Source organism: Bidens hawaiensis, unplaced genomic scaffold (assembly GCF_021521415.1).
Source record: "Bidens hawaiensis isolate Kalapana, Puna unplaced genomic scaffold, B.hawaiensis_p1.1 tig00013528_1, whole genome shotgun sequence".
Lineage (NCBI taxonomy): Eukaryota > Viridiplantae > Streptophyta > Magnoliopsida > Asterales > Asteraceae > Bidens > Bidens hawaiensis.
In genome coordinates, this window is record NW_027492148.1 from 573716 (window position 1) to 645804 (window position 72089).

Sequence of the window (72089 nt, forward strand, 5' to 3'; positions counted from 1 at the left end):
ATCTCTAATATATTAAACTACTTTCCAGCCAAGATCATTATGCAATTTGATTTTTTATTATCAATATATCATATGCTGTAGATACTTATCTTCATGGATATAAAGATTATTAATATAGATTAATAAATAAAACCAATATTTTAAGATTTATACATACTGTTGGGCTCAATGAGAACTACTAAATATTTAAGAACCACTAAAAATTATTTTATTCATCTTTAATATGTATTAAAAAATGAATACATTATTAGTATCTTACTAATGGAAAATAAAATACGTCACTATATCAAATGGTTGCCACATCCGGACTGTTATTAATAGCCATATGGATATGTAGTTAGGCATGTCAAATTGTGCAGGTTCGTGTCATGATTTAGAACATGTTTGAGCTAATATGGGTTATTAACATCTTGACTTCAAGTCACAACAAGTTCAAGTCAATATTAGAGTGTATACAATTTATGGCTCTATGAATCACTAACAAGTTATATAAGCCAATTGATATTTGTAACTGTTTAGTTATTAGCTATTAAAAAACCAATTTGTTCCTTTTTATATTTATCAACAGCGAAATGCTACAAATTAAAGTATAAACCTTATATACAAGGAAGTATTTAAAGAGTTTTAGATACTAAATTTATGATACTTTTGTTAAATAAATTGTTAAATTGTTTAGAATTTTCTTCATGTTTATTTTAAATTACACTTCAAGTAGTTCTTCTTACACCTTGTAAAAGTACAAGGTACTTAAAATAAAATAAAAAAAAACACGAGGCTCATAGTTAGATGTCAATCCTTACATGTTGAAGAGATAAAATAATTTGCAAATTGACTATTGGATATATGTGAAGGGAATGTTGGGGGGGGGGGTTTAAATGACGACAGATGAATGTACAAATTCCGATGATCTTCTAATTAACAATTTATTATATCCAATATCTTATTTAATAGACTTTGTCTATCCTTCGAATTTAGACAAGTTCTATTAACTTACTTTCGAGGACGGGAAATATTGTCGTTTGAAATTATATGTGTTTGTTAGACGATTTCTATATTTCCACCCGTGACGTCCACGGGACAATAACCTAGTAAAACTATAAATTGACGGAATATGAAAAAATAAAAAAGGTTTAAAAAATTGTATACTTATATTTTATGTGAGTTGTCTATATATTTATATATTTGTTAATATATAATTATATATAAAATAAATTAAAAAAATTTGAGTCAAGCCGAACCGAGCATACCTTTACTCGTTGCTTGGCTCGTTTGCAAACCGAACCGAGTAGAGCGACTCGATTACAATCAAGCAAAAAACGAGCAAGCATTTTCTGAGTAGTTTTCAAGAAAGCGGAGAGCAAGTTCGAGCGACAAGCGGTTTGGACGGCCCTACATACCTATTCAAAAAATTAAATACTTCTGAAAAGTTTAGCACCTATAGTCGGCTAGTCCACCCCTACTTAAGGCTTAAGAGTCAAGCCTCAGCCCACCTCACATCCAATTTATTTCCGATATTTTTTCCGAATATGGACCTGGGCCTAGGCCATGTTGGCTGACCCACGACATGCTCTCTTTAGTCTTGACTCGTATAAGCCCAAACCTAAATTTCAAATTCTTTTATGGCATTAACCTTACAGTATTTTATACGTTCCAGAAAATCATATATATTTTTCAGTTTTACGTTCCTTTGAAATTAGATTATTAAAATATTATATAAATTGCGAGAATAACTTTTCTTGTTACCAAGTTTTGTAAATTGTAAATGTTAAATGCATAACTTCCAGTCTTCTACAAAGAGTTAAATAGTTGATCAAACAACTGAAATTTAGCATCTTGTTGAAAGATTTTAAAACCTGTTATCAACTTAATATACAAAAATATGCGGATTGTGAAAATAAACAAATAATTAGATTTCTTATAATGCTGCCAACAACTTGTTTGCGGATGCTTCATAACGTTGTTTTTGGATTTTTCTTTCCAGACGAGGAAATTGTATGATCTATAGCCTCAAACCTTGGCTTATAGCCGCATACGACGGGTGTCTTTAAACCAATCTTCAAGTTTTAATAATGTTGATTTAAATTCAATTCTCACATGTATTATAGATGCGCAACACAAAATTCAACTATCCGAGTTCAGTTTTAGTCTAAAACGGGAAAATGTCAAACAGTCAAAAGCTGTTTAAAAGTTTATTTATAATGCATAACCTATTAAATCTTTGTATCTATCTAAGTTACTATTGTAATAGTATTTTTAAATGTATTTAATAATTAACAAATTAGTTATTTCCAAATTTTGTTCATGAAAAGCCAAAAGTGTATACGCAGGTTACCAGCTACCCTATATCAACCCAACCCATTTTGACCCAATTCTGTTTGGACCCACTACCCAACCCACATGACAATATGACATGTCCTTCTTTCTACCTATAACTCTATCTAATGATTAAAGTTTTAGAAATTTGGTTTCATATGAATTTGGCCATTAATTTTTCAAATAGAAGCTAAGCATCAGAAACTTTATTTTTTACATTATGATGCAAATATTTTTACAAATTTGACCATTAATATTTTTTTAAACAAGAGATCTCTTAATCAGGTATTTGTAAGTTCAATTTAATGTTGATTAATCTGTAGCTGCAAATGCGATACCATAACAATCCACCTTATTTTTTTCTTTTAACAAAACTAGTTACGAACCAAACACCATATAAATTTTCAAATACATCCTTTCAATTTCGATTCCAATTCGGACCAAACGTCCCCTCAGTTTTTTGATGTGTAACATCCCCATTATAGCCAACAAAACTGAGAGCAACAAATGCAACTTTAGTTTACTAAATTTATGGTCACCTTTTTTCCAGTTTTGTTACCTTTTGGTCTCATTTATGAATAAAGGAAGGACAATAATCTTTTTTTTTTTTTTATTTTATTCCCATACCCATGTCTAGGGTTAATATTTGTAGTAGTGGATCTTTGAATCTGTCTATCCACAATGCACATGGCCAACTATAAATGTACATGTAATCACATGTTCAATGTTCCCTAAAAGATTCAATAACCACTACTTCTCATACCCATTTTCCTTTTTCCCTTTATTTATCACACCAAAATTTTTTCAGATTTTTATTGTTGCACTACATTATAGGTTCATATATACCGATTACACCGCAAGACATAATATCACACGTTATATCGTGTAGCACATTACGTTTTAATATACGTTTTTTCTTACCCCTCTTTTTGACCCGACCCATATTTTTTTTTATTTCTAAAATATTTTTTAATCTTTAAATTTGTAAATACAAAAATAAAATAGATGGATGGGTGTTTATTCCATATAATATTCATCTCTTCCTATTTGACAAAATCAACCTATTATCATATATAGTCATTGACCCACACCCACTTATGTTCCTCCACCTCTCCAGATTGGATCTTACACATTGTTCCCTTTTTTCAGCTTTATACTTCTAAATTATATTTATATATTTGTATATATTGTATATTCTGTTAACAACCAATCAACTCAAGTCAAATGAACCCCAAAAAACACAATGCCATAAAAAGGTTTAAACTGCTAACACAATATCCAATACTCTACAAATCTACCTACAAACACAACAAACAAAGTTCAAGATAAAAGATCCAATTTTTTTAAAAAGATTCATTACACTGCAGCCACTTCTTGGTGCTGCTGATGATCATCCTCATAATGAAGAAGCTTTGTTGATATAGACTTATACGACGAAGGTGACGATGATGGAGATGATGACGGTGATAAGTTTAGATTACGGTGTTCTAGCGGCGGTTGAATAAGCAACATTTCTCGTTGTAAATGTGAGAAATATGTGTGGAAAGTTGTGGGATTCACATTCAATTGAAACCCTAATCCAAATAAGAAATCAACTTCAAGAAAATTCATTTCAGTTGTGCTAATTCCTCCTACTTTTGCATAATATGCATTGTTATAGTACCTGAAAAAAAATTAAAAAAAAAATAAAAAAAATTCAATAAAACATTTTTTTTAAAACATGATTTCACAAATTTAGTGCATAAAAGACAAGTCACATTAAGTCATTAACATAATTATGCTGAAATTGACCTTTCACCACTAATTGTATGCTTTGCAAGTGAGTGATCAAATTAGGTTTAACTATACCAAATTTTATATCTATCATATCTCTGTCTATATTTAATCAACCACCATTATGTGATTATACCTTAACTGCCCTTCAAAACTACAAACTATGACTATAAGATATTATGATATAAAGTTACAACCTTTGAAGCATTAAGTGCAAAATGATCACTAAAATTAACATTCTTGATATGTTTAATCAACCACTAATCATCTACTCTAATTAACTTTAACGATTAGTTGACCTTTAACTCCAAGATATGAAGAAGGTACACCCATGATTTGTTATGTGGTGGGTGCAAATACTATTTTCTTGGGGCCATTCATGATGTGGTGGACAATAAGAGCAAGTTACAACTCCTAATGAACTAAGTACAACCACTTAATGCATACTAGTAGATTTTTCTTTACAATCATAATGATTGATAAGATGCTCCATGAGTCCCAAGCACAATTCAAATTACTAAAGGCATAACAATTCTCATTCAATCATAAAAAGTCAGAAATTTGAACTTATATAAATTATTTCATATAATATTATATGATTCAAAACCACAATAGAGAAAATAGAGGTTTGAAGCAAAGAATTTAGTAGTGGTGACATAAACCGAACCGTATCAAACCGAAATTAACCAACAACCGACAGAATTAAACCGAAATTAACCGAAGACCATTTAATTGAAAATTGGTGTTGTTTTTTTTTGTGTACCCTCGGTTAACCGAAATTAACCAAACCCCAACAAAACCGACCAAAATTAACCAAACCCCGACAAAATCGAATCGAAATTAACCGAAAACCAATTAACTGAAAAATCAGTTATCATTTTTTCTATACCGTCAGTTAACTGAAACTAACTGAACTGAACCGAAACATTTATAATTTCGTATATTTTTAGCTTTTATAACTCGATTTCATTTTTTAAACCTCAATTTCATGTATTTTTAAGCATAAATTTTAGCCTAAGTTTGGCTTTGGTCATCAACCGAACCAAACTGATTAACCGAAACCCGATTAATCAATAAAACAAATTAACCCTAATTGCAATTGGATTGGATTCCAATAATGTGATCCAAATTAACCCTCAATTACATTCATCATAACATAATTCGATACTTAACTACTCGAATTATAACCAGAAACAACTTACAAATCATCCATGAACTTGGCAGCAACCATGACACCGGTAATCAGCAACCGATGGACATTAAACGAGTTAATTGAAAGTGCGGGCTGCTGCTGCGTAAACCGATCAAGATAAACGTAGGCGACAACGTAACACGAGGGGCTACAATTGGCGTACTTGAAAATCCTCTCTAAGTAGGTTTGAATTGAGATAGTGGGCCTAGTGAGGCCATGGAAGGCCGAGATCTTCTGCGGGTGGAACCGAGGGTTGAGATCATTCGATTCGGCTACGCGTTGAAGCAGAGAGGATAGAAATGTGATTATGTTGGTCATCACTGTCGGACATTCGAGGTCCGCCATTGATGAGTTAATGAGTTGCAGGTGGAGGTGAAGAAGAAAGAGAAGGTGGGGTGATGATATATATATGTATATATGTATATGTATATGTATATATAACGACCAGTGGTAGGGTGGTCGTTAGCTGGTAGGTGTATGTGAAGTTACGGTTTTACCCTTTGAGATGTTTGGAGTATATTATCACCAGGCTGTTCGACCATGTGATATTTATTAAATAAAAGTATTGAATATATTTGGGCTTTTAAATTATTATTATTAATTTTTTTTATTAGATATTATGATAAAAGGTCATTTCATATGAAATTCACGTTTATGTATACGTCGGTTAGTGGAAAGGATAAAAGGCGTTATAGTCGAATGAATAGTAACCAGTACTTAGGACTTAGTAGTGTAGGACTATATCTGTAGTTTTTGAAAAATTATGATTAAAACCGTAATACGATTATACCACATTAACCATCAATGAAGTAAATTCTATAAAGTTATAGTAAATTTCATTAATTAATACGTGCTTTTGTTTAAAATGACGGATTTTGTCAGTTTTTATAGTTATTTTATGTTTACGAATTTGGTTGATATTTTCGTTGCTTGCTTACACTTAATATTTTGGTGGAAGTCGTTGAGTTTTTGAAAATGGCCACTTAATCATTTATCTAAACTCGTAATTTTAGCTCCTTTAAGTTTGAATGGATTATCTATTGCATTGAAATGATTCTTTACATTGTTTTCTTTAGTACAAACTTCAACAAATGCCTTCTCGAAGGGAAACCAGCTATAACCAAGTTTGACCTGCATCGAGCATGTATAATGAAAGGAATCTTCAAAATCGGTAATCGATCATATAAACAGTTGTATCATTTGCTTTAATTTTGATATAAGACGATTATATAACTCATCGTCCCACTATGTCACACAAAGATAATGTATCAACATTTATACTGTTCTTAGAGCTCTATACTCCAATTGTCTATGTATTGAAAAAAGAAAAACATTTTAGTTAATATAAAGTACCCATTTAATCAACAAAGGAGACAGCAATGTATTTGATGTCATGTGAAACAAAATCTAAAAGAGGGTTAGAAAAATATCAATATCATGTTGGATTTTATTTGTAAAAAGGGCAAACTTTTGCATTGAAAAATGGTTTTGAAAAGCATTTAAAAGGGTTCCAAATGCAATTTATAGTTGAAAATGAACAAACAATAATAATGATAAAGAATTAGGTACTTTTTTTTTTTGTGAAAATAGAAAAAAATAACAAATTAAAAAGGTGACGGTTGCCAAAATGTTATCATGTTACATGTGGATCAATGGTGATTATTGGTTGTGGGTCCCACTAGGGGAGGTTTTTGCATGTTATGTGATTCTTTTGTAAGTAGTCATAGAGCATCTTTTGTTAGGTCCGAACCCGATAAAACGACCCGACTGAAATTACTCTTTATGACTATTAGTTAGTTGTCACAACAAACATAATGATTTCAATGGTTTGTTTAATTGCTGGTTAAAGGTTAGATTAGGTTTATTTATAGCATACCCAAATGTCGGGTACATAACTCAAGGGCCATCAAAGAATATCTAATTTTAGTGTGGCGTAATATTTGACGTTGGTTTTATTAATGTGTTGTACATGTAGAGCGATCTCGATTCAAACATGTATTTAAAGAACGGTCTCAATAGAAGAATATCAAAGGTCCGTCGTTGGTTTTAATTTATAGTGTAATTTTGACAATTGTCGAATTCGATATCATAATTATGAAATATATCATATATTATTTGTAGTTCTTTTAATCAAACTATAACATATTAAAAAAATCTTTGCATTAAAATCAATTTGAACCTAAAATCAAAATGGGTGTAAATTAATTGGCATCGTTAACCCAAAAAATTATTGAAAACTAAAGAGATATGATATTGAACCTAGTTAGTTATACATGTTGGTTTAACCCATGGTATATGAACTCGTTGGTTTAGAAATTAGAATTGTGTCGAGTTCACCTATGATACTTCGTCTACGTGACAAGTTGTGTGAAGTGCATGTTAGATAATCACCAATAACATTTTCCGCCATCACTTGCAACGCGATTACATTCTTATGGGTCCACTACTCAGAACAACGGGTAATAGTATGTTACGGTTTATTCGAGACAACCGTCAATCTCCCAAGAACACAAGAGAAGAAGAGAAAATAAACCCAAATAATAATTATTTCTTATTCTTTTTCTTAAAAGAGATTACAATATATAGGAAGACAACATACATAAAAATAGAAAAAGATAAACAATAAAGAAACATAATTTGACTACAATGGAAACTAAATATAAGATAAACTTTAATAATAATAATAATAATGATATTATAATACGATCGTATCAATTCCCGACCCCTTGAAAACGTCCTTGTCCTCAAGGACAGAATGTCGTTGCCATGGTGGTTGCCACTCGAGTCGTACACCGACAAGTGGGGCGGTCTCAACGTATCACCACGGTGGCCGCCATTCGAGTCTTCCGGTGTTATTCGGGCCAATGTCAACGGACCACCTCAAGGGGTGCAATACAGATTACCTTGTTGCACCTTCTGTTGGAAAATTTGTTACGTGTGCATTAGTAGGTTGTTATGACACAACAAATGCACACTAATAGACATTGATGAATGAGATATCGATGTGTGATTGTGTGTATTTGAAAGAAAATACTATAGTGGTGTATCCCACATCGGTGGGATGAAAAACTTGTGCCTTGTGTTTCCTCTATAAATAGAGAGGTAAACTAAGTTGCAACACACACCAAACCTTACACACAACACAAGCATTGTTGCAAGGTTTTTCCAACTTCTTCTTCTTCTACATTTCTGGTTTCTTTTATTCGAACCTTTTTCAGGTTTACGGTTAACTCCGGCAGTACTACTGCTCCGGCTGCTGTACCCTGGGAAACAACGAGTTCTCTTGGGAGACTCGAAATATTGTTTTAAGGGCCCCTTGTTCAACACGATCCTCAGCCAAACCGTTTACATTTTTGTTTTGTATTGTATTTGGTTTATTTCTTTGATTCTGTATTGTATTTCAGATTCTTGTATTGTATTGTATGAGTAATAAAACTGTTTGCTAATTTTTTCCTGTTTATTTCCTCAATTCACGAATTCGGTTCCTACAATCTTAAAACAATATTTTTAAAACCGTTTCGTGAAAACTTTGTTTAAATTTTCAGAAACTATTCTGTTTTGATCCAAACCAGTTTTGTTTCAAAATAGTATATGTTTTAAAAACAGTTTTTTTTCTTTTCTGTTTTGGTCTCAGAATCAAGAATTGGATCTTCAAAGTTGGACTTAGACAGATTCGTTCTTGGTTTAACATTCTGAAATCAGAAAAGGTTCCTTTTTTGGGCTGTTTTTGGCTATCTAGCACGAGATAACTTATCGTGAAAACTTTGTTTAAATTTTCAGAAACTATTCTATTTTGATCCAAACCAGTTTTGTTTCAAAATAATATATGTTTTAAAAACAGGTTTTTTCTTTTCTGTTTTGATCTCAGAATCAAGAATTGGATCTTCAAAGTTGGACTTAGACAGATTCGTTCTTGGTTTAGCTTTCTGAAATCAGAAAAGGCTTCTTTTTTTTGGGCTGGTTCTGTTATCTCGCACGAGATAAAGCTATCTCGTACGGGATAAATTTATCTGGCAAATTTCAGAATTTTATGAATTTTTTTCTCTAAGTTACTAACTTGGTCTGTTTTCTGTGTTGCAAGAATGACATGACCAACCCCAAACACTTCTAATGCTACCCCTGCTGTCCATTTGACCACCCCAGCCAATGTGGGAGCGACCATAATGGCTAACCATGCTGAAAAACCAGAAAAGTTGACGGGTGTCCACTTTAAGAGGTGGCAGCAGAAAATGTTTTTCTACTTGACAACCTTGAACTTAGCACAGTTCTTGGAGAAAACAGCCCCCATACCCACTGCCCAAGATGATGCCCAAAGTGTGTGTGCTTTGGACGCTTGGAAACATTCTGAATTTCTATGTCGCAATTACGTGCTCAATGGTTTGACGGATCCATTGTATAACGTCTATTGTGGGATAAAGACTGCCAAAGAACTATGGGAGTCTTTAGACAAGAAATATAAAACCGAAGATGCGGGAACAAAGAAAGCTGTGGCCCGTTTTTTGGACTTTAAAATGGTTGACTCCAAGACTGTGATCACCCAAGTCCAAGAACTACAAGTTATACTTCATGAGATTCATGCCGAGGGTATGACACTTAGTGAAACGTTCCAAATTGCAGCCATAATTGAAAAGTTGCCTCCTAGTTGGGTTGAGTTTAAGAATTATCTTAAGCACAAACGAAAGGAGATGACTATTGATGAATTAATTGTTCGTCTTCGAATTGAGGAAGACAATAAAACGGCTCAAAAATCAGCTCGTGTGGAGCCAATGGCTAAGGCCAACATGGTTGAACTTGGACAATCTTCTAAGGGGGGGCATAAGGGTAAGGGAAAAATGAATAAGGGAAAGGGAAAGGTGAATCTTGGACCGAAGAAGGAGGTTGTGAAAAAGAAACCCCAATCTTCAAACTTCCAAGGTGTTTGTTACAATTGTAATGAGAATGGCCATCGTGCAACCAATGCAAGAATCCTAAGCGTGAGCGTGCGCATATGGTGGATGAAAATGGTGAACCGTTGGTGGAAATGATCACCGAGCTCTCGACAATGATTGAAGAAATCAATCTTGAGGGGAACAAACCGCAAGGATGGTTCATTGATACGGGTGCGACCCGTCATGTGTGTGGTGACAAGACCCTCTTTAGCACCTTTAAGGAGGCTGCTAGTGATGCTAAGTTGTTTATGGGGAATCAAGCAACGGCCGACATCAAGGGTGAAGGGAATGTGATCTTGAAGATGACTTCGGGAAAAGAGCTTACTTTGAGCAACACTTTGTATGTGCCTGAAATTCGTAAGAATTTGGTTTCGGGTTGGTTGCTTAATAAGTTTGGTTTTCGTTTAGTGTTTGAGTCGGACAAGTTTGGCTTAACTAAGCGTGGAATGTATGTTGGTAAGGGCTATGCCCTCAATGGTATGTTTAAACTTGATGTAACCGTGATTGGAAATGAAATGAATAAGGCATCTACTTCTGCTTATATTATTGAGTCTTTAAATTCAAATGTTTGGCATGGTAGATTAGGACATGTAAATTTTAATTCACTTCGTCGTTTAATTAAATTAAAAAGCATACCAACATTCCATATTGATACAAACTCGAAATGCGAATCATGTGTTGAATCCAAACTTACAAGATTATCCTTCAAATCGGTTGAAAGAATAACCGAAACACTTGATTTAATTCACACCGATGTATGCAATTTAAAAATGTGACCAACAAGAGGGGGAAACAAATATTTCATCACGTTTATTGATGATTGCTCAAAATATTGCTATGTATATTTACTTAAAAGTAAAGATGAAGCAATAGAAAATTTTATCTTGTTTAAAAATGAAGTTGAGTTACAACTTAACAAGAAAATTAAACGTGTGAGAAGCGATCGAGGAGGTGAATACGTTTCACCATTTGCGGATTTATGTGCACAAAGTGGCATAATGCATGAATTAACCCCTCCTTATTCTCCACAATCAAATGGCATGGCGGAACGAAAGAACCGTATATTGAAAGAGATGATGAATGCCATGTTGGTTAGTTCTGGGGTGAGCCGTGACATGTGGGGGGGGGGTGCCATTTTAACGGTAAATTATCTTTTAAATAAGATACATCTCAAGAATAGGGACGAGACTCCTTATAAGTTATGGAAGGGAATAGAACCTTCGTACAAATACAAGAAAGTGTGGGGGTGCCTAGCTAAAGTCACCATACCACCTCGTAAAGCTCTTAGGATTGGTCCCAAAAATGTTGACTGCATTTTCATTGGATATGCTCACAATAGTAGTGCACATCGGTTTTTGGTACATGAATCCAAAAATCCAAATGTACACGTAAACACTTTCATGGAGGCGAGCCCCAATACTGTCTCGTATTTTGAGCACGTGTTTCCTAAGTTAGGACACACACATGAGGCCTCATCATCACGAGCGAATGATGTAGGTGCAAGCTCGTCAACACAAAATGACTACTTGGTCCATGAAGGAACACATGAACGGCCCGAGACTGAGGATGGTGATTTAAGACGAAGCAAAAGACAAAAGGTCGCAAAATCCTTTGGTCCTGACTTCGTAAGCTTTATGGTTGAAGGTGAACCTAATACCTACCATGAAGCGGTGACCTCACCTTAAGGACCTCAATGGAAAGAAACAATCAATAATGAAATTGATTCGATCTTACAAAATCATACTTGGGAATTGGTAGATCTTCCAGTTGGTTGCAAACCACTTTGATATCGTTGGATATTCAAAAAGAAGATGAAAGCCGATGGAAGTATTGATAAATACAAGGCGAGGCTAGTGATCAAAGGTTTTAGACAAGAGGAAGGTCTAGACTATTTTGATACTTACTCACCTGTAATACGTATAACCTCTATAAGGTTGGTGCTTGTAATCGCGTCTTTACGAAGTTTGGAAGTGCACCAAATGGATGTAAAAACGGCTTTTCTAAATGGTGATTTGGAAGAAGAAATATACATGGAGCAACCTGAGGGTTTCTCCGCCCCTGGTCAAAAGGGCAAAGTATGCAAACTCATCAAGTCTTTGTATGGCTTGAAGCAAGCTCCAAAACAATGTCACCAAAAGTTTGACCAAGTCATGATTAGCAATGGTTTCAAAATTAATGAGTGTGATAAATGTGTTTATGTTAAAAACACAAATGGAGGTTATGTTATTTTATGCCTTTATGTGGATGACATGCTTATCATTGGGAGTAATGATAAAATGGTTCAATCTATAAAAGACATGTTAAAGGCACGATTTGACATGAAAGACATGGGTTTAGTTGATACTATTCTTGGAATAAAAATCATTAAAACCAAAGAATGTCTTACTTTGAGTCAAGCACACTATGTCGACAAGATTCTTGAAAAATTCAACAAGGAAGACAAGCGAGTGGCTAGTTCTCCGGTTGACACTACTCTACATCTATGTAAAAATAGAGCTGAGCCGGTTGCTCAATTAGAGTATTCAAGAATCATTGGAAGTCTAATGTATCTAATGACATGTACGAGACCCGATTTAGCATACGCGGTGAGTAGGCTAAGTAGATATACTAGCAATCCAAGTTTTCAACATTGGAAAGCTATTATAAGGGTGCTTAGGTACATAAGATACACAAGAGACTATGGTTTGCATTATACCAACCATCCAGCTGTGATCGAAGGGTATACTGATGCGAACTGGATTTCAGATATGAAAGATTCCAAATCAACAAGCGGGTACGTGTTCCTACTTGGTGGGGCAACAATATCTTGGAAATCATCCAAACAAACTGTAATTGCTAGATCCACAATGGAGTCTGAATTTATTGCCTTAGACAAATCTGGGGAAGAGGCAGAATGGTTACGTCAATTCGTGGAAGACATTCCACAATGGCCAAAGCCGTTGTCGGCAATTTGCATACACTGTGACAGTGAGTCTGCAATTGGTAGATCTCAACGTTCAATGTATAATGGCAAATCAAGGCATATGAGACGTAGACATAACACGATACGACAACTACTGTCAACGGCTGTTATCACGATTGACCATGTGAAGTCAGAAGATAACATTGCAGACCCGTTAACAAAAGGCTTAAGCACGGATAAATTTTATAAGTTGTCAAGAGGAATGGGACTAAAGCCCGCGATAAAGGAAGTATGAGGGAAACCTAACTTAGCAGACTGGAGATCCCAAGAGCTAAGTTCAATAGGCAAACTTAATCATATGACCAGAGGCAGTCACTGTGGGAGAGTACCCCAAAACCAAAGGGAGTCTTGAACTTCCTAGTCCTTTCTCCTAGGGGAGTACCCTAAAACCAGTGACATTTGGGAGAGGTTAAGCATATTAAGGTTAAGTGAAATAACCATGATGCTTTTAATGATTCATGGGAATCACCTATGTTAGAGAGAAGTGTGGTCGCTTCGAATGGAATTGTGGGGAAGATTAATTTCCTAGAGCTCTCGCAGAACCAGGACCGTGATCCATGACCATAACGGACACAAGAATGAGGGGTTGACCAAACCAGGGAGAGTATTGTGTGAAGGCATATTGTCGTCTACACAAATGGGGGTCTGTTCAAAGTCATCGCAACTACAAACCGCTAGGAGGCTAAGTATGCTTCACAACGGAAGGTTCAAAGGATAACACCTACCTATCCGGCAATACTCAACTGCTGAAACTTACTTCGAAGAATCGATTTCCATTCATGTGGGGGATTATTGGAAAATTTGTTACGTGTGCATTAGTAGGTTGTTATGACACAACAAATGCACACTAATAGACATTGATGAATGAGATATCGATGTGTGATTGTGTGTATTTGAAAGAAAATACTATAGTGGTGTATCCCACATCGGTGGGATGAAAAACTTGTGCCTTGTGTTTCCTCTATAAATAGAGAGGTAAACTAAGTTGCAACACACACCAAACCTTACACACAACACAAGCATTGTTGCAAGGTTTTTCCAACTTCTTCTTCTTCTTCTACATTTCTGGTTTCTTTTATTCGAACCTTTTTCAGGTTTACGGTTAACTCCGGCAGTACTACTGCTCCGGCTGCTGTACCCTGGGAAACAACGAGTTCTCTTGGGAGACTCGAAATATTGTTTTAAGGGCCCCGTGTTCAACACGATCCTCAGCCAAACCGTTTACATTTTTGTTTTGTATTGTATTTGGTTTATTTCTTTGATTCTGTATTGTATTTCAGATTCTTGTATTGTATTGTATGAGTAATTAAACTGTTTGCTAATTTTTTCCTTTTTATTTCCTCAATTCACGAATTCGGTTCCTACACCTTCTAATGGTGTCAGCACCAACAAGCTAATTGTAATGTTGTAAATAATGGGATCTTTATTAACCATCAAATTACCACTTTGTTGCTTATATTTACCAGTCGCATGCCCACCTAAGATCACATCCCCCAATCCTTGAGTAACTTCCTCATTAACAATGGTTTCATTATCAGACTTGGCCATTACATTGATGGAACTAACGTGGAATTGAGTAAGCATTGCTATAGTGAAATCATCCCAGGTGAGGAAGTCTAAATTCCGAAGCCAACCATTGAACCACCAGAATGGTTCATCATCGAATGATTCAATGACATAGGGAAACCGCTCGTCGCCATAGATCGCGTAAAAGAGAAAATATCGTTCAGCTTGAGAGATCCATAGAGCAAGATTAGATCCGGTGAAACAAGGTAATAGTGGATGCTCCCACAAAAGTTCTTCCAAAGCCATATAGGCTAAGGCTCAATGAAAGCACTAATTGTTACGGTTTATTCGAGACAACCGTCAATCTTCCAAGAACACAAGAGAAGAAAAGAAAATAAACCTAAATAATAATTCTTTCTTATTCTTTTTCTTAAAAGAGATTACAATATATAAGAAAACAAAAGACATAAAAATAGAAAAAAATACACAATAAGAAAACATAATTTAACTACAATGAAAACTAAATAAAATATAAACTTTAATAATAATAATAATAATAATGATATTATAATACGATCGTATCATAATATCTCATGTATATAATATTGTCATAAGAATTAAGAGAATTCATGTAATTTACCTTCTTATTTACATATTTGACAATTTTAATGCTCTGATAACTATTTTAACGTTGAAGGGTAGTCACAAGGAATGAGATCTCTTTACGTTGTTAGGCTAACGATTATCCAAACGTTTCAAGTCAAGTGTTCATAGAGTTGTTCTTGTATAATATATGCTCAGATCCTTTGATGACGATAATTTGCTTATTCAAAAACTAAGTCAAATATGCCCTTTAAATTACACCATTATTCAATATTAGCTAATTCAAAATATCTTCAGCTTACTTTTGAAAATCATATTTGTTTTGAACTTAAGGCGAGATAAAAAGTTCACCGTAAACCGGTAGTGTTATTGCTAGCAAACTTATTTAATTATTATTTTTAAATCTTTTGCAACGATAGTTATATTTAAATTAATAGCAAGTCATGTATACTCTAAATCTCTAATACTCAGCGTATCAACTTGTATAAAATCATCGTGTTTACATGATCTATTGTTAACATACAATGTTATATAGGAGTGATAATTTGGAATAGAGGGAAAACTAAAATATATAAAGAAAAATAACATTAGAAAATAGAATTTACAAGAAAAATGCATTTATATGGTATGGAATCACAATCACTTGATTGTTGAGAAGGAAAGAAGGACGTTACCAACATTTGGTCAACCAAAAAAATAGTCAACAGATGTGGTGTTTGGTGAGTATTGCTGGCGGTTGACAAAAAGAGAGAAAATAAAAATATGTAAACTCTCGCCGACGAAAATATTAAATGATACACATATATTAAACAAAAATATTATTGCGAGAACACGGTAATGACAGGGCGTGCGAAAGAAGCTACAATTGTGATGACAGAAATAACGATAGTGGTAACGATGTTAAAATATCTGAAAACATGAAAAGCATAATAAATAAAACTTAATCTATATATGTATAGAACGTGTCTTCGGAGTCGAGCCAACAAGAAGATGAAGAAAGAGTTTGTCTAATCAGAGCCCAGAGGATGACGGGAAGAAAAGGGCCAACGAACAATAACACTGTAACTATAAATAAACATACAATGTTACCTAAAAAGATAGTATGTGTAAATTTATACATATAAGATCAAACTAAAGAACCGTATTAAAACACTAACCAATAAATTCATAATAAAAGAAGTATAGAATTATGATAATCATGATATTATTAATTATATCATTACAAATCTATATCTGTCTATAATATATATAAACGAAAATATAAAAATCTTACGTGTCGCGATGTGGTCGCTCCCCCTTTTTTTGGAGTCACCAGATTCGCTTGATTTTTAAATGAAGGGTTCTCATGCATTTGACCCGAATTCACGGGTATGGGTCTTATCAAACCCATATATTTCTTAAACGGGTTATAACATCTCATTAAATTAAAACTAATTTTACCAAATATTTGATATAAAAATCCTATAAAATAGAGATATATTAAAAATTAATATATGATTTATTTAACAAAATATATATGATTTATAATTAATAGACCAATTTTATAGTTAAAAAAACAAACGAGTTTTGGGTCTCATCAAACTTATATAGCTTTTAAACCGGGTTATAACATCTCATTTATTTGTGAAACAATTTATCATCAAACCATAAGTATATTATTAACTTTCATAAAATAAAAAAAACAAAAATTCATAAAATAAATAAATATTAAAAACAAATAACATATAACAACCTCGTAATACGATGGATAAAACCTAGTACTTTATATATCTATATTATATAAAACATAATAGGGGTATGGTTACCACTTGCTAGTAGTTGCCACACAAATAGAAGAACCGGGAAGTAGACATCCCAAATTGTGGATCACAAATCACTTAATTATTTGAAGTAATACAATATCTTAAGCAACACATGAATAAATTAATTAATGGTTGTTACCTCTTAATAATTGACAACAGCATGTGTTAGAATCCTTATTTTTAAATATTTTATTACTTTATATATAATGAATGTAACATGACATACAAATCAAATATAAAAAATTGATATATGTGTGTTTGTTGGTAATTAGATGCCATCAATCCATCAATGAGATTTAATTAATTTATTTATTTTCTCAAATCTAACCTTTTTAAAAAGATTAGACGGGAAGAATATAAACTTAGGTAATTGAAGAAACATTAATTGACCCCGGCAGATTACGGATAATCTGGGGGTTAAGTAGATATTTCCCACGAGGGTTAGGTCCGGCAAAGATGGTTATTCCTCTGATGACCTGCAAAACAGACACCGTGAGCTCGTCACTGAGAAGGGGGGGTACCTCCTTGTGACCACCCTCCGGCGTGAGAATCAGACTAGATTGCTCTGAATATAAGTGTATATTAAGAGAAATAGCTAGAGCAGATATCAGATAATATATGAAGATATAAGATAATGATACCGTTCCAAGGTGTTGGAGTATTTATAGCCGAAGGTAGGTTTCCAAGCAGGTACAGCCAGCTGTATAATATTCCTTTTCTACCAACTGTGGGCTACGCACGTGCCATGCTGGTGGTTGGTGGGTAGGCAGCGGCTGATAGTGACATGGCCGGCTGTGTACTATTCCTTTTCCACCAACTGCAGGCTATGTACGTGCCACGACAAGGGTTGGTGAGTAGGCAGCGGCTGATGGTGACATTAAGTACTAGAGCGTGCTCCTCGTCGTACTGTTGTCAGTGAGCTGTCGTTGCTTTGGTCAGATCTTTTGTCCATACCTTGGCAGGTATAGTACAAAAGATCCTCCAGAAGCGTACGGAGTGGCTCATTTGGGCAGGAGTATTCCCGGCTTGCTATTTGGGCGGCAGTATTCCCGGCTTGTTCATTCCTTCTTCAGGTGACATTACTGAATTATTTGAGAGTTAGTGCCTTGTGCGTGTAGCCTTGCTATTAGTGCGGGTAGCCTTCCCTGATGGCTAGTATCCGCAGCTGCGGGAACAGGCGGGGTACGTCACCATTGGGAGGCTTTTCCTGCGGGAACAGCTGGCGTACTGCGCGTAAGGTCTTCATCTCTCTGAGTGTGGTGGGTCCTGCGGATCCAGTTGGTCTTTGCGCAGACGTCCCTCTTTAAGGTGAGTCTTGCTGGTCCAACTGCGCAGACGTCCCTCTTCAAGGTGAGTTTTGCGGGTCCAACTGGGCTCTGCTGGGACCTACCTCTTCAGTAATGAAACTAGTCATCCCTTAAAATGTGGTATATTTTTATAGTAACGTTAAAATCACCACTATAGTCACATATTACATGATATATTGTACTTTTATATGTGTACCACCCATTCATAATTCGTTACTGTGTTCATAAATGCATTATTAATATGATCTCTTGTTGTGTATCTATCATCTTTCAATCACGTATCATGAGAATCTTGTTTCCACTTTCCATCACACCAACTAAACACCGTTATCCAAAATTACAATTTAACTTTTTAGAAAATCAAAAGGTTAGATTCAAATATCAAATTGTTTCACCCAACCACACAAACTCTTACCAAACAATTCTCAACTCAACCACCCAATGTTTTTTTATTGTTCATTTAACAAGTCATCAAATTAAAAAGGGGTAAGATTCATACCTTTTTTTTCTTTTATCTATAAGTTTAAGCAACCAGTTATAAGTTATAACCACTATCATATCTTATATATAAACATGATCCATAAAAAAATGTATAGATAACAAAACTCGTAGGGATACGAGTATAAGCCAATAATCCCAGTAGGACCGGGAAGATCAATACTAGCCTACAAAGTTACGCATATTAATATACATAAAAACAAATTAAAATTAGAAGAGTAAAATAATAATTATGAACATTTTACCTTATATAATAGCATAAGAGAGTGAAAACCACATGTATAAAATGTGGATATTTATGAACTTAAAGACAGCAATGTCAACATCACTTATAAATGAGATCAAAATCAAGAGAGGGAGAAATGATAAGTATGAATTTCAGACCATAGTTTTATAAAATTTGAATAAACATATAATTAATAAATAACTTGTCACTATCTAAAAGAATATTATCAACAAGATATCATAATCTTATAATATATAAATATCCAAGACATTTTAGTACCATATTTATATAAACATGTAGCTATAGTATCATATGAATATTAGAAAATGTTACACACACAAAATAAAAGTATAGTTATGTGTTACAATACAATTTGTTCATTTTATAAGTGATCATCTAAGTACACTCTTATACTTGTTTTTTATTGAAAAGATGTGTCTTTTGATGAGAATATAAAACTTAGATTTTGCATAGAAAGAAAAGTATAATATAATAAATGATTTGTTATATATATAATATCAACGGATCGGATGATATGGTCATTTACATTGTCGGTAACCAATGGTGACAAATTTTTTTTAAAGTTTTGTGAAGGACATGAAAGAAAGAAATGAGGAAGACAGTGACTTTACAACAAGTTTTCAATTCCTTTTTAGCCCCTCCACAAGATCTCTCTTTCATTAAAAAGACTAGAGAAGGATTGCCCAAAATATCCTTAGGCCTTAGGATATTGTGATTTGTGAATGCATAGAAATATAGATAGAAAATGAATATATATTTCTTGTTAATGTTGAAAAATATTTTCAAAATAATATATTGATATATTATTTATAAGTATAACCATTGAATGATGAAATGTAACTAACTTGAGTCCTTTATTTATTCTAAAGTAAGCATGTTCTTGTAAATCATACTTCAACCATGTGATCAAGGATGTTCTTGAGCCTAGTGAAATTACTAAGCGAGCTTGGCTGAAAAATAGACATGCTAGCTTACCTTGTAATATCGTATTGATAGTTTTAATTTTTAGGTATAGTTAGAGTTACGCAAAATTTAAATCAATAAAGGGACCTGATAGAGCTTTCTTTTAGCTAACCAGAGTTGTTGGTAGACTAATTGTTACACAATATATAACAAATGTTGGTTTTTTTTATCATAGCTTTGTTTTGGACGTGGATGTTGAAAAGTTCTTATCACAGATAACGCTACCCCAAATATATTAAATATATGACATGTATATAAATATAGTTACGTGTATTCAAATTTAATAAAAAATCATATTTTTCCTAACGTATTCAACAACAATAACCTCGATGTTATAAAAAACAATACGGAAAAACATTGAACCTTTAATACTTTGTGAAGCTCTATTTCACACGTTGATCGTTGATGCACTTAAATGGTTCAAAGTCTCAAACGACTCTTAACACACAAAACCATTTTTACTATGGAGCTATTTTGTATAAGACTTGTAAAAGAATAGCAAGATTGTTATTTTTCTTTGAATTCGAAGTCAACGACTCTTCGTTGGTATACAGAGAAGCAAACAAACTTACACAATAGATTCCACTTACAAGTTACAACAATTATTTATAGGGTTTAAATATTTGCCTCAGGTGTGAGGCCATGGTTTTTCTTAAGAGATGAAACATAAACATTCAGGATTTGAAACTTTAACTTTTCCTGTATACTACATGACTACTTTCTCTTTTTGGAAACTGATCAATTTCAAGGTTAGATTTTTAATTTCAATTTCTTGATTTCTTTGTTTTTTAGGGTAATTTGATTTTTTACCCAATTGTTGGGCTTGTTCGTCTTTCAATCGACTGGAAGGTGCAATTAGGGTTCTTGAGTTGAGAGAATTTGGGAACTAGGGTGGTGTATAATTGAGAATTTATGTTTGTAAAATGTTTAAGTATAAAACGTTAGTTATAATACACACCCGATCCACGTAGGATGCCCATGTCATCTGATTTTGACAACTAGGACGACACATCTGCTTTTACCTAACGGAGTTAGTACTCCGTTAGTCGCAGATTTGTGGAATCAACGTATGTGAAAGTTGGGACCGTTTCCAGCCAAAATGATAGTTGGGACCAGCGCCGACAAAAATAAAATAGTTGGGACCAATAAAAACCAATTTTCCTATAAATAATCCCAATTATACCCTATTTAAATAAAAGGGAATATTGGTTTTAAATAATCCCAATTATACCCTATTGGTAAATAACAGTCTCAATTTCTGATAGGAATCGTATGCTAGTTTTTCACTTAAATAGTATTTTGCAATTGTGGGAGGGGGTATATGTAACTTTTATAGTTATAAATAAAGAGGACTAGTGGCTTAGGGAAGGGGGAAGAGATTTGGTTAGTATTAGGCTCATTGCCATGTGCATGAGAAGGGTATAGCCCGGGACCACTTGTGGTTGTTATCCTTGTAGATCTTTATGATCAAATCTTTCAATGTAATACAATTAGCATCTTTGATTTTCATCTTTGTTATACACAATTCAAACCCTATCATTGGTCCGACCTGCCTCACCACCTCTGCTCTCCTGGCCGATTTCAATTTCCGTTTTGCCTTTCAGATCTAGATCTGATTACTAATTACCTGTTCAATCTCCAAATTCCACCATCTATTTCTTCAATTTTTGATTTCATCATGGCGAGTCAAACCTCTCGATTAGATGCCACGAACAACAAATTCTTCAACTCCAATATGATGTTATCGAGATCAAGGCATCTCTCTCGGTATTGAATGCCGATCGTGCGGAATCCGCTGAATTCCGCAAAGTTGTTTTAGCATGGATGAAATCACAGGAGAAGCAACCTCTTGACGATTCTTCTGGATCCGGATCCTCAGGTATGGTATTCTCACCGTTCGGGCCCAAATCTAACCCTTCTGATCCTTCGTCTGGTTTACCCTAGGCTGTGAAGAAGGTCAAATTACCCGAGTTTTCTGGTTTCGATCCTCAAGGCTGGATCCAAAAGGCGAACCTGTTTTTCGATCTCAATCAGACTCCGGATGCTTCTCGCCTCCAGCTTTCTCGAGTGAGTATGATTGGTGTTGCTCATCACTGGTTTACGGTCCTCACTCAGGTTCAACCATCTCTTTCGTGGATTGATTTTCAATCATAACTGTTGAAAATGTTTAGTGGTCTCACGATTCAGAATCCGTATGAACAATTGGCAACTATTAAACAATTTGATTCCATTTTTGACTTTATTGATGATTTCGAGTATTTGTTGTCTTTGGTTCCTCGTTTACTCGAGCCTCAATTTATTGTTTATTTTCTTACGGGATTGAAGGATGATGTCAAACAGAGGGTTCGTTTACATCGCCCAACCTCATGTATTGATGCGATGTCATTGGCTAAGGATGTTGAGTTGATGCTTCGGCCATTAGATTCTCATACGTTGTCGTCTCGTTTTCGTTATTTTCAATAGCCGGGATTATTGGGCTACGTTTCGGACACCGTCTTGATTGTACGTCGAAGTCTAAACCTGCCGGAAACTCCCTTTTGTATTCTGCAAGTGGTCAAGCGGGTCAAAGTGATCGCGGTGTGCGTTTCTTATCTCGCACCGAGTGGGAGGAACGTCGGAAAAAGGGTCAATGCTATAAGTGTGGACAACTCTATAGTCCAACTCATAAATGTCCCGATGGTAGACTTCGTGTGATGTTGCTCGGCGATGATGAACCGGATGGATTTGAGGGGCTGCATTTTCAGTTGGAACATATGGACGATTTCCAACCGAATGGGGGGTATTTGCTCCGCGTCGGGGTCTTCTACCAAGCCTTGAGGACAAGGCTTGTGTTATGGGGGGAGTTTTGATAGTAATCGTATGTTAGTTTTTCACTTAAATAGTATTTTGCAATTGTGGGAGGGGTATATGTAACTTTTATAGTTATAAATAAAGAGGACTAGTGGCTTGGGGAAGGGGGAAGAGAATTGGTTAGTATTAGGCTCATTGCCATGTGCATGAGAATGGCATAGCTCGGGACCACTTGTGGTTGTTATATTTGTAGATCCTTGTGATCAAATCTTTCAATTTAATACAATTAGCATCTTTTGATTTTCATCTTTGTTATACATAATTCAAACCCTATCAATTTCACATTTGGCTAGCGGCGATCCCAACTAAAGGTGTATTTGTTTCGAACGGTCCGCGACTAACGGATGGCTAACTCCGTTAGTCTGATGCTTACGTGGCGCGCTTTATTGTCAAAGACTTGATTACATTGCAGCTTACGTGGCCATGTTTCTTCTTTTTTATTATTCTATTGGTAAATAATAGTCCCAATTTCACACTTGGCTGGTGGCGATCCCAACTAAAGGTGTATTTGTTTCGAACGGGCAGCGACTAACAGATGGCTAACTCCGTTAGTCTGATGCTTACGTGGCGCGCTTTGTTGTCAAAGACTTGATTATGTGGTAGCTTACGTGGCCAAGTTTCTTCCCTTTATTACTCTGTTGGTAAATAACAGTCCCAATTTCACACTTGGCTGGGACAGTCCCAACTAAAGGTGTATTTGTTTCGAATGGTCCGCGACTAATGGGCGGCTAACTCCGTTAGTCTGATGCTTACGTGTCGCACTTTGTTGTCAAATACTTAATTACGTGGCAGCTTACGTGGCCAAGTTTCTTCCGGATTCGATTTGTGTCTCCGGTAATGGTGGTGGCGAAGGTCTGAATATGTAATCCGACATTGTAAGGGTTTGATATAAATTAGGGCTTTTTGTTAAGAAATTGAATTAGGCTTTCTGATATAAATTAGGGCATTTTGATCTTATAATCGAATCTGATTAATGAGAATGTGGTTGTGGTGCTAGGGTTTGGTGGCGGCAGGTGGTAGTGGGTGGTGGTGGTGTTGTGTGAATTGCATGGGAGAGAGGGAGAGTAATAAAAGGAAGAAACTTGGCCAAGTAAGATGCCAAGTAATCAAGTATTTGACAACAAAGCACGCCACGTAAGCATCAGACTAACGGAGTTAGTCATCCGTTAGTCGCGCCCATTCGAAACAAATACATCTTTAGTTGGGACCGCCGCCAGCCAAGTGTGAAATTGGGACTGTTATTTAACAATAGGGCATAGTTGGGATTATTTAAATCCAATATTCCTTATAAAAGTGTAAAAGGCAATAGGTCGACTTGCAAACAAGACAATTTCTAAGACGTATGGTGAGTACTTGAAAATGGCTGAAAGAATTTCACGTGAAAGTTTATCACTTGTTTGTAATCATATTATTCAATTGTATGGAAAAAATATATTTGCGTAACATGACTGCCAACGACGTACAATTTGGGTACGCCTCACATGAAGCCAACATTCCTAAAATGCTAGGTTACATTGATTCTATACGATGATCATGGAGAAAGTCACCAACAACATGACAAGGTTAATACACAAGAGTTGACCACGAGTGCTTAAGGATTATGCTCAAAATGGTATCATTGCAAGATTTATAGTTTTGAAATGCATTCTTTGATGTAATTGGTTCAAACAAAGATATCAATGTACTCAATAAATAGCCATTTTTCAATTGGTTTTGTAAAGGAACAAACATTGGTATTATCTTACCTATAGGGTATAGGCTATACCCCAATTGGGCAACTATTCTGAAAACATTTATCTATCTAAATGACAATAAAGAAAAAGGGTTTAATACTTTAATGTGACACAAGAAGCAACAGTAAACAGTAAAAGATATAGAATGAGCTTTTTGTATCTAAAATATGATTATGAAAGACGAAGGTGCAACGATATGTCATATTCACGAAATTGATATTACAACCGATCAACAAGTAATCAAAATACTCTTTTGGAATTCCGTTGCCAAGAAAACCATAAATCCCGTCAATTGAATCTTGCAAAACATATGCAAACACCTAATACTCAATCTAGACAACTGGTTGTATGGTTGATGTTTTTTATTTAGTATATATTGTATATTTTTATTTAGTGAAATGTTATTTTAGTTACAAAATTTTGAATTTTATAAATTAATTTTATAGTGTTGTAATAATTTTTATATATTTTAATTATTACATTAAAAAAGCCAAATAGGAGAGATGATAAAACTTACTATATTCAAAGTTAACAATTAACTGAAAAAAAGATTAAAACTTAATCTAACGCTAAATATATAAGAACAGAAGAACATGCGTATTCCACCTTATACAACTATAGTTTTATATATTTAGTTAATTATAAAATGATGATATAATAGAAAAGAGAGGTTTTAATTGGGAAATAAGAAGCCAGGCTGGAAGCATGTTTCACTATTCTTGGAGTGAAACAAGAGGAAAGCATGTCGTGCAACAGAGTTTGAGCAGCTGTTTTGTTGTTTTAATTAATATTATTATTATAATAATAAAAATAATAAAAGGAAAAATAGAAAAACAAAAGGTACTGTTTGATGCGCGTACTCACGGCACCGAAGCCTATCTTTCACTCTCCGTACCAACCTGTCTTCCATGTGACTCTTTCCACCGGGACCATCCAATTCCATTCCATCATCCACTTTTATACACAAATAATTATTATTATTATTATTATTATTATTATTATTATTATTATTATTATTTACAAAAATACAAACAAATGTTATATGGTTGTTTTAACTAATTGTCACTACATTATAGATCATGTATAACCATGATCAACACATTAAAACTTGATCCATTAGGATAGAGGTGGGCATAAAACCCAGCTACGCCCCCGGGAACCGAACCCAGTATATATATATATATATATATATATATATATATATATATATATATATATATATATATATATATATATCTGACCCGTAGGTATGAACCATATTTCAGTTTCTTTGAAAAACTGTATCCGGAATGTATCCGGAACCGAACCGGTTCCCCCTCTACGCGGTCAAAACCCGGACCCGACTTGGACAAAATCCGATAAAAACGCAGAAAAACTGGTCAAACCCGATCATAGGTTCATACCAGACCACTTTGTTGACCAAAGCCGAAACCGGTTCCTAGTCCTACCCAACCCCTGGAAAAAAACCCGGTTTGCCCACCTATATATACATTACTTAACCTGATGCTTTATTATCTTTTTAGTAACTTTTACCCATTATTATCATTAGAGGTTATATATAATAATGATCAACTCAATGAAATTTGACACGTTATTTAACATGATTATGTTTTCTCTAATTGTTATTAGATTTTCTGTTGTTACAAATATGATCAGCCCATTAAAAAGCTTGAAACCGGCCCATTATGCTTATCATATATGTATTATATATTATTTATTTTTGCCCTGTCTGTCCATTTTTGTAAAAGACTAAAAGGGCTGCCTAGATTTTTATATAGAAAAGTTTAATAAGATTTAAAATTCAAAGCAAAGTACAAATAACCAATTATTCAATGACATGTCAAAGAAGAAAAAAGAAAGATCATGAGGTACCAAAAAACTGTAAAGAAAGTGACAAATGTGTATACAATAAATAAAATAGCACCATAGATTCATAACTACTTGTACGATATGCACAGAAAGCTGTACATCACTCAAGAGAGTCTAGTCAAACATACAAAAATATCACATGAAATGAAACTGTCATAACTACTGTCATCACCAAGCCGTAGTACATTCTAAATAATTGATTGTACAATTACTAAGGCATAAATGCCCCGTCATGGCTAATGTGGCCATCCTTTAATACAAGTTATATCTCACCGCTAGACGTGCACAAATCGGGTTCACCTTGAAAACCCAAACTGGTTCGGAACCCGTTTTTTTCACACCGGGTAGAAAATGACACCGGTTTCAGTCATAAACCGGTTCGGTTCCCGACCCGAACCGATGCCCAGAAATACAAACTTTTAGGAACCGGGTAGGGTTGGAACCGGGACCGGTTATACGTAAAAACCGGTTCCACCGGTTTTTTTTGAAATTCAAACATTATAGCCGTTAGAAACCGGTTCCAACGGCTATATAGCCGTTTTTGACCGTTGGAACCGGTTTTATTACTATATTTAGCTAATTTTCATTCTATAAATATCAATGTATGAGTGTGTACTTGTTAAAACACTTCCAAAACTATAAAACACACTCCAAAACACAATTAAGCTTAAACCGACAACAAATGGCAACTAATGACGACGTTGTTATGGTGATCGAAACAACAAGATGCCCCGATGTTTGGGTTCATTACGATTTGTGTCTAATGACCGACTCACATGAGATGGCACGTTGCGCCCTCAACATAGTTTGCTCCACTATATCGACCAAGTTCGCTAGTTGGTGTGTTTCCTCTTTGCCTCTTAGATGCCGATTCACGAATCCCATTCATCAAGTTTATAAGTGGGTCATTGCACGGCCTACTAGTTCTTGTTTTTTCACAAAAGACGATCTCGTGCTTGGACCATACATTTGAAAATAATGGTTATAAAGGTCTTGAAGGTTTTTGTTGAACTTTTCCTTCGCTTCCGTTGACAACTTCGGGTCGATCTCGTGCATACCTAAGTTGTCGAATATTTCCTCAATCGTTGTCTCAACCCCATTAACATTCCAATAGGGGTTTAATGCGGCGGCACAAGTAAAGACCGGCGGTATGTTTTCAAAATATTTTATGAACTTTTCCTTCATCACCGCAACAATATTCTTGAAGAGTTTGTTCTTTTCCGCAAAGCTTTTAAAAACACAAGACATATAGTACAATTCTTGCAAAACCCAACAACTAGTAGGGTAATAGACTCCCGATAATTTTGTTGTTGACTTTTTGAACACGTCAAGATACTCCAACAAATATGAACACGTCAAGATACTCCAACAAATAACCGACTTGGACCCAAACACTTTCCGGAAACATATCGGCATCGCGTTCTTCAACAAGATTGTTATGAAAAGCTTGTAAAGTTTGGCGTTGGGCAAAAGCACACTTTAGCATATGACAAGTTGAGTTCCAACGGGCTGGAACGTCCTAATTCGGCAAAGCTTGTAAAGTTTGGCGTTGGGCAAAAGCACACTTTAGCATATGACAAGTTGAGTTCCAACGGGTTGGAACGTCCCAATTCGGCCCCAAATACTTTCTTTCAACCGACTTGCAATAGTTCTTATATTCAAAATGTCTTCTTTTACTACTTTTGAAGACATCTTGTAACATAAGTCTAAAGAATTTTAAATCGTCACAAATGTTTTCATTGTCAAGACCTTTTTGAACAACCATGTTGATGATATGTGCAACACATCGAACATGAAAAAAATCCCCGAAACAAGGTGGTGAATATTTAATGATAAATTTTTCGGCCGCCTTAGTATTGTTTGAAGCGTTGTCAAACGAAATCGAAAATATTTTATTTCTCAAGTTGTAAGTCGTTATAACTTCATCAAGTAATTCAAACAATTTTTCGGCGGTATGTGGGAACAGGAAGTTTTCAAAAGCGATGGTGCGTTTCATCAATTGCCATGTCACCGGATCAACCCAATGAGCGGTGACACATATGTATGATTCGGGCAACCCGTGTGGTGCCGACCAAACATCGGTAGTTAAACTAACCATGGCTTCTAAAGAATGAAAAGACTCGATTAACTCTTTTTTAGCACACTCCCACAACCTGATACAATGACGTCTTAAGGTAGTACAACTTACATGTGTGTATCGCGGTTGTAGAGTTTCTCGAATCAATGACGTCAAATCCGGGTCATCAAAGTGGTTAAACGGCAAACCTCGTTGAATAACGAACTTTGCCATTCTATCTTGAACTTGAGTCGTGTTGTAACGAAATAGTGTACCATCTTTACCCAAGTCAATTTGATCGGTCGCGCCAATCCCTTTCAACGCCTTGCAATATGGCTTCTCGATGTGCTTTCTCAAAGTAGAGTTGGAATCGTGCTTTAATAGTGAACCACATAGTTTACAACGAGCCTTTTGATAACCTTCGTCATCCACAATCAAATCCCAATTCTTCCATATGTCTTCGTTGCGGTTATGGTTGACTACCGTAACAACCCTTGGGTCCTTCGTAGCAGGAACGGGGGCAACAAAAACACTTTTCTTAGCCTTCTTGTTAGTTTTTTTGATGGGTGCCATAATAATATTTAGTTGGATGGTCAGGTAACGGAACGGGTTTGCTAAAGGAGTAGTATTTTAGTTTGTTTTTGAGTTTGGTGGTGAAACAAGTAATGGAAAACAACTTATATATAGTTTTTGGGCTACAAGAACCGGTTCCAACGGCTATATTACCGTTGGAACCGGTTACAACGGCTATTTTGTGTCTCAAAAACCGGTTCCAACGGCTATATTACCGTTGGAACCGGTCCCAACGGCTAGTTTGACCTGTGTTTGACTTTTCAAAAAAAACCGCCGGAACCGGTTTTTTCGGGTAGGAACTGAACCGGTTACAATTTTGAACCGGGTTGGAACCGATGGGGACATACAAATAGGAGAACCGGGTACGATTTTCGGGTACAAAAATACCCAAACCGGGTATTGGGCCAACCGGGTAGGAACTGGAACCGGTTCCGGTTCGGTTCCACCAGTTAGGTTCAGGAACCGGTTTTTTTGTGCACGTCTACTCACCGCAATGTTAAAGGGGGCAACTTTATGGAGAACGTGTTGACGAGCTCTTTAATGGATGAAAAGGTGGGGCCACCCGTTAACAACCAATCAGTTTTATTTTCTTTATTTTTTCCACCATCATAACTAGCTAGTTATCCCTCAACACCCAAGTTAACGGGTGTTGTGGTTTAAAATAACAACATTATTCATGAAAAAAAAAAAACTAATATATCAATTGTTAATATAAAGATAATTAAAAAGTTAAATACGAACAAAAAAATCAAACAAATGCATCATCACACCGGTGATCACCATAACCGAAAAACCAATCACACTGTGATAAGGAGGACTTGCGGCGATGTTCGTGATCATCACTTTTCCTTCATAGGAGTGCAACATCCTCCCTAAAAAATCTGCAAATCATCAAATTTGAAAAAAAAGACCTTCTGCAAGATCATCTAAAAGCTCTACAAAATCATCAATATTTTTTATTTTTATTTTCTGCAAAATCTTGGATAATACAAAGAGAAACACATTTTACCTTCTTTGGCAAAAATTAGAATCTACGTGAAAATACACTCAACAGGCCCTAATATAATCAAAATCTTTAAATACTAGCCTGCAGTTCATTTAGAAGCAAATCTGCATCTTCTTCATAATAACCATCACTTTCTTTAACTTCTTGCGGTCCATTTTCGGATTTTGATACTTTATAAAAGGGCAAAAGCGACATATAAACATCATCATCAAGAACATTGGATTTTCTCAACACCTCAAACAATGCCTCTTTGCTTTTCTCATCATTTTTCTGTTCAAAAATATCATACAAAGCCGAAATATTATCCGGTTTTGGTCTCCAAAAGCTTGATCCTTCACAAGTTAACGCCTTTTCCAAGCAAGATAGCGCATCATCAACTCGACTTTCTTTAATATGACCTTCACCAACAATCTCCCAAGTACCCGGATTTGGTTTTCCCATTTTCAACATTTCATCAAGAAAAGATTCCGCCTTTTCAATAAACCCGTTTTTAATATACCAACCCAGTAAAAGATTCCCGAGTCTCGGGTCAAAAGCTGGCTTCATTGACACCCATTCTTGATAAAGCAGCTCACTTTCTTCAATATCATCCATTCTGATAAACGAAGAGATAACCGCTTGATAACCCGTGTTTGGTATATATGAAAATATATTTTTATAAGTTTCCCAAATTCTTTTAACTTCTTCTTTCTTCCCCATACCACCGTAATGGCTTAAAAGATAATGATAAGGAATTCGATCCCGGTTCGTGATTAGGGTTTCAACTTTTCTTAGAAACTCTTCGGCCTTTTCGAGATCTTGATTCTTGATATACAAAGTAGCCATAGTACTATAAGTAGTCCAATCCGGGCCAACCGAACCATCAAGTTTAAGTTTTTCAAACACTTCTTCCATCTTTTCAACAGACCCTTGAGACCCGCGTGAGGAAATCCAGATATTATATGAATATAAATCCAAATTGATGTTATTTTCCATCATTTCAGAAACTAGGGCTTCCACTTTTTCTTGATTTTTAAGGTTCATGTAAAGAGTCATCATCACATTATATGGAAGTGCATGACTTGCATAATTTTTATTTTTCATTTCAACTAATAAAGTTTCGGCATTTTCTAACATTCTAGAGCGTACATAAGCGTTTAAGAGGGCCCCGTATACGCGTTTGTCTGTTAGATTTTTGGGCAGAGTTTTGAAGTAATCTTCTGCACCTGAAATACCGTGTACTTTGGAAATTAGATCGAGTTGAATTGCAGCATCGCTTGAGGATATTCTAAACCTCTCTGGTCTGTTATTCATCCACTTGTAGATCTGCAAGTGAGGAAAATTACATCAATAACCCTAAGATGATGTTCAATTATGTACATATAATAATAATAATCAAATTTAGTTATAAGATGGTGTCTAACATTCAATCTATAAAAGGGTCTTTTTCTTTCTTCAGAACAGCCACAACTATATGTGACAATTTTGACTCGATTACATATAAATTGGTTAGCTTGAGTGATGTTTTAACACTAACGGGGTAACGGGTCAAATTGGTTAAGCTAAAAGATTCAACTAATAACTACTTAATGGGTTGATTTTATATTTTAAATATTTTGGACTACTACGTATTAATTTCACATTTCACAGCTGAGCTTGATCCGAGCTTTAGCTTGTTTAAGGTACTACACAGTCTACACACAAGCTCGAGCCAAGTATATACTTGTTTAAGGTTTTCTCGAAATATATAAAAAATAATAAAAATGTGTATCCAAAATTCATAAAAATAAACGAGCCGAACCCGAGCCGATCTTGAGCTTGAAAAAATGACTCACGAGCCAAGCTTGAGCTTGGCTCGGCTCATTTCGTTTACACCCCTAACATAAATAAGCACAGCACAGGCTATGCTATCGATATCACCGATATATCGGTCAGTTATCGGTCCCTTGGTAAAATATCGGTACCGACAATATTGACGATATCGACCGATATATCACCGATATTCCCGTTTTAAGTCTTAGTTAGTTCCTACTTGCTACAATTGCTAGTGTTTTTCAGCATTAACTGCTTAGAACACGGATTTCATTCAATTCAAGCTTGAAGCTTCCATGGTGCTCTAAACATGCCAACAGCAACAACTAGTCCCAAGAAAACCAAATTAAATACCACCACAAGCAAATTCAAGAAATCCATGACAAAAAACACCAAATAACTTCATAAAGTTCAAATCTTTAACCAACAATTACCTCAAGAGCAAGCATATGACGGCCATACTTCCTCATCTCTTTGACAACCCTACAAACCTCCCATTTAGTAACCTTTTTCCCTTCATTCTCCCACTGATTCAACACCTCAATTGCACCTGTTTCAGGGTTACCCATCGATGATATCCGCTTGTATATTGCCTTCCAAGTAATCGATGATGATGACCCTCTTCGTCTCTTATCTTGGTTTACTGATGATGATGATGAATAAGTGTTTTTGATGAAAAAGGTGTTGAATTTGGGGGTTTTGATGGGTGAGATTTGGAACCCATGTTTGAAATTGAGTGTGTTTGAGGATAAGGAGAGAGAATAGGGTTGTGGGTGTTGGTGGAATTGGGAGACTGTGGCGTGGAGTAACATTTTTGTTCAATAAATTGTTAGGGTTTTAGGGGTTTGTAGGAGATGATGAACGAACAAGATAAGAGTGGTTTTGTTTTGTGTTTTGTGTGTGGGTCCAATTTCTTTTTCTCATTTTATTTCCGTTATCATGATTTTGTTTTTTTACGTTTCTGTTCAATTCGTTAACTCTGTTAGTTGAATTAAGGGACTGTTTGGTTCGTTCATTCAGATCTAAATGAGTCAGATCTGAATGAACTTCTGTCACATTCAGCAACAACAATAAGTCTGAATGATTCAGACATAATTTTAACCATTCAGATGTTTTTCTGTTTAAAACCAAACAATCTGAAGTCTGAATGAATCAGATGTTTTCATCTGACTGGTTCCATTCAAATGTAAACAAACAGCCCCCAAGTTAAATGAGTGTGAAATTACAAAAATGCTCTCACTAATACATTTTTTATTTTATTATTGAAGTCAACTCTTGAGTTAGCGAATTGGACGGAAACGACAAGAAAACGGAACCTTTACTATGAAAATGGATAAAAACATATTTTTGACATAACTGAAAAACGTGACCAGTTCATAGTTTACTTCTAAAAAATTAAATCAATGCAAATGGGCTTTTAGCATAGCTTATCTAGAGGTTAAGGAGTTGAGTCCCGTTAAAAAGGTATTATAAGTATGTGTTAGAGCATTCTTATCCCATTATCTATAGTTATGTGAGAGAAGTTTGTAAATTATAGGGTGATGTTGTAAGTGATTATGAGTGTAAATTATAGAGTTAAGAGATAAATGTAATGATTTTTTGTAAATTTGGGGAAACATTGTTTCTCTATTTATTTTTTAATATTTGTTGGATTGGTTATGAATAGATGAGAGAGAAAACTGTAATGATAAAGGTATAAAAATATTATTTAATTGAACATGAGAGAGAAATATAATGTTTTTTAGTGTAATTATAGAGATTGAGATGGAGAACGGGTTAAGAATGCTCTTATAGGATTAGTTGGGTTGTCATTTGTATTTAAAGTTCTATAGTAAAGAATTGTGTAAATTTAGGAATAAGATTAGTTGGTGTATCAATGCCTTTCTATAAAAAATCATTTGGTATTCGTAAGTATTGTATTTTATGTAATTTATCAAGATAATCATTTTTAAATATTTTAGGTGGGCCAATTGACCGACCGAGTTGGGCTGGGCGTGCATGTCCATGTCCCCGTTAGCCTGCGCGAAGATGAGGATATCATTTTAGTAAATCATTTTATTGTACCAACTTTTAGAGAACTAAAGTAATTGAAAATTCAGAAGGTTGTTCCTTAATTTTTACGGGAAAAAATATGTTTCTAAAAGTTAAAAGTCAAGCATAAGGTCAAGAAAGGATTATGGGTTTCCTTTGCTTTCCATTAACACCCGTCTGCGAGGAGTGTCAACGCATGGGAGGCGATGCGTAAAAGTTTATGAAGCTTATATAGCCTATTGAATATGAACCACATTGTATTATGATTAATTGATTATTCTGAGAAGTGGCATGTGTGACGGCTAAGATTCAAGAGCTTGTAGTCTAAGCTTTGAAAAGCATTGTTGAATGTTAGTAGTTGCGGCTAGGATTTGCAAGTAACGACAACTATCGTGGGTGACGACAAATTGTACTCGACACCATGGGTTTCGAAGTGCAGACTGCGTCTCATCTAGTGACAGCTATGGGTTTAGAGGATTTTAGCATCAATACTAAAATAACCATGATATTGATTGTACATGTGTATTATAGGATTATATATAGGGGTGTATATATAGATGATGATATTACACTTAGATATCTTGTGAATATAACCAGTCTAATATACCCAAACAACCAATTTTGATCATCCAAAAACTCTGGTATTCTCATGTTAAGATTTAAAAAAAAAAAGCCCATTAGACACAATAAGGCTGTTACATACAATTCTTTTGGGTTCTATTAGATTACACAAAAGTAAATGATTCATATAGATATTTTGTTACATTTTCACAATGATTAGAAACAACTATTAGGACAACCTCTTGGGACTAAAATCATACAATTGGTAGTACAACATCGATGCGATATCATGCATCACATTTATGTGATATTATTATATACTAAACATTGATATTACGACACTGTCAACTTTCTAGTGTCACTTTGATCATGTAACATCGGAATCCTAGTAAATGTTGAACCAACCAAACTAACTTTTACCTAGTAAGTGTGCATAGGAAGGTAACTCTTCAAGCCGTGTTATGTTTTCTTCCAAAAGTTCTTTTTCCAGTTGATGTCGTGTTAGCTTCATCACAGCCTATATAACCATGGGTGATAAACATTATACAAAATAATCTGACGAAATTGTTAATATATCGGATTACTTCAAGTAAATATCATCTTTACATGAAAAAAAAGAGTACATACATTGAAATCCATGTAAGATGCGTGCATGGCAAGCCACAGATGATCCATTAACGCAAACGCGATGCAATACAGGAGATTAAATGCCGACCCGTTATCTATGCAGCAAACAGGAAAGAAAAAAGGGTATTTGATTTGAAATGAAATATATTAAAATGTATTAATATATAGCTTTCATAATTATACATTAAGACAGTTAAAATGTATGGCCCTGTATATACCTGAAAGAAACTTCAAGAAGGTTGCTCCAACTAAAGTCCTCGGTTTTACTGCACAGAGAACACTATTATTTCATAACCGAATAACTGAGATTCGCAATCGCTTGTGTTTTAACCAAATGAATATTTTATGATCATCAAACCTGCTTCAAGGTCCAGCATCTGAATAAGCATGAATGTAATATTAACACCAGCTACTGCAAAAGGATATTCCCACATGGACCTCTCACCTTCCTGCTTTCGAAGAAGATCTTGAAATGATTTCTACATAAAGAATATAGAAAATTAACACCAAATGATAAATCAAAAGCTATTTTATATATTGAAATAATAAACATACCGGGAAATTCTTGGCAAAATATAATAAGTTCTCCAATGAGATAAATCCACCACCCCTATAATGAAACTACACATGATTATGATAAATTTTACTTAGAAAAAGAAAAAAAAGTTGACTTTTTACCGAAAGTCGGTAGACGGATCTTTTCCTTGCCAGCCCATTTCCTTCCACTGCTCGGAAATTAGACCATGAAGCTTTTCTTCAGGAAATGAAGCTTTCCATAATGCTACCAATGATTCCTAAATCAATATTATAAATGAAATTAAAAAAAAAATGTGTTTATTTGTTTAATCTCATGTGAACCTGTTCTGTTCTGTTTAATCTCATCAAATCTTGTATAATTATCAGCAGCTGATAACTGAATATTAACCTGGTGTTCTGGGACTGAACTATCATAGGCAATGTCTAATCTGTTTTGCAGCCTCATTAAGCAATCTTCCTGTTAGGTTAAATAAATAAACAGTATAAGAGTTAGAATATAATTCTAATGTATTTAAAGTTTTATGTTATTAACTAGTGTAACGCAGTTGACCTGCTCAGGGGTCAAATCAAATGACGGGTGAGAATCTTCTTCAGTTCCTTGAGCACAAACACATGAAAGGCCCCTACCAAGCCATGCTGTTGATCCTGCAACAGCCTCGGCTGTAATTATATATTGCATAAATGAGTCTTTAAGCCAACTTCATTTAATCAAACACGGTTACAAAGATGAAATTTAATATAAGCAGATGAAATTATAGCAAGTAATTAGCTTTAAGATTCGCAGTTGCTTGTGCAAAATTCATATAAATTGTATTATCTTTCATTAAAATTCATATAAATTGTATTATCTTTCATTATTTGGAGATAATAACCAGTGTTGTATAAATAAATATTAGTCGCCGTTTTTAATCGGTAATCAGTGAGTGACGGATGCGATTTCAGCTAATTGGACCCAATAATCGGCAGTCGTTCAAAGGCGGTCCGAATTTTGAAATCAAATCTGTTAAAAGTGGTCAAATTTCGGTTAAAATCTTTGAAACTATACTTAATGATCCAATCTGATTAATAAAATATATAAAATTTTGAAATAAAACAACTATAGTTTATCTATGATCTTACATATAAAATTCCAATCCGATTAATCGGTACGCCCTGCCACCTAGCGAGTTCTACAACACTACTACTACTACTACTACTACTGATAATAGCTGACATATCAATCACTAACTTTCCTAATTGAGGTTTTACAAAATTAGCTAAGTAAAATTGATAGTTTGATACAATAGACACCGGTAAGTAAACTCAACTCGCCACAGAAATCAATGCAAGTAAGTAATGATGAATGATAGAAAGAGTTGTACAGTGAAGAGGTTAATAATAATAATAATAATAATAATAATAACAATAAGATAGATAGATACCTTGTGTTTGACATGAATTAGTAGTAGCAGTACTAGTGTTGGTTCTATCGATCCTTCTAACCGCCACAAATGATGCACCGCCTCTATCATCCATTAATTAATGTCCTACTACTCAACTCAATCGCAAATAATATCAACAACGCCTTCCGACTCGAAGTTGCAGATGAAGGTGAATTTACGACATCTAATTATATTAGAGACTAAGAGTAATGAAGATTTATATATACTTGTCTTTCTTTCTTTCTCTCTCTCTCACTAGCTAGTTTATATTTGATGACTCGCGAGTGGGAACCACACCAAGGCTCGTGCATTACACAGGTAATTATTAAAAATTTAAAATTTTGATTATTAAGTGAAATACAGTTAACAAATTGATCATATGTTGTTAATACAATTACAATTAAAATTACAGAAATTACATAACTAAGATTACACAAATATGTTACAAATAGGTAAAAACTTCATCTTACACTATATTTGTAATTGTATTAACAGGTATACATTGTTTATCAAAAATCAAAATTTTTAGTCAATGTCTGCTTGTAACTCTTAATAAAGTAAAATATAGGTCAAAGTAAAATATAGGTCTGCTTATAACTCTTGATACAGTTATCCATGTGACAAAAATGGTTCTCTAAGTACATACAAACTATAGATAAATGGTAATATATATTAGAGATACGGAGACAGAGAGTGATGAAGATTTATATATAGTTGCCTTTCTTTGTTTGTTTCTATCGCTAGCTAGTTTATATTTGATGACACGCGACTGCATCCGTGTGAGTAAATTTAAACTTTTATAAGTGAGTTAATGGCCATTTTTGATCATATGGTTTGCAAAGTTTAAAATTTTTTCAATTTAGTCTTCATAGTTTTAAACATTAACCAATTACGTCCCACCCGTTTAACGACATCCAACTATGCCGTTAGTTTAAGAGTATTTTTGTCTTTCTTCTTTTTATTTTGAGTTAATGGTCATTTTCATCCATATGGTTTGATACTTTTGCCACTTTAGTCCAAAGTTTGAAATTTTTGTCAATTTAGTCTTCATAGCCAATTATGCTCTCCCATCTAACGGCATCCAACTATGTCGGTACTTCGTTATCACGTTTACTTTAAGTGAGGGTCATAAATGTCTTTTTAAACATTACGTGAGGATATATTCGTCTTTTTAGACGTAATCAATATCGTTTAAACATCTACAACCCTAGAGTTTGGCTATGAGGTCAAAATTGACAAAATTTCATACTTTTGACTGAAATGCCAAAAGTATCAAACCACATAGACGAAAATGACCATTAACTCAAAATAAAAGGAGAAAGACAAAAATACCCTTAAACTAACGGCATAGTCGGATGCCATTAGACGGGTGGGACGTAATTGACTAATGTTTAAAACTATGAGGACTAAACTGACAAAATTTCAAACTTTGGACTGAATTGACAAAAGTAGCAAACCACAGGAACGAAAATAACCATTAACTCTTTATAAGTTTTTCATTTATGGTTTGTAAATTTCGCCTGAATTCGAATTTATGTAATTGGATTGTCACCGTTGCCTACAGTGAAGTATGCGAAATTCAAGATAATTGTTTTTGTTGTATTGAAAATGAAAATGATTTATTTTAAAATGTTTATGTAATGTAATGACTAGATTTAGAAAAACGATAACACGAATAAATAATAAGTAAGTAGGATAAATATATATATATATATATATATATATATATATGGTATGATTAATGTAAAAAATAATAGTTTTGTGAGAAGTATAAAAATAAATGTAGACATTGGATCTAGAATCTAGTGATTGAAATTGGTAGTTTCTAAAAATTATATAGTTTCTATTTATATGGTATAGTGTTCTATTTATGTGATGTATTTTTCACACTTCTCATTAAACTATTGTTTTTTATTTAAATCTTTCTCTCTCTCTCTATATATATATGAATTTATCACTTTGATGTATTTTGTTAGGGTTTTTTTTCTTTAATTTATTTGTTTTATCTTTCTTCATATGTATGTGTTTGTATGTATTGGCTTCCTAAACGTATAAAGGAAAATAAAAACACACAATATATATATATATGGTATATATGGTGTATATGAGTCGAGTCGAGTCGAGTCGAGCCGAATCTACTAAGTTTTGAGTTGGCCTATTTAGAATAATAGAGTTCAACATCGACTTGTTTTAAGCTTTACATCTAAAGCTCGAGTTTGTTTCTTAAGTATAGATACATACCCTTATATGTATCACATAAAATATTTATTGTTAAGATAAATTATTCAGATCCATCTTCAATATTAGGTGTAATCAGTTTACAAAATAGTCAGGCATATGTTCTTTTTAGACTCCTAAGACTATAGGAAAGCCTATAAGTTAATCCATAAAACTCTAAAAAATTGACTAGACATGTGAGAGTTGTACAAAACATAACATAGACTCATATTAAAATACCAAACTCTACACCTTATTAACCAAGGAAGACCTAATTTCGTTAAAAGTAGATAAGCTCTACTTTGTGTAGGTCGACTTTCATAAATAGCATATGTAGGTACTACATAACTTTAAACCAATACCATGCACGATGAAAGAAAATATAAATACATATTGAGCACATCCTAAAGAACAACTTTTTTGCTCCACAAATATATCTCTAACTTGAGCAGCATAGGGCGCGCATTTGACCGTTTCACCTTGTAATAAGTTCTTTACATGTCACAAGTCACAACTGATCACATCTCAAAAAAGGACCTGACATAAATAAAAACGATCAGATTCATGTTCAAAATGAACCCATATAATTGGATATCCACTTGAAAATGAACAGAAGTCACATTTCTTTAACAATTAAAATTTAATATTGCTTAGTTTAATCAACAAAGGAGCATTAAAAGTTCACAATTTCATCTTAAGAAAATGAGATTATAAGTAATATAGTTTTTGTAATCAATAAAAGGTACTAAATTAAAAATTATATATTGATGAATGAATTCATTTCAACCCATTTTGATTGAAACCCGTTACACAAACGAACCGCTCCATTTCATCACATCAGGATCCCAAGATTCATTGTCACATGACCTTGATATCTGTCAATATGAAAGTTAACAAAATTTTGGAGATCATGAATGGAAGTTTTTGGGCCTCAAAAGAATGTTATCTTTTTCTTTTGGAGATTGTAAACCAGATCACACATTAAGTTTGAGGAATTTATATGATCCGATGACTAAGTCAATCTCAAGAACAAAAAATATATATATGCATGATCCAATAAATAAGATAGACACAATTACTTGTTCATAAAATACTTTTTTTTCTTTATAAGGTCAAAAAGTTAAAACACACTTTAGTCTTTACAAGCAAAGTTAGGCCACTAGGGGCACACAACAAGACAAATGTTGGTTTGTATAGAGCTAGAGTCTAAACGATATAACCATGATTTGAGCTAGAGGGTCCATCTAATCAATTAACCAAAAATTTTAACTAACAAGTATATCAGCAGCTAACATTATGGTCAAACGACATGAGGGTGATGGTTAAAGTTTGAAATCTTAAGTTCTCAGTTTGAAACTTGACTCATGCGGAGTTTTCCATAGTGGTGACTGGTGAGTTTCCTCATTGATGGTGTCCTTAGTGAGTTAGACTTAGAACATTAAAATCAATATGGATGGTTGACATCCGTCTCAGAAAAGCTTACTCGGCTAGGATAATTACAAACATTGTTAAAAATAGTGTATCAAACGACATCATTTTATTGTAGTCTGACTCAGTGACTTTATATATTTAATACTAGCATTAGTAGAGTAGTTGAAAAGAATGTAAAAACTGTTAAAACACTAGTGCAAACAACAAAAGCGTCTTTAAAGTGCATACACAACATGAGAGATCATGATTGGTTTAGGCAAACAGAGCCGGCTCCGAGAAAGCAAAAAAGAATCTGGGCCGAAGGCGAAACTTTTTTGGGGCCTTAAATAAAAGAAGTATTTTGTTGGGATTAAACAATTTAAATTTTATGAGTTTACTTGGTTATAATTTGAGTTGTGTAAAAAAATTTTGTATAAAAAAAGGATTAAACATGCGTTAAAATGAGACTTGAACCCATAACCTTTTGGTTAGAAGTAATACCCTTCGCCACTAGACCAAACTATTAATTATGTAATTAGATTTAAACATTAAATATACATATTGTATTTCATAAAAATACAATATAATTTAAAAAAAAATAAAAATTCCGGGCCTAGTGGGTGTCGGGCCTGTAGCCGTCGACCACCTTGCCTCACCCCAAGGCCGGCCCTGTAGGCAAACTTGCTACTAACTTTGGACATACATCGGAAAGGTGATTTCATATGAATATCTTATTAGTTAATAGTTAATGTTGATGTTTCATAGTGGTGAAGCCTACATGAGTATTTCAACTTGAAGACTACGTACTTCCTAACCAAATCATAAACGACATTTGGAGAATATATATCTTTGTGATCTACATAAGAAAATAAGCACTATTTTTTCATATAGACACGTCTAAAATGACTTATTATGTTTAAAAATTAAATCATTATAAACAACACTTAAAATGTAATCCCAAAACACCCTTTTGCCTTATAAAAATGAGGGTTTGTGTGAGTATAATTAGCATGGGATTTAAATAAGAAGCCTTCAAAATTTTTAAAACTCCACCTTTTAGCATGTTAGATATATCACAGTTGCGATCACAGCGATTCTATGTGAGGGGCAGAGGATGCCCATGCACCCCTCAACTTTCTTGGTGAACTGCAACTTGTGATATATATAAGTTTTCTTTAACTCCTTATGATAAAAATGATTTAGCACAATAAAGTGTTTGTATATGCATGGTATTGGTACTAATTCTTTTTTTTTTTTTAAACTTTTGGTAATGCAAATAGTGACGTGGACTTGATTGTGAATAAGCCGTTTTCTCAACGAAAAGAGAGTCTAACCATCAGAATGTTGGGATCATGGAAAGTATTCGAGATGAGTGCCACACCAATCTATGGGGAAGAAACAATGACAACAGAGGAAAACAAATGCATTTATCTTTGTTTGTAAACATTAAAGAAAACTAAGTCGCCCAAGAGTGCAGTTTACTTTGGTGAGGAAGAGGTGCTAGACATGATGGATATCACATTGCTTTGGTTTCCGGGTGGGTGTGTACGGGTTATGTTAATGTCAACAAAGACGGGATCTTGTGTATTGGCCGGTGTCGGTAATCTTGTTATGCAACGTGATTATGGAAAACAGATGGGAAGCTTAAAAAAGTTAGATAAAAAACCTAAGTTAAGAGAAGGTGGTTAGACCACCTGATAAGGCTAAGGGGTATACACCCTTCAACACCATTCCCCTCATTCGTCATGTCTATGTTATGTCTCCCATCATTCAACATCATCCTTCAACCAAGGAAATACACCATCCTCCATCATTCTCCACCACTCCATTATTTAATAATAAAAGAAATGAAAAAGAAAAGAATAATAAAAAAAAAATTGATTGGGAGACCCCTCGCGTGATGATAATGAGGATGGTCATTATGCTCAGGTCATGCGTGACCAAAAAAAGGGGGGGGAGGGTGTCCACGGAGACCCCTTGCTTGAGGGGAGCCACCTAAGCAACCACGTCGGACCAGTACCGAACCACACGGTTTAGCCTAAGTGATAAGTCATTTGTTTTGGTGTCAATCTAACTTGTTACGTATTGTCTTTTGAGTGTCAATGGGTTAGATCGTTTAGTGATAATCTGAACCATTTTCGTTAGACACAGATTGATTATTAAACGTAAGACGGGGTCTAAGAATGCATGCAAATATTGCCACGACAGTATACGAATTCACACACCCACCTACAAAAGATGTTTAAATTTAGTAGGAAATCGAGAGCTAATCTAAGGGTCAAAATAAATGGGTTGGGCCACTAGAATTACTGGGTTGAGCTTTTTAAAAATTTCTACTAAGTGGGCCTAGGTGACGGGCGTGTGCGAAAATAATCAAACAGAATATGACTCCTCAAATAACAAAGGCACAACATTTGTTATCGTGTCTCTGTTTTGTTTTCTGGCATTTTATTGATAATCTGATTTTTGTGTGGGAATTTAAAATTTATAATTTTTCTCACTCTTCCCAGATCATCAAGTTGAGAAAACCCTGTGTGATGTAGCTTTTCCACCGTTTTTGCACAACCCACTGTTGCCGGGTTCGATTTCCGGACTCTTGGTGGGGTGGTGATTTTTGTGTTGTCTCGTCTCCCCTTCTGTCGTTTACTGTTACTTGCTCTCCCATCCATCACTTATTTGTGTCTTCATCAACTTAAAAATTACAGGTTTGACACCTAAATCGATCACAGGGTCTTCAAATATTTTTTTAACTTAACCGTTGCGCAAACAAGAAAATTGGTCCATCAGGGTAAGTTTTTTGTTCACATATGTCCATCAACTTAACTCATGTTTGGTTATGCTCACTTTATTTTAAGATAAAGAAATGAGTTGAAACTTTACAAATTAGTAAATTTGGATATTGAATAAAGCTATTGTCTATAGACCATAAGCATTGCTACACTACCAATGTAACATATTAGATATTTGACTTACCTATTTCTATATGACAGGTGTTGCTACACTGCCAATGTCATTAGAGCTCCAATAGAATACTACAACAGTTGGTTTGATGCAATCATCATGGTATATATAGTAAGGCGATGATGACTGAAAATGAATCAAATCAAGATCTGAGATTTATTGCAGCCTGGCATGGCAATATCGGATGACGGAAAGCGTGGGATTTATCTTTAGTTCTCTACTTGCAACCCATATTGCAGCCATGGCGATTTAGTTCTCTTCCTCGGATGATAAAAACAAGTCTGAGACCCATTTGCTTTTACAAACTTGCAAATTGTATTATTTATCAGGCATTTAAATCCCACCAAAAATTCTATAAACCAAAATCGGCGCACATTGGTTTTGGAATTGCTCATTATGCAGGAGAGGTAACTTTAGTATTTATATTCAGTTTGTTTTACACTAGAGAGCCTCTTTAGAGCATCTCAGCCCATTCCTTACCATATATTTATATATATATCATATAATTACACTAAAAATCACTCTATTTTCTCTCTCATGTTTAATTAAATAATACTTTTTATACCTTTATCAATATTTTTTCTCTCTTTTTCACTCACAACCACTTTAAAAAATATTAAAATATTATACGGTATGAACAATGAAACCTCAAATTTAACTTTCCCATATAACATTTTCTATCATCTACTCACAACTACTCATAACCATACCATATAATTTACAAAACCCCCTCACACAAATATAGGGAATGGGCTAAGAATGCTCTTAAGTCTGCAAATTTTACAAGTTTATGCTCATTTATTTGTTGTCAAGGTTCAATATCAGTCTGAACAATTTCTAGACAAAAACAAAGATTTTGGATCTTGACAATAATATCCATACCGAAGGAAACCACTTAGTACTATAAAGGATGTATTGTAAAATGTAAATAATGGCCTACAAGGGTACTTATTACTGTAAGGGCATTATAGTCAAATGTAGAAATTATTGTACACGGGCATGTGTTCTATTATAATGTAAATTTTAAATAACATATCTGATACAATCTACAAACAAATTGATTAAAAAGTTGATATATTTACCCTCATTTGCCCAAATTTGAGACACTGTTATGTCCTTTCTTTGTAATTCGGTAAGAAAATTTGTAATGTTGTATTACATGATTAGAACGATTAATATAGGATACTTAGTTAGGATTAGGTTTATATCTTATGTGAATTGGTTTAATTAGGGGTTCCTGTGTTCTTTTTACATGATCACTTGCAGGGGTGATAAGGAAATTTGGTACAACAATGTGTAAATTTAATTCAGCTTTTGGTCATAGATGTTAACATAGTTATCAAATGCGCTAGACGCACTTAAGGCGGCGCATAGGCCTCGCCTGGGGCCTGGGCGCGATGCGAAAAATAAGTGAGGGCCTAGGACAAAAAAAAAAACGCACTTAAATAAAAAAATAAATAAACATATTTATGTATTAGAAAAATAATACTATTCTTCATATATAATAAACAAAGGCTATTAGTACCAAAAACTCTAAAAGAGTCGAGATTCAAATGTAATTCCAAAACTTGAATAACAAATTGTTCAAAGTAAAGTACCAAAATGTTCAAAACTTAAAAACCAAAAGGTCAAAAAGTAATAAATAGTAAATGTTCAAATGACTACTGTTCTTGATCCGTCATCAATGCCAGTAGAGGTGTTGTCAGTTTGTCACCTTCTAGAAGCGAGGGCCTAGGAACTAGAAGCGCATATATTGGGCTTGGCCTGGAAAATGGGCCTAGGCGCCTCTTGCGCCGAGGGCTTTTAATAATGCTAAGGTAATTGTGTTTTTAACATTGTCATGGCTACTTTCATCTGACCAACTTATAGTGTCTAACTTATTAGTTGCACACTAATTTTTTTTTTAATTTAAAATTTCCTCAAGTCAAAAGTATGGCTGATAATTGTGATGCCACTTGATTCGCCGCATACACTACAAATTATATACAAACGTTAGTGTCAGGGTGGGAAAATGTTATTGCCAGTTTACTTTCATAGAAATGGGCCTTCCACTTCCAACTGTATGCCTTTTCTCTTTTTAGGTTAATATTGCTCCAGATAACTAACTCATTCAGATTGGAAGACACAACTCATTGGAGATTTGGAGAATCACTATACCCAGATGGCAAGATTCATTTATTGTTGATTGAAGGGTCATAATGCGCTTTAGATAATAATTTCTCCACAACTTCCAATTTGTATTTTACAGGTAACGAACATGTTTGTAACTTGGGTTTTGTTCGTAATTGTATTTTGTTAGTAGTACATCTAATGCAACTAAACAACATTCAATATACCGTCCTTGCCCCCCTGCAACGCCGGGGTAAAAAAACTAATTACATACTGAAGAAACGTGGATCGACTCACTGGTAGACGATCTACTTTCCTCGGGTGTGATTATACTATTTCACCGATGGTTTTCTTGGATCTGTGTTCTTCCACCTACAAAATGAACAGCACCGTCAACTTACCCCTCAGAAAGGGACAGAGGGGTCCTCTTTGGGGTAACCCTCCGGTGTGAGAATAAATATTTGTGGGAGAAGATAATAATATCAGAGTAAGGAAATCTGGAGAGTATTGCTTAATAGCTGAATACTCTGTAATTGGATGTGATTGTATATGATTGTGTATGTTACTGACTGTAACTGTCTGTGCTTGAATGTGATTGAATATGATTGAATATGATTGAATATGATTGAATGTCTCTCCTTGTGGAGTTGATGCTGTATTTATAGTGCTAGGGTTTCCACTGATTGGGCTCAGCCTTGTTGGCCTCCTCCAATTGCTCTGCGCCACGTGTCCTCTGGGACACCTGGTGCTTTCTCATTGGTTATAATCACGTGGTAGCACATGGGTTATGCTGAGTTGTCCACCTTTCATTTGGCAGCTGTCAACATCAGCATATTCTTATTCCTTAAAAAGATACCTTCTGGAAGGTTGTCTGACGTGCACAATCAAGGTTGCCCTAATCCTGATTTGGATAAGGGCGAGGTTGATTATGTGCATGTATGATATGCGCCTATCCTGAGGATGCGCGAGGTCTTCTCTTTATTCTCACGCGCAGATGTTTCATGCGCAGATGTGATATGCACAAGCATGTGATATGCGCCACGCGCGGATGCGCCACACGCAGATGTGATGTGCGTGAGCATATGTGATGCGTGAGCATATGTGATGCCTGAGCATATGTGATATGCGTGAGCATATGTGATGCCTGAGCATGTGATGCATGAGCATATGTGATGCATGAGCATGTGATGTCTAAGCATGTGTGATATGCGCCATGCGCATAGGTTCTGGCTTTGTGCCTTCATAAAGTCTTGATTTCAAGCCTCTTGTCTATATCTTGTGGGTTGACCCGCCTCGCTCGTTGTTGAGGCGGGTACATACCTCTTCAAGCCCCCCCAGTCTAATGTGTGTCTTGTCTCGCGCGAGCGAGGTAAGATAGATATTAGACTTAATAGTTTGCTCTTTTAGTAGGGGTTTTGTCTTTTTCTTCTTATTATTCATCGTTGCGCGAAATTCTATGCTTTTAGTTGAAAACGAATCGTCCCTATACGTGATGGAGACGTGTTAGACCTTTCGTGTGCTCGAGGTGCTACAGTCGCCTTTCGTGTCCCCTCACAGAGTGTCAGGAACACGTGTCGCGCTCGCATTGGTCCGTTCCTGCGAGTGGTGGCGCGTGAACTCTGGCAACAGCTGTATTATTTCTTTTCGTGTCCCCTCACACAGTTGTCAGGGACACGTGTCGCGCTCGCGTTGGCTTACACCTGCGAGTGGGGGCGCGTGAAGTCCGATCAGCACCAATTTTTCTCTCTCCTGGGCCTATAAAAGCCAGCCCTTAGAGTTTTTTATCCTTCATCTTCTGGTTTATTATTCAGAGCTCTTTTCTTTCTTTCCTTGTCTTCCGATTACCTTTGTTCTGCTTCCAAATATCTGTTCTTCAGAAGCAACCTTTGTTCGTTGTCACAGTTGTATGTCTGATAGCTCAGACAACACAATCTCCCCCATCCATTGCCGTAGAAAATCGTTAGTAATGTCTACATTGAAGAAGACCGGCAAGGGGAAGAAGGCTGCTGAGGTCTCATCGGAGGAGGTAGGGAGGACCAAGGCCGTGAAGAGGTGGAATGAAATCCTCTGCAAACTGAGGCAGGCTGATCTTGACAGCCTTATCGCCTCTCAGGGTTTTCTCCCTGTGTTTGGCTGCATGTTGCCTGGGTCCGGGCAAACGGCGGAGGACCCGCCTACCGGCTATATATCCCTTTATAGCCATTTTTTCACCCACTGCAACCTTCGTCTCCCGATGACAAGGTTTGTGGGTGCACTGCTTAAGTTTTATGGGATTCATATATCCCAAGTCCATCCGTTTGGACTTGTGCGCATGACTCACTTTGAGTTCATGTGCAAATCCCAGCGCGAGGAGCCCACCCCTCGGCGCTTTCAGTTTTTTTACAAGCCCAAGATCCAAGATTCTTGGTTCTCATTTATTCCTCGCAGTCAGAAGGTGAAGTGTTCCACTGTTTCATTCAAGAGCCTTCATGACTGGTCTGAGAGGTTTTTCTATATAAGGGCTGGTGTGATCCCCATCCGCATGACCATGCGCGCGATTTCTTCTGCGCCTGCGGATGTGGGTGTCCTCAAGAACCCAACTGGCGCCTGGGTTAATAAGTTGACCGCTGAACCATCCCCCGCCAAGAACATTTGTGAGGAGGCGCTGGTGGGGGTTGGTATGAGCAGGAGGTGGGCGGACAGCGCGACTGAGCCCGTTATCCAAGTCGACGGCTTGTGTAAGTTTATCTCATTGCTTTACTTCTGCACGAATATAATTCTTTTTGCTTATATCATTTGACTTGTTTTGTGCAGTCACCAAGGAGTATATCCACGCCGCATATGATGAGCATATGGAGGGTGGCTCCGTCGCGCTCGGCGCTGGGGAGGTTGGTTTCCCCGATCGCTTTGATGACAAGTTCATCCCTGTTGATCTGGGATTTGTCTTTGACAGCGATGCGCCTGGTAATCCTTTGTACTTATGCATTTTCCCTTATAATACCAAATTTTGCTAACACTTCTGTTGCGTGTATTGTAGATGCGCTCGAAAACTACGAGCTGGAGCTCGCGGAAGAGGAGGAGGAGGAGGAGGCGCCCCAACTAAAGCGTAAAGCTAAGGGGAAAACTGGCGCAGGGGCCAGTAAGAAACAGAAGAAAGATGTTGCCCCTGTTGTTCAGGATCCTCCTACTCAGGTGGGGGGATTTGGGAAAACCCAGGAGTTTACCACCAAGGTTTCCTTGTCTTCCCTGCCTCAAAAAGTGGGCAGACCTCCTGTCCACCTGAGGTATGGTGCCACTACCTCCTCCCTTCGCGCGGCGGAAAAGGGAAGTGGTGTTGCGCATTCGACAGGTATACTTTGCTTATCCTTTGCTTATCTTTTATGGTTCTATGAGCGCGATTCTGATAGAATTACTAATGAATCTTTGCTCACTCAAATGATTGTAGAGCCGGCGACAGCGCAACAAGATGCCGAGGCTGCGCCGGAGGTCGCTTCGAAGTCCCCTGTTTTACCCTCAAAGAAGGGTAGAATGGACTTCATGGCGATGTTTGCTTCGCGAACGGAGTTGCGCCAATGTACGTATTGCGCTCTTATTTTCTGACTTTCTTTTAGATCAAGTCATGAACCATTTCTTTTTGTTGATTTTTTCATAGAAGCCGTAGCTGGCGTACAAGCTGCTGGCGGCACTCCTGGCGCCGGTGCCAGCGCCGTTGGCTCTGCTCCTGCTCCTGCAAGCGATGAATCTCCCCTCATCGGGATTACTAAGGAGCAGGAGGCCGTTTTGCGCGCCGACCTGGCGGCGTCGAGACCTCCCTCACCTCCTCCTGTGCACAGCCCTCCCCGCGAGACCGATTTTGGCTCTAGGTCGCAGGAGAAAAGGCCTGTTTCCGAGGAGGAAGAGGAGTTTGAAATTGAAGACTCCGACCGCGGTCGCGCCAGTCCTGCAGCGCCACGAGGCTTCGCGGCTGAGCCTTCTCGTGGGGCTGGCGCTGACTTTTCTGCTTCATCCCCGCAGGTATAGGTTCTTTTTTGCTCCGCTACGCAGACTTCCATCTTAATGTTTTGATGACTTAGATAATTACTTTGTTTTTGCAGGAAGCCGATCACATTTACCGCCCGGGATGGAATATTACTGAAGACAGCACATTTCAGTCCATGGGTGTGTGTGCGGAATTCTGGGCTCATGCTGTGCCTCCATCTGAAAGGAGGTTCCAGGAGGACCGCGCTCGCGACGACTTGCTCAACGATCATATGTTTGCTGGGTCGGCCTTCTTTGCTGCCTCCCAAGAGCTTCGCTATGATTACGTAAAAGTACGTGATGCTCTTGCGGAAGCCAAGCAAGAGGCTAAGGTGTCTGCTTGGCATCTTTCTAATGCTCGCGAGAGAGCTGAGAAGCTCCAAGCAGAGCTCAGTGAGAACAGAGCAAGTGCCAACAGCGCCTTCGTGAAGCGCGGTCATGAGCTTCAGGCTGCGCGGGAGAAGCTGCTGGTGGCGGAGGCGGACGCGGCCAAGTACGCGCGCAGAGCGCGCGACTTGGAGCTGGAGGCGGAGGTGCGTGACCAAGCTCTTGTCCAGTCTATCACTGAAAAATCATCACTGGAGAGTGAGGTTGCGCGCCTGAAGAAGGAACTGGCGTCCGCGCAGGCCGAGAAGGATGAAGCCTTGGCGATGGCAGCGTCTAGCCAGGAAGCACTTGATTCTGCGCGGGCGGAAAAGGAAGAAGCCTTGGCGGCAGCAGCGTCCGACAAAGAGGAGCTAAAAAAGAGTAAGGAAACTGTTGAGTTGTTAAACTCTCAGGTTCCTGCCCTCGAGACGACTGTTTCTTCTCTCGCGCAGGATCGCCAATGGCTAGTCTCACAGGGCATGACTCGTTGCGCTTATGCGATGAAATATTCAGACGAGTTTCAGGCCCTTGTGATGGATTGCAACGCTGCCGCGCGCTTGGTGGGTCGAGCTGAAGGGTTTAAGGATGGCTATGAATATGGTATGCTGAAGAAGAACCCATCCGAATACCCTTATCAAAGCGACGTTGCCTGCGCGGACATGGCCGCGATGGGAGAGAAGTATTTGAATACTCCCATTCCCATCCTTGGGCAGGTACTTTAACTTTAATGAGATTACTTTGATTTATTTTCCAAGTATTTTTGTACTCATATTTTTGCTTATGATTTGCAGATATCCGCGCTTGCTGACCAGCCCGACCTCTGCGCGCTAAAGAAATTACTTGACGAGTGCGAAGGGGCTGGTGGCGGTGATGATGGCGCGGGGAATGCTGCTCCTGCAAGCGGCTCTGGCGTGGCCAAAGGATCCGCTCCTGACACTGTTGTGATAGAAGACTCCATTCAAGATGAACAACTTGACTATGGTCAGTTTGGAGATGACGAGGAGGAGGCTGCGCCAGATGCCGAGGGCGATGATGAGGATGATGAAGAGGCTGATGTCAACGTGGAGACTTGAGAAGCCCTTCATGTTTTTTTTTTTTTTTTACTTGTAGTTTGTATCTCATCTTGTAAACTTGTAAATTTCAACGCTTTGGAATGAAATTTTGTTTTTCCCTTCTTCGCATCTTGCGCATTCCCCATTCATCTCTTTATACTGCATGTTTTCTTGTTGAATATAAGATATGCTTGCACGTTGAGATAAGAACAAGGTTGTAAGGAAATTATTATACTTAATCCTTGTCATATTGTAAGTGATTTTGCCATATCTTGATTATGTTGACACGTGCCTTGCCGTTTTCATTATTCCTCTTTTGCGCGACGTTATCGCGCATTTATTATATGGAATTATGAGTTTTTAGCCTTTACGTGTCAATGTGTTACTCAGATATCCATTACAATTTTATGCGCGACCTCGACCTGAGACCTTAACAACTATGTTTTGGCATTTGCTTTGCCTTAGTTGTGTTTAGGTGTTTTATGGTCAGGCTGCGCAGCATGCAGGATGGTTGTTGTGAGTTATTTGAGCTAAGGCTCACATTATTGGGCTAAGGCCCTGAGCTAAGGCTCATAATTTTGGGCTAAGGCCCTGACGTTTTAGAGTTAAGACTCTTTAACGCGTTTGCACATGTATGTTTTACTTCGTTTTATTTTGTTTTGATGTCAATACAATGTTGTCATATTGCTCAAAATTAATAAAGGGAAGTGTGAAACATGTATGCAAAAGGTAATAGAATTGGGCTAAGGCCCTGACGTTTTAGAGTTAAGACTCGTTAACGCGTTTGAGCTTGAAGCTCGCGCATGTATGTTTTACTTCGTTTTTATTTCGTTTTGATGTCAATACAATGTTGTCATATTGCTCAAAACTAATAAAGGGAAGTGTGAAACATGTATGCAAAAGGTAATAGAATCCACATTAAGAGAAGATAGCGCGTATCATTATTCATAATGGCTTAAAAAGCCTTGATTACAAACTTGACATTTTTACATGAAACATTTTCTAAGCTGTGCCGCGTTCCATGCGCGCGGGATCTTCTTTCCATTCAAATCTTTTAAAGCGTATGCGCCTTTTCCCAATTCTTCCGAGACTTGATAAGGTCCCTCCCAATTGGGGGACATTTTTCCCGGGGGTATCGCGCGGCTTGCTCCATTGTTTCGAAGGACAAAATCATTTTTCTTGAAGTGGCATTCTTTCACGCGCTGGTTGTAATATTTTTCCAGTTTTTTCTTGTATTTGGCTTCACTGATGATAGCCGCCTCTCTGCGCCCTTCAAGTAAGTTGAGATCCAACCTCCTTTCGCGCTCGTTATCAATCTTGCTCATCATGAGCACTCTATGGGATGGGCATCCAATTTCTGCTGGAATCATTGCCTCTGTTCCATAGGTTAGGCTGAACGGGGATTCGCCATTGCTGGTTTTGCTTAATGTCCTGTGTGCCCACAGGACATTAGGTAGCTCTTCGACCCAAGAATGGGATTCTCCCTCTAACCTTTTCTTCAGCCCATTCAGCAAGCTTTGGTTAGCGCGTTCCACTTGGCCATTCCCCTGAGGGTGATAAACTGAAGTGAAAATTTGGTTGATGCGCAATTCCTTGAGCCAGCTGGATATCTTCTTGTCAGTGAATTGCTTGCCATTATCGCTCACAATTTCCATGGGCAAGCCAAAACGGCATATGATGTGGCTCCATATAAACTGCTTCATCGCTTCGGCTGTGATTTTTGCTAGTGGCTTGGCTTCAACCCATTTTGTGAAATAGTCTACTGCCACTACCAAAAATTTTACTCGCCCTTGCGCTTGCGGAAGGGGACCCACAATGTCGATTGCCCATTTGTGGAAAGGCCATGCTGAGGTTACTGGAATCAAGTTGTTCTTTGGCCGCATGGTGTTTGGCGCATAGCTCTGACATGCTTTGCATTTTTGGATCTCCTTTAGAGCGTCCAAGTACATGCCTGGCCAATAGTAACCTGCGCTCATTGCCTTGGCAACCACCATGCGCGGGCCAGCATGTATTCCACATATTCCTTCGTGTATCTCTCTGATCACATAGCTTGCTTCCTCAGCATCTAGGCATTTCATGAGCGGCCCAATGTAAGAGCGTCGATATAATGTGCCATCAAGCAGTTCATAGTTCTGCGCCTTGTGTCTTATCTTCCTCGCTTGTGCGCGATCATCTGGTACCTTTCCCTCCTTCAAGAATTCCATTATTGGAGTTATCCATGATGAAGGGGTTGTATGAGTTACCAGGACAGACTTCGCTACCACCGACGGGTTGCTCATTACTTCTACCCTGACATCTTTGCCAAAGTGATCAAAACTGGTTGATGCCATCTTACTCAGCGCGTCTGCAGATTTGTTTTCACTGCGCGGAATATGAATGATTCTGAAGCAGTCAAATTGCTCGATGAGCTTTTTCGCCTGCTCTAGATATAGAGGCATGGTGTTCTCCTTGGCATCATAAAGGCCATTGACCTGTGCTGCTACCAAGTATGAATCAACATGGGCCTCTAGCTTTTTAACTCCGAATTTTTGCGCGATGCGCAGGCCGGCCAGCAGGGCTTCATACTCAGCCTCATTGTTGGTGCTCTTGAAGTCCAACCTGATGGCGTAAGTATATTCATGACTCTCTGGATCCACCAGTTTTAGGCCTGCGCCGGACCCTTCGTTGTTTGAAGCTCCGTCAGTGAACAATCTCCAAACATTTTCTTCATCATTGGCTCGCGGAGGGTCTGCCTCGCACTGAGCCTCTTCAATTTTTCCTTCGGGGACTTCTGCAATGAAATCAGCCAAGACTTGTCCCTTTATTGCTGGACGGGGCTTATAGGCGATCGTGTGCTCGCCTAATTCCAGCGCCCACTTTGTCAGCCTTCCTGAGAGCGCGGGGCGCCGCAAGACTTGCTGGATGTTGTAACCAGTCAGAACTTCAATGGGATGACCATTGAAATATCTATGAAGCTTGCGCGACGCGTGTGTTAGTGACAAAACTAACTTTTCCATGATGGAGTAGCGCGTCTCAGGATCTGTCAACACCCGACTCACATAGTATATTGGCGTTTGGATTCCCTTGCGATCCACCAATAATACTGCGCCGATGGCGCGCTCTCCTGCTGATAGGTATAATGTCAAAGTTTCACCAGGAAGTGGAGCTGTGAGCGCGGGCAGATTTATCAAACATTCTTTTATCTCCCTGAAAGCTTGCTCGGCCTCAGGAGTCCATTTGAATTGGCTTCTCTTTAAGCAATTCCTCAATGTGTTGACAAACGGGGTAGATTTGCTTGCATGGTTCGCTAGGAACCTGTTGATTGAAACCAATATACCATTCAGCTTCTGGACTTCTTTCATGGTGGATGGCGAGGGCATGTCAAGGATGGCCTCCACCTTTTCTGGGTTCACCTTGAAACCATCCTTGGTGACCATTACACCTAGAAATTTTCCCTCTAGTACGCCGAAAGTGCATTTGCTCGGATTGAGCTTCATGTTAACTTCCTTTAGGCGCCCAAGGGTTTCCTCGATGTCTTTGAGCATTTGTTTTTCCTCCCTGCTCTTGATCACCAAATCATCCACATAGACCTCTAGGTTTCTTCCAATTTGCTCGCTGAAAACGGCATCCATAAGTCTTTGGTAGGTGGCGCCCGCATTCTTCAAACCAAAGGGCATTTTTGTGTAGCAAAAAACACCCTTTTCGGTTCTAAATGCGGTCTTGTCCTCATCTTGCGGTGCCATTTGAATCTGGTGATAGCCTTTGTAGGCATCCAGGAAACATTTGAGTTTGAATGGCGCCACGGAGTCCACCTTTGCGTCGATGTTTGGGAGGGGGTAACAATCTTTTGGGCACGCTTTGTTGAGGTCCTTGAAGTCAATGCACATCCTCCACGACCCGTTTCTTTTCTTTACCATCACAGGATTGGCTACCCATGTCTGGTATCGTATCGGGCGGATGATGTTTGCCCGCAATAGATCCTCAACCTGCTCATTCATGGCCCTCGCTTTCTCATCCCCCATGACTCTCTTCTTTTGAGCAATTGGCTCTACAGACTTGAACGTGTTGAGAGAATGTTGTGCCAGGTCTCGCGGAACCCCCGTCATATCAGAGTGTTGCCACGCGAAGACCGACATATATGCTGTGAGCAACCTTTTCATTCTCAACCTCGTGTCGTCTGATATCGTTGCGCCAATTGTGATCTTCTGCTCCGGGAATTTTGGGTTGAGAATCCATTCCTCTGGCGCGTTGTCTGCCATTGGAAGTTTCATTCTCCCCTCCCGCGGAGTACTTGTCACTGCGCACAAATGATCTCTGTATACAAAAGTTACACCTGTTGGTGTTGGGAACCCCAACGCGCCGTGCGCTGGCGACGGTATGGCGTTGAATTGGGCAATCGTTTCCCTACCCAAGATCATATTGTGGCATGAAGTGGTGGGCAAGACCAAGAAGTTGACAACTTCGGCTCGCTTGTGTTTCTCATCCCCCATAGTTAGCTCAAATTGTATTTGGCCTAGGGGATGAATGATTTCATTTGAAACACCAGAGATTGGTGCATTCACAATTTCAAGCCTTGCTTGGTCTGCCGGATCCAGTTTCCTGAAACATTGCTCATACATTATGTCTGATTCGCTGCCAGTGTCCACCAGGACTTTTGACACTTCATAATGAGCAATGTGTGTAGTGATGACAAGAGGACTGCTGATGGAAGGGCCTCCCCTGATTCTTGGGAAGATGACTTGTTGCTCGCGCCAATCTCCTTGGATTTGCGCGCTTCTCTTTCTTGATATTTGCCCTTGCCTTCCTCCCTCGGCTACACAGATTCTTTTGTACTTTTTGCTGGCAGAGGCTCCTTCTGGTTGTTCATTTTCTGGTCTTGAGTTTTTTACCAGGTGAGCCAGCTTGCCTGATTTCACATCCTTTTCAATTGCATCCTTCAAGTGGTGGCATGCATCAGTGTTGTGTCCTGTGGACTTGTGAAACTCACAGTACTTGCCACTGTCTGATGGTCCCTTGTAGTGTAGTGGCTTGGGGCTCTTGAATTGGACATTCTCAGTGCTTAACACCTGTGAAGGCGTTTTAGTGAGGGGAGTCCATATTCTTGGCAGAGGTCTGTTAGGATCTCTGCCGCCCTCCCTCTTGTCACCCTCCCCGCGATTACGAACATCTTTTTGGGGCTGGGGTGAGCTTGGTTGCGCCTGCTTTTCTGCGGAAGAAAAACTGGTTGGTTGCAACCTGGACCATACAGAGTTCTGTTTGCCCCTTTTTTCTTTGCTGCGCGGTGACTCAGCTTGATGCGCTCTTTCTCTTGCCCTATCTTGGGCAATTTGTTTTTCATTTCTCGCGAAGACTCGCGATGCTTCCATTAGTTTGGCCCAAGTGGTGGGCATGCCATCTCTGCTCACAAGAGCTCGGCGGAGTTGATCACTGCGCGCGCCTTGTATAAAGGCCACGCGCAGGAGTTGCTCAGTTATACCGATTGCCAGAGACTCCTGATTGAAACGTGTTATGTAGTCTTCAATCGTTTCATCATTCCTGCGCACGCAGTGCATGATGTCATCAGGGTCGCGCGTGTGTCTGCGCTGCTGCACGAAGTGGGCTTGGAACTTTTCCAATAGTTCCTCGAACCCATCGATTTGCCCAGTCGGCAAGCTCTCGAACCAGACACGCGCCGCGCCCGTGAGGCAGCGAGCAAACATGTGACACCATGTTGGCATCGTCCAGCTCTCTAGGTTTCCCGTGTTGTAAAAACCTTGCAAGAAATCGTCTGGATCTGTTGTGCCGTCATATTTGCCCAAACCACTTGGCATCTTGGTTTTGTGCTGGATGGGAGCCTTCGCGATGCGCTCAGTGAACTTTGAATGTTTCACCAAGTTGGCTGGTCTGTACGGTGTGGTTACGTCCACTTGCCCTCTAACTGGTGGGCTGTACGGTATGTGCAGATCCAGATCGGCTCTGGCTCCAGGCGCCATGTTCACAGGCGCGCGGAGCTGTGAGCCTCCTGCATGAGTATCTCGCGTCTTCCTCATGCTGTGCACTTCTTCATCACTGAACTCAGTGTGTGCAGTGTGAACAGAATGTCCTTCTTCCGGCACGCGCGGCCTTTTTGTTCCATGAACAGTTTGCTTATCAAACGCTTGCCTTTGTGTTAAGTCGGCTAGCTTTTTCTGTTTGACCATCTCATTGTACTTGTCCATTAGACGCCGCTGCTCGTTTATGAGCCATTCTTTAGGATCATTTGTTTCATCTTCTGGACCCATTGGTCCTTTTTGTTTCGCGCCGGCAAGATTTTGTAACGTGAGATCGTCTGGAGGAGTTTCAGTCTGGCCGTGAGGAGTTGTGATGAAGGGATGGTTACTGGTGGTGCGCGTAGAATCACGCGGCCCCCTCAGAAACTGCTGTCCCTCATTAACATCCTCACGTTCAATATCCTCCAGAACTTGATCAACGTTACGAACGCCCGAAACCATGGTGATTTTTTTTTATATATAGATCTGATGAGATCTGATTGCCGTTGTAACAGTGGATGGCGCCAATGAAGTTGGTTGATACAATTAATTATAAGCCTTTACGAAGGATTGGTTGCCAATTCAGACTTGTTAAATAATTATATTTGATTCACATAATCACCAAAATATATTTGATTTGATAATATTTTATCTATGGTTGAATACCCCCATTTAAGAAATTGCCATCTTATTCTTCATCCCAAAAAATTGAAGACAAAAGATTGACAAGGATCCTAAAATTTTACCATTATATTTGTGTTATTGAACCAGAAGGCCAATTACAGATTGCTATGGATATTACTAGCTCTAATTAAATACCATGGTAATCTTCAATAACGGGTGATTAATTTGCCAACAAAAAATGTATGATCTTTTTTCAAAATAGGAAGAAAAGTGAAGAACAAATGGTTTCGAGGAGAAAGGCATTTTGTTTTGTGTTTGTTTACAAGCTGATCCGACATTTCAAATGAAGGATCCTATTAATTTACAGAGGTTGCCAGTTTTTGTTTGGTGACCTTAAAGTTCCGAATGTGTTCCGGCAGTTTAAATGACGGAGCTAGTATAAGTTCCTATAGGATCCATCATCTGAAAGGATGAATCACCTACATACACAAAACAAAATTTATCTCTTATATAAACCATTTTCCGTTCACCTTTCTTCCCATTTTGAAAAGGTTCCAAAAACGCATACGAACAATTTGGCCTATGTTCAAAATTCAAATTAATTTAGTCTTTTTTTTCCCCTAAAAGTTGATTATTGTCCAAAGGTCGTTACCATAAATGAGTGCACATAAGAATTCTTTGTTTGTGGGTGAATTAAAAGCTTATACTAAAGACTAAAGAACTCGATGCCAATAGGCGTGTATACAACGAAGAAAACATTTAACATAACAATATGGGTGGTGGTTCCACATTTACTCAAGTTTCTATTATCACATGACTTTTTAATTATGTTTACATTTAGGAGGACTGGGTCAACTGAATTTGTTTCATGTCCTTTCAATTTTTCAAATCCAAATAATACTTCTATATTTTTTTAAAAAAAATATTATAAAAAATAATTAAAAAATCATTTTATAATACCGGTTATAAACTTAGATATTTAAAAAAAATCATTTTTTGTTTTTGTTCTTTTGTTTTCTTTTTTACTTTCAATGTTCTTGAACATAGTTTGCCCTTGGGTTTATATTGAGATGATAACAAGTACATTTCTTTATTAGAACGACAGCCCTCTATAAACCACAAAGCAAGAAAGTAGTTGAGGAAAATTACAAATACAAAAACAGGATTTTAAGCCACTCTATCTAGGTTATATTAAATTTACAACTTACAAATTACAAAACTAATGAATATAATCAAGTACCGCCTTCTTTGAAATAGTTTCAATCCTTGAGCTATGTTAGAATGTCCCAAACGGATGTAAGTATAAATGCGTGTCCTTGTCCCAAACGGTAAGACAATACCATTTTGAGCCACAACAAAAAACCTCTAAAAATATTTAAAAAAATTATAAAACAAAAAATTTTAAAAAGTAACACTACGTGAAAATTGACCTTCGGCCACACGAAAATAGTGTGGCCGTAGGCGTTTAGCCACACACATTTTGTTCAGGTCATATGTGGCTAAAGGTCGCGACACCGTGGGTATGATATGACCACACACAGTTTTTAGTGGCCTTATGTGGTAATAAGTGTGGCTAAAGGGTACAGGCATTAGTTGCTGGCCATCAAGAAGCCTCTCCAATAAGTGTAGCTAAACGATAGAAAATGACCACATGACAATTTACTATGAGTGACCATTGCACGTATATAGCCACATGAATTCATGTTTCAGTCACATAATTTTTATATTATTGTGGCCAATAGGGTTGTGTTAAGCTTACATTGTGACCTATACCGTGTGGATATAGCAAAGAAATGGCCACTTAAATTTAATAATAGAGTGGCTAATTATATGATATAGACACTGATTGTTACATTAAAAGTGGTTAAATATGTTTACTTGCCACTCATACACACCTTTGTAGATTATAGGGTGGCCATTGTCATACCGTTTGTCACACATAATTCTTTTCGTAATTTAAAGTGTGGCTATTGTAAAACTTTTCGTCACACATAGTGAGGTACTCTGTGGCTAATCATATCTTATAGACACTGGAGGTTATTGTGAACGTGGCTAAATATGTTTACTTGCCACTCAAACACTCCTTTGTAGATTATAGTGTGGCCATTGTCTTACCGTTTGTCACACATAATGCTTTTCGTAATTTAAAATGTGGCTATTGTCAAACTTTCGTCACACATAGTGAGGTACTCTGTGGCTAATCATATCTTATAGACACTAGAGGTTATTGTGAATGTGGCTAAAAATGTGAACTTGCCACTCAAACACTCCTTTGTAGATTATAGTGTGGCCATTGTCTTACCGTTTGTCACACATAATGTTTTTCGTAATTTAAAGTGTGGCTATTGTCAAACTTTTCGTCACACATAGTGAGGTATTGTGTGGCTAATCATATTTTATAGACACTGGAGGTTATTGTGAATGTGGCTAAAAATGTGAAGTTGCCACTCAAAAACTCTTTTGTAGTTTGTGGTGTGGCCATTGTCTTACCGTTTGTCACACATAATGCTTTTCGTAATTTAAAGTGTGGCTATTGTCAAACTTTTCATCACACATAGTGAGGTATTGTGTGGCTAATCATATCTTATAGACACTGGAGGTTATTGTGAATGTGGCTAAAAATGTGAAGTTGCCACTCAAAAACTCTTTTGTAGTTTGTGGTGTGGCCATTGTCTTACCGTTTGTCACACATAATAATTTAAAGTGTGGCAATTGTCAAACTTTTCGTCACACAAAAATGTTTATGTTGTGGCTAATGGTCATTTATAGACTCTAATTTTTGTAATTTCAGGTGTGGCTATTGTCTTACTTTTGGCCACAACTCTTTAATGTGTTCTATGTGGCCAAATTGTGTGTAATTAGGCAATATATAATTATTTTTATTTTTGTGCAGCAATATAAAACAGCTATAAGCAAGCATGACAAAACAAAATTAGAAACAAATTATAAAAACAATGATATTCACTTAAGCAAATGTATATGCAAAATATCTTACAAAATACAAAAATAACGACTACCTATATACTAGCTAATTAGGCGTCGGTTTTCTTGGCACTGTTCCTTGTCTTTTGTTTGGTCACCCGGTCTATCGTTGTGTACTTTGCCTTTGCCTTCTTGCCAGCTCTGTCTGGTTCTTTTGAGGATGGGAGTGGTGGTAGCTGGAACAACAGAATATGAAAAACAAATATGTATAATTAATGTCGTATTTTGTAATTGAATAGAACAAAATAGTAGGCCTGCAGACGAACCAAACGTTCGTTTAACTGTTCGTGAACCTTTCGGATGGAAGTTCGTTTATGTTCGTTTATCTTTGTTCAATTACGTTAGTTTAGATTATAAACAAACGAACATAAACGAACACAAGTGTTCATTTTTTAAACTAAATGAAAATGAACATAGATATTTGTTCGGTTAAGTTAAAAGGGAACAAACCTCCTAGTCACACAAGATTAGGTGTTCTGGCCAAGCAACAAAAGTACCACGTGCGTTGCCAACAGTCACAATTTCACCTGCCTCACAAGGAATAATTGCTTGTTCCTTTATAACTTCATCAATACTAACTTTATAGCAACCCTCCGGGATTGCTTTTCCATGCAACTGTTGTGGAACCGGTGACCAATGAACTTTACCATTTGCCACCTTGTTATGCTTGTCATGCACACACAAACGACCCTCACACACCTATAATAAAGCATGTGAAAATAAGATGGCTTAGTTGAAGTCAACAATGTTTCGCGCAGTACATACCTTTATGACAGTAGGTGGGGAAGCTTCATCCGTAGATACATTAACTTTTCTTTTGCGGCTTCTCCGTTTTACCTAAAAACCATTCAATGAATCAACAATTAAAGGAAAAACTGAAATTGCCAAATACTTACTGATGGTTTATTCGACTTTATCACACAAAGAAGCAGAGTTATGCTGACCACAGAAGGTATTTATCACATGACCACCCTTTCCGAAAGCAAACAAAGACGTTCAACGGAAAAGAGGAGATGAGAACCGCTAAAGAGCATATGACAGGGGAAGAGATATACGACGAGGTCAAAAACATTAACAATGAATGGGGGAAAGGGATCTGAATCCCTAAGTGGGAGTAAGATGAAAAGGGATAACACAACGCCGCAGCCATATTGGAAGAAGTTCAACATATGGTACCAACGGCTCAGCTATTGGAAGTATTTACCTGTCCAACATTATATTGATTTGATGCATGTTGAAAAGAATGTGGCAGAAAGTATTGTCGGGACGTTGCTGAACATTCCCGGTAGGACAAAAGACGGATTGGCAGCTAGAAAGGATTTGGAGTTTTTAGGGATTAAAAAGGAGTTGCAACCGAAAGCAAAAGGCAACAATACAGAACTGCCTGTAGCATGCTTCACATTATCAATGCAAGAAAAATACATGTTTCTTGAAACACTGTATAAACTGAAGGCTCCACTAGGGTATTGTTCTAACTTCTCTAGTTTGGTGAATTTTAAAGAAAGGAAGCTACAAGGCCTTAAATCACATGATTATCACATGCGTATGCAACAGTTTCTGCCCCTTGCAATACGGTCCATCATGCCAGAACCAATGAGAAATGCTATAATCAGGCTTTGTTTTTTTTTCAAGTCAATTTGTAGCAAAGAAATCATTGTAAAAGAGCTTGATAAGATGCAGGAAGAGCAAATAGTTACACTATGCCTGCTGGAGAAGTACTTTCCGCCATCATTTTTTGATGTCATGGTTCACTTAACCGTGCACCTTGTAAGAGAGATAAAATTATGTGGGCCACCATGCTTTCGTTGGATGTATCCCTTTGAAAGGTGTATGAAGGTTATCAAAGGGCATGTCCGAAACAAAACTTATCCAGAAGGGTGCATTGCTGAGGAGAACATTGCGGAAGAAACAATCGAGTTTCTGAGCGAATACCAAAAAAACATCAAGAGTACTATTGGTATTCCACATGATAAGCATGATGATAATGGGGAGACAATTCCTGTCACAGGCGCTAAATCAGTTGAAGTTTCTCCTGATCTCTTCAAGAGAGCACATTTCTATGTGCTGCAGAATACGCCTGAAATAGCACCGTATATCGAGTAAGTAATACTAACATATATACTCTAAATTATATATATATATATAGGCATGCCATCTCTCCCTGATAAGCATCGGATAAGGTTATCGCTCCGCACTCCCTAGTGGAAACCAACTCTCATCATGTCTTCACCTACCCCTCCTATTTTGAGGCCTTCCGTGTTGAACCGCTGGGTAAAATCCTTGATGGATTCGTTGTCTCGAAGGAACACAGTTAGTATGTCGGCGGGGTCGCGGGTGTGCCTCTGCTGCTAACTGAATGTAGGAAGAATGTTGGGTCACGATTTGGTTAGACTGACGCATATCAAAAGGCCACGACATGATCAAGACGAAAGTGAAATAAAAGAAGATGAGTTGAAGAATTGCATTATGGTTGTGATGGTGTAATACCGAAATCCCTATGGATTTCGGTTTGTCTAGTAACACCAAAATCCCTATGGATTTCGGTTAGGCTAGTTTAGGCTTGGTTGGGCTCGGCCTTTGAGCCTTTTGTATGGTAACCCTATATATAGTTAATGTGTAGTCATTAGTTAGGGTTAATCGGTAGTAGCCACCATCAAACTATCAGAGTGCTTAGAAGGATAGGTTTATGTATCCGACGATTTATTGATAATAAAATCGTATGCATTGAAACCGTATCATCTAATCTTGTTATTGTTTTTCGTATTATTGTTCTTGAATCACCACGATATTTGGATTCTGCACAAATATCGTGTTCGAGTTGATATCATACTGTAGTGATCCAGATTCGGGACTTACAATTGGTATCAAAGCCTATTGACCTATTCTAGGCTCGGTTGTGATATCAACGATTCAAGATTTCTGGATTTTTGGTGAATTGTTCTTCGTGCTCATTGAAAAATTCAAGACTTTGGTTGCAGTTGTGTTCGATTGTCCTATTTGAAGTTTTACTGTTGTGTTTGTGTAAAAGAGTGTTCGGCGCACACAACCAAGGAGGTCAAGAAAAGTCTTCGGAGAATTAATAAAGATCATCTATTTTTCTAATATTGAATCAAAAATATTGAAGCAAGAATCCAAGCTTGTCACTAATGTCAACAAAAATTATAGAATTCATATGCAAGTTGGTATACTAGCTGCTCAAAAGGGTTCTCGGTGTTAATAAAATAAAAAAGGGGGGTTTGGTATTATCCTTGTCACAAAAGGATAAATTATTTTTAGAAAATGGATTTCGGCATCAACTTTGTTAAGAAAAAATAGATCTCATGAGATGATATTAATTTGAGAAAAAGGAAACAACTTTGTCTCAAAAGTCAACATTATTTGAATTGGAAGCAGCCAAGCTAACGCGTAGCCAACTGGATCAAAAAGGGTGCCCGGCTATTTAAAGGAATTTAAGAAAGCAAGCTAGGGGTGTTCTTCGGGTTGTTTTTCGGGTTTCGGGTTTTTCGGGTCGGGTTTTTCGGGATTCAAAGTTTAAACTTGATGTGTTGAATAACACACTTATATTTCCTTACAATTTTATAATGTTTTAATGATTTAATATCAAATTTATGTAAGTATAGGGGGTTAAGTGCAAAGTTTTACAAAATTGAAATGTTTTGTGTATGTTTTGGAAAGATGTGGAAAAAAAGGCAAGAAAAAGAGAACTTGGAGGGTTTAAGTGTCAAAGTTTGAAAGTTTAATCAAGGCCCGACCCAAGCCCACATCTTAAGAGCCTTTTATATTATTATATTTAATTAATATCAAGAGTAATCAGCCATTATTCATCCAATATACCCGAAATCAAAGAAGCCAAAACCCTAACATAGGGTTGCGATCGGAACAGCAGCCGCCGGCCAAAGAAGAAAGAAAAAAGGAAGAAGCAAGGCGGCTGTGGTCTTTTGGCGGCTGGAGAAGGAAGAAGGAAGCTTGGGGCTGCTGCTAGAGACTTTATATATCATCAATATCAGCCATATTACTTAAGTAATCATCTATAAACTTTACTTTATGTTCAAGAACCCTAACTCTATTGATTTGGTCTTTTGATTTGAATTGTTTTGCAATTGTTTGATAGTTTGTCTTGTTATTGATTGAGTTTGGATCTTGAATGAGTTTTATAATGTTTATGATGATGTTTATGGTGTTTTTCTTGAGTATGCATGGCTGTCCAAAATTAATGAGTAGCTAAACTTGTTTGTTCTACCTAGGATAGATGATTGTTGAGTGGTTTTGACTTGTTTAATGGATTGTTAATGTTCAAGACTTAAATTATTGATGTAAAGTTTAACTAAACCATAAATTAGATTGTGTGTGATGGCTGTGTTTTATTTGTTATTGCTTATAATCCTCTTGCATTAGTTAATTGAATCGGTTTTGATTAATTGATTGCTTGTTAAGCTCTTTACTTGGTGTTTTGGGTTTATTTGCGGGAAGTACAACCGTAGGGATAAGTGGGTAATATATCATCTAAAATCAGTTAAAATACACATTCTTTGAGACCGAGAGGTGATAAGAAGTAATATTGTCTCGTTGCTTTTACTTGTTAGAATTAAGACCGCGCGAGAGCGGGTTTTTGTCTTATCAAGTTTGAGTGTTTATGTGCAATTAGTTGGTTTAATTTGGGTTGAGTTAAATTGTTCCTCTATCCTTGGTTCCGTAGTATTCGTTTCCATTAGGCTAGTGTGTCGGTGAGACCGAGAGGTGAGTCGTCATTTGAACACGTTAATAATTGTTTTCCGGTTTGTTCTTTAAAATCAATTAAAATAAGTTAAAGTTTGTTAGAGAGACTGAGAGGTAATTTGACTTTCTTAAACAAGTTTTAGTTGTGTCATCTTTTATAACCGGTGTCTTGAATATTTTCAATCCGTTGTCTTATTATTTCTTTCAACATGATTCATTCCTAGGTAGACGTTTTTACATATTGAATTTAAATCAAAGTTTTCTAAAAGTGTTTTGTCAAACGTTTTTGTTTCGTTAAATTAATTTAAGTAGTTAAATAAAATCTTAAAAATTAAATAAATATTATTTTGGTAAGTCTTGGTTAGAGTTTTCTTAATCATAAACGTTTTCACGTGTCTTTGTGTTCGACATCCGGACTTCCTTGATGTTATACTATTTATGATCGGTACACTTGCCGGTTTTGTGTGGTTTCTATAGGATTTTCATTTTTATAAATTTAAAGCTTAATTGTGATTCGTTCTTTATTTATATTATACATTTTCACACTTCAAAAAACTTGACCCGAAACCGGACCCAAATCTTGTAAGGCCCCGTTACCGGTAACCCTACTTTCGTGTTGGATTTACTCATAAACACAGTTCTAAATATCAGAGTTAATTAAAACATTTACGCGGAATATAAAACTTTCATAAAACTTTACATAATTCATAACTTGTCTCAAAACATTTATTGTCTTTCACATTAAAGCATTAAAATTAACACATCATAGGTCTTCAGATGCCAGATTCTTGTTCAGTGCCATGTGTCTTCTCAAGCGAGCTGCCTCATCCTACTCACCTGCGTGCATACTAAAAGTCAGCTACGCTGAGTGAGTTCTAGATAATCACATAATCATACCATTCACATAACATTATATTCTTTCATTCATACTTTTATACTTTCATATTTTCATACTTTCTTACATTCATACTTTCTTACTTTCATACTTTCTTACTTTCTTTTGTATTAACTTACTTTCATATCTTATGTTATAAAGAGCATTACGCCCTACATTCCTCGAGTATTATTAGGGCTCGGTACCATCTTTCCTCGAGTATTATTAGGGCTCGGTACCCTCTTTCCTCGAGTATTATTAGGGCTCGGTACCCTCTTTCCTCGTGTATTATTAGGGCTCGGTACCCTCTTTCCTCGAGTATTATTAGGGCTCGGTACCCTTCTTCCTCGAATATTAGTAGGGTTCGGTTCCCTAGTTCTCGAATATTAGTAGGGTTCGATTCCCTCTTCGTTACCATACAACCATACATCATACATCGAGTATTATTAGGGCTCGGTACCCTTTTCGTAACCATACAACCATACATTATCATTTCTTTCTTCTATTATCTCTATCATGTTCATACACATAAACATACATAACATACTTACCTTATACATAGCGTTACAACCTGACAGTACGTGCAATATCCGAAGATCGTTCACGTACCATCAAGCAATCATTCATACATTTCACATTATCCACATAAGGCATACACTTATCTCTTAGGATAAGTGTATTAACAAACATATTGAGTATGCACAGAGCCCCGAAAACGTAACACATAAATGGGGCTAGAAACTCACCTGAACACGGTTACGTTCACCGTTAATCGTAATCCCTTTCTTCAGTTGTGCACGGCTGACTGTATAACAAGTATACGTATCAATTAACTATCACTTCTCATAATGTATTTCTATCTTTATATGACCCACAACGAACGGGGGTCCGGGGGCAGCGCCCCTGGCAGCGGGGTCTAGGGGCGGCAGCCCCTAGCAGGGTATAAGGGGCAGAGCCCCTGGCTGGGGTCGAGCTGCCAGGTCAGCTTGGAAAAATTTTATTTCCATTAACTGTCTTAACACATTTTTCATTAGATTTTAAATTTATTTTCTAAACGAACTTGGCTTTAGGCGAAGTTAAACCTCAGGCGAACTTAGCTTTAGGCGAAGTTAAACCTCAGGCGAACTTATCATCAGGCGAACTTAAACCTCAGGCGAACTTGTCATCAGGCGAACTTAGCTTGCAGGCGAAGTTCATCAGGCGAACTTAGCTTGCAGGCGAAGTTCATCGCTTGAAGGCGAAGTTGCCCAGATGAAGGCGAAGTTGCCCAGATGAAGGCGAAGTTGCCCAGATGTCCGCTGTTTCGGTTTCTGATCAACATTTCGGGCGATTTTAACACCCTTGTTAAGGTTCAATACTACCCACTACACTTCCCGACCATTTTCGGTCATTTATACACTAAAAGCTCGGATCTTTAAACTTCCAAGATCAAGAATCATACCTTTTGAGCTTGTTTGGATCTCGTTTATCTTGGTATCACCACTAATCTTTCTCTCTTACCCGGACCTCGCTCGATCCTTCCTTCTTTCTCGGCCCGGCCGGCGGCGGTTTTTGGGTGTGCTTGGTGTGTGTGTATGTGTGTGTTTAGGAGAGTGGGGGAAAATGAAGATATTTTGGGATTTTGGGGGTATTTATATCCCTGAAATCCCATTCTCATTTAACCCATCTCAATTAATCCAAGTCCAAGACCCGCTCCTTCCCCGACATTAATCAATTACGCGAAATCACTAAACATAACTTCCTTTATTCATCATTAAAATTTTAGGATGTTACAAATCTCTCACGGGTTTTTCGGGTTCGGGTAATTCGGGTTCGGGTTTTTTCGGGTTGGGTTAATCGGGTTTCGTGGATCCTAGAAAAAATACAAAACCAAAATTTTTTTAAAAACTATAATGCTAAAATTAAAACAAAATATTCTTCTTTGCTTATAACACATATAACCAAATAATAAATTAACCTAACTTGATAAAACAATTCAAAAGAAGAGTAAAACTAACTCGAACCATAATCGTATTCAATCGGGCGTTATTTGGTTGTTCGATTATGGTTGCTATTAGTAATAAACGGATTCATAAATTAATAATAAACAATCGATCCATAATAGTTAGAATGACAACAGTCGATTAGAGCCATATTCTGATAACTTTAGTGACTAAAACTTAGCCTATTATACATAAAAATATATTTCATTTCAAAACTAAAAGTTTATTCGGGTTTTTCGGGTTGACCCAAATCTTATAAATAAAACCCGAGAACCAACCCGAATTACTTCGGTTCGGGTTCGGGTTAGTCTTTTCTCGGGTTCGGGTTCTTCGAGTCGTGTTAGTTCGGGTTCGGGTTCGGGTACGGGTTTTTTTGGGTTGGGTTTCGGGTAAAAGTGACAGCCCTAAAGCAAGCAGCCTAACAAGTCACTTGGTAAAAGATTTGGAAATATCTTTCAAATTTTGAATGATTATAGAATCCCATAATTTGTGGAAAGTGTTTCTGGTTTCCATCATGATTTGATTTGTTTCCTAATTGATCAAGTCAACAAAGGTTCTCAGGTGATCTTGTTGAGTTTTTGGTCAGAATTAGAGTTCTCGATCAAAGTTGCAGTCGAGACTTCAGGTTATCGGCTTAAAAAAATTGGCTTTGGTTTTGAGTTTTTGGTTTTGGAGTTTTCGGTTTAAAAAAAATTAACAAAAAAATTTTAAAAATTTATTTTGTCTCAATGGATTCTCCACAAACCTTCTCAATGTTAAGAAGTACTCTTAATCAGTATATTCCATCGCCAGTAGTATTTCAGAGCATGAAGAGTTCGCCTACAGAGGTAGATTCAAATACATTAGTGAATTCGTCAAATGTGAGAACTACACTCTTAAGAAAAATGAGAAACTTTATAAAGAAAAGATAGATGCACAGCGTCAGGACATACGTAAACTTCAATCAAACTTTAGTATAAAAAGTTGTCACCACCTAGATGCTAAAAATTGTATTGTTGAATTAACTGTCGAACTAGATGCATCTAAGAAGGAACTTGAAGAATTAACTGTTAATTTTGAAAAAGCCGATTTCAACTTCAAGAAGTTTGATGTTTCAAGTGAGGTGGTTGAGAACATAATTAAGAGTCAACTAAAGTATAAAACTCAGAAGTGTGAGGAATAAGGATATAAAAAGGCGTCTCCTCCTTATAATCATAACTATACGAGTATGCCTATAGCTGAAGAGGAGGAGGCTAGGGTAGAGAACATGACATATGGTAAACAGGTTCAATATGAAACTGTTGGATCAGGATCCCTAGAGGAAATTGTGTTAACAATCTTGTTGCCTCTACTTCATGTGCTAAAAATGTTGACATTGAGAACTGTGATAGCCAGAATGACAATCTTGAAGAGGCTCTGTGTAAAACGTTTTGCAGGGTTAAAGAAGGTCGAAAAAAGGCTAAGAAACCTAAAAAGGTTGACAGTTCACCAGGTGCTTCTAGTGTTAAAAGGCAAACGTGTTACCATTGTGGCACTCCGGGTCACATAGCCAGAAACTGTGTTCATTGGCTTTACGTACCCTATTATATGAATAATCAAGGGGCTACATTCAAAGGAAAGTCTCGATCTAAGCCGATGAAATGGGTCTCACCTAAAACATCAACGGAAGGGAATCCCAGAGTTAAACCTTCTGATGGTGATTGGAACTTATCAAAGAAATATCAGAGAATGAAGGTGTGCTTCGCATGTGGGAATGGTGGGCATATAGAGAAAGAGTGTCTATACCGTACAATGAAAAGGAAGACTGTTCAGGTGAAGAGCACTCAAGGTTTCAAGGTTAACATGACAGGTTTGCACTCAAATGATTTTAAACATGGTAAAGGGCAATTCAATTTTGCAAAATCAAGCAGTGCTAAGAGTGTTGAGAGTTCTATTTCAACAAGTTTAACTCCAAAGTTTGTTCTTTCGTGTTTTACTAAACCAAAAAAGATTTGGAAAGTTAAGACTCAACAAACCGAACCTGTAAAACCAGATATGATCTTAGATGATGGTAAAGACATGAGTTGGCAAGAGGCCACATGTGTTGATGCTCAAGGGAATTCCAGGGCATTCATAACTTGGGTCCGTATGTCCAATTGATCACTATGCGTGCAGGAACAACCACAAAATCAATGTTTATTTAATGGGTTGTTCCAGACACATGAAGTGGTTGATCATGTCTGAGTAAAGATTCCGAAAGTTTTGAAAGCATCAGTCTAGGGGAAAGATTGTTGGGTCACGATTTGGTTAGACTGACGCATATCAAAAGGCCACGACATGATCAAGACGAAAGTGAAATAAACGAACACGAGTTGAAGAATTGCATTATGGTTGTGATGGTGTAATACCGAAATCCCTATGGATTTCGGTTTGTCTAGTAACACCGAAATTCCTACAGATTTCGGTTAGGCTAGTTTGGGCTTGGTTAGGCTTGGCATTTGAGCCTTTGTATGGTAACCCTATATATAGTTAATGTTTAGTCATTAGTTAGGGTTAATCGGTAGTAGCCACCATCAAACTATCAGAGTGCTTAGAAGGATAGGTTTATGTATCTGACGATTTATTGATAATAAAATCGTATGCATTGAATCCGTATCATCTAAACTTGGTATTGTTTTTTGTATTATTGTTCTTGAATCACCACGATATTTGGATTCCGCACAAATATCATGTGTTCGATTTGATATCATACTGTAGTGATCCAGATTCGGGACTTACAGAGAATTTACCAACCAGATCCTCGAAGCTCGTGATTTGGCCTCTGGGAGTCTTTCGAACCATTCCATGGTCATGCCATGGAGGGTGAGGGCGAACATATGGCACCATACGGGCAATGTCTATCCCGCCATTCCTCTGGTTGATATGAAACTTTGCAGATGATCACTTGGGCCAGTCATTCCATCGTACTTTCCTACCGCGGAAGGTAGTTTTGAGTTAGAAGGTAGCAGAGCTTCTGCTATATTTTGTATGAACTTCGATCTTTCTGCAAAAGCCTTTGGCCTATAGGGTTTTGAAAAATCCACATCCGCGTCAGGATAATAGTTCAAATGTTTACCATCGCGTTTGATCTTTTGGCCCGGGGCTTTCCCCATCGCTTTCGCTTATTGGTTCCGAGTTTCTTCCACGTGTGTTACTTAACTTAACCACTCGACAAGTTAGAGTACCTTTCTTGGCTCATTCCATGTTTATTCTGTTGGTCTTTGTGGCTTTCAAGTCTTACGTTTTCGCGGCTGCCAGGATGTCTCTCGTCATCGGATGATTCCACGTCATCTCTTGAGAAAACAACGGCTCGCGGGGTGATCCCTTTTGCCTATTTTCTCGCTTGTTGTTCCAATTTCCTTTTGAACTCTCTGCTAACTCTTTCTTGTTCCTTTTTTTAGCCTTATTATTGGGTCTCCGTCCTCGTCATCTGTTGCGAATGGACTTTTTTGACCACCGTCACGGGCTTCCGTGAAATGGAACAATGCGTCTTGCTGAGGACGTTCTACATCGATATAGTCTTCTCTTTGTCTCGAACTTCCTTCCGGGGGGGGGGGGCATCTAAGTTGGGTCATGCACGATTGGAGGATTGAGGTGTCAACGGTGGAGGTCTGCGGGAACTCATAACGCTTGATTTTAGATTTTCAGTTATAGCCGATACGGATGG

The 72089-nt window shown here is 37.2% G+C and overlaps 3 protein-coding genes across 4 annotated transcripts; all 3 read right to left on the reverse strand.

Annotated features, from left to right (window-relative positions):
- Window positions 1-3520: 3520 nt before the first annotated feature.
- On the reverse strand, window positions 3521-5702 carry LOC143544332 (cyclin-U4-1-like). The gene is made up of 2 exons (XM_077036452.1): window positions 5289-5702; window positions 3521-3976 (listed from the first exon to the last, which is right to left on the reverse strand). The coding sequence occupies exons 1-2, from the start codon at window positions 5621-5623 to the stop codon at window positions 3670-3672; spliced, it is 642 nt and encodes a 213-aa protein (XP_076892567.1). The 5' UTR covers window positions 5624-5702; the 3' UTR covers window positions 3521-3669.
- A 24432-nt stretch (window positions 5703-30134) lies between these two features.
- Window positions 30135-32841, reverse strand: LOC143544342 (pentatricopeptide repeat-containing protein At1g02150-like). The gene is made up of 2 exons (XM_077036465.1): window positions 32407-32841; window positions 30135-31486 (listed from the first exon to the last, which is right to left on the reverse strand). The coding sequence occupies exons 1-2, from the start codon at window positions 32782-32784 to the stop codon at window positions 30251-30253; spliced, it is 1614 nt and encodes a 537-aa protein (XP_076892580.1). The 5' UTR covers window positions 32785-32841; the 3' UTR covers window positions 30135-30250.
- Window positions 32842-34654: 1813 nt separating this feature from the next.
- On the reverse strand, window positions 34655-37243 carry LOC143544333 (uncharacterized). 2 transcript variants are annotated; one of them, XM_077036454.1, is made up of 9 exons: window positions 37150-37243; window positions 36279-36373; window positions 36117-36185; window positions 35870-35985; window positions 35747-35801; window positions 35550-35670; window positions 35410-35457; window positions 35192-35286; window positions 34655-35081 (listed from the first exon to the last, which is right to left on the reverse strand). In XM_077036454.1, exons 1-9 carry the CDS (start codon window positions 37241-37243, stop codon window positions 34974-34976), a joined length of 801 nt encoding a protein of 266 aa, XP_076892569.1. In that variant the 3' UTR covers window positions 34655-34973. The 2 variants fall into 2 exon arrangements, with proteins under 2 accessions (XP_076892569.1, XP_076892568.1); XM_077036453.1 differs by having other exon boundaries at window positions 36279-36388.
- Window positions 37244-72089: the final 34846 nt, after the last annotated feature.

What these genes read in the sequence shown, in the direction of transcription:
- LOC143544332 (XM_077036452.1), bottom strand. Translation starts at nt 5,623, where the DNA reads ATGGCGGACCTCGAATGTCCGACAGTGATGACCAACATAATCACATTT. An exon ending in GCCAAGTTCATGGATGATTT is followed by an intron (nt 3,977 to 5,288) that starts GTAAGTTGTTTC and finishes ATTTTTTTTCAG; the next exon opens with GTACTATAACAATGCATATT.
- LOC143544342 (XM_077036465.1), bottom strand. Translation starts at nt 32,784, where the DNA reads ATGTTACTCCACGCCACAGTCTCCCAATTCCACCAACACCCACAACCC. An exon ending in GTCATATGCTTGCTCTTGAG is followed by an intron (nt 31,487 to 32,406) that starts GTAATTGTTGGT and finishes CCTCACTTGCAG; the next exon opens with ATCTACAAGTGGATGAATAA.
- LOC143544333 (XM_077036453.1), bottom strand. Translation starts at nt 37,243, where the DNA reads ATGGATGATAGAGGCGGTGCATCATTTGTGGCGGTTAGAAGGATCGAT. An exon ending in GATGCTGGACCTTGAAGCAG is followed by an intron (nt 35,458 to 35,549) that starts GTTTGATGATCA and finishes TTCTCTGTGCAG; the next exon opens with TAAAACCGAGGACTTTAGTT. An exon ending in CTTCTTGAAGTTTCTTTCAG is followed by an intron (nt 35,287 to 35,409) that starts GTATATACAGGG and finishes TTTGCTGCATAG; the next exon opens with ATAACGGGTCGGCATTTAAT.